General features: G+C 37.1%; 3 protein-coding genes across 8 annotated transcripts; all 3 read right to left on the bottom strand.

Annotated features, from left to right (window-relative positions):
• Positions 1–474: 474 nt before the first annotated feature.
• LOC131508064 (transmembrane protease serine 11B-like protein) lies at positions 475–14,077 on the bottom strand. The gene is made up of 10 exons (XM_058723333.1): positions 14,073–14,077; positions 11,017–11,132; positions 7,850–7,968; positions 7,686–7,753; positions 5,219–5,379; positions 4,473–4,511; positions 3,771–3,945; positions 2,402–2,661; positions 1,812–1,954; positions 475–977 (listed from the first exon to the last, which is right to left on the bottom strand). The coding sequence occupies exons 1-10, from the start codon at positions 14,075–14,077 to the stop codon at positions 816–818; spliced, it is 1,248 nt and encodes a 415-aa protein (XP_058579316.1). The 3' UTR covers positions 475–815.
• Positions 14,078–27,128: 13,051 nt separating this feature from the next.
• Positions 27,129–51,302, bottom strand: LOC131508063 (transmembrane protease serine 11B-like). Its single transcript, XM_058723332.1, is given in 11 exon segments — positions 27,129–27,290; positions 27,931–28,073; positions 28,445–28,558; positions 28,796–28,938; positions 36,939–37,113; positions 37,929–37,967; positions 39,367–39,547; positions 40,957–41,029; positions 41,348–41,462; positions 45,858–45,976; positions 51,124–51,302. Coding segments are annotated over 11 exon segments (1,443 nt in total).
• On the bottom strand, positions 50,903–59,011 carry LOC131507511 (uncharacterized). Of its 6 annotated transcripts, none has more exons than XM_058722388.1 (3): positions 58,058–59,011; positions 57,722–57,826; positions 50,903–52,876 (listed from the first exon to the last, which is right to left on the bottom strand). In XM_058722388.1, exons 2-3 carry the CDS (start codon positions 57,733–57,735, stop codon positions 51,781–51,783), a joined length of 1,110 nt encoding a protein of 369 aa, XP_058578371.1. In that variant the 5' UTR covers positions 57,736–57,826; positions 58,058–59,011; the 3' UTR covers positions 50,903–51,780. The 6 variants fall into 6 exon arrangements, with proteins under 6 accessions (XP_058578371.1, XP_058578374.1, XP_058578376.1 ...); XM_058722391.1 differs by having other exon boundaries at positions 50,903–52,844; XM_058722393.1 differs by lacking the exon at positions 57,722–57,826 and having other exon boundaries at positions 50,903–52,844; positions 57,985–59,011.
• Positions 59,012–72,089: the final 13,078 nt, after the last annotated feature.

The raw sequence follows: 72,089 nt of genomic DNA, 5'->3' as shown, positions 1-72,089 counted from the left end.
AAGAAAGAAAGAAAGAAAGAAAGAAAGAAAGAAAGAAAGAAAGAAAGAAAGAAAGAGAAAGAGAGAAAGAAAGAATTTGTCGTTGAGCAAAGATAGTCTGATTTTAAATTTGTTTTTATTAAACTACATTGTACATTTCATGGTTCATAGCTACTTATTTTTATATGTGTTGCAAGTGAGGAATTTCCACAAAAACCTGTATCAACACTGAAGAATTAGTGTACATGGTCTCTATAGGTCTAAAATGTATTTTGCCTAGTTTTACTGACAGTGAAATTATTTCCCAGTGATTTTAAGAGCTGATCAAGACCCCTGTTCAAATGAGAGACTCTAAGTCAGTGCCTAAATTCTGACCAGAGTCAGTTCACAACCATACCCTTTCCTCAAAAGCTATGACATGAGGGCAGATAGAGCATGCTCCAACCCAGCCCTCAGAAGGGGTTGGCTCCACTTTCTCACAGCGCTGCCACTGAGTTGGGAGGATATATAAATTCATGATTGAAAAAAGTCTGAATGACTAAAACTAAGAGCTTTATTCTATGGTGAGATAGCCATGATGTGGGTTCATGAAATAGTAAAATAGGAATAGTCCTTTTTTTGATAGGAGCATTTTCTTTGCTTAGGCCTTTCTGGACTAAACATTCGGTTTGTTGTTTTGTAAGTTGCTTAAAATTAAAGTTCATAAATACTCCCTCAGGACCACAGTTCTTTCAAAACAGCCACTGTACACACTAATTTAAAATGCATGTTAACTAAGGTTGGGAGTGACCTTAGGTGAAAATGACTTCAGATAGTTGCTACAAGATGCTTTTCTCTTAGATACCAGTCTTGGAGGCGATCCAGTTGCGGTAGGCAGTCACTCGCATGTAGACACCTGGCTTATTGATTTTACCACATTCTTCTCCCCAGCTCACTATTCCAACAAGGTACCAAATATTTCGAGAATTAGGATGAACTAGTGGTCCTCCAGAATCACCCTAAATAAGACAAATAATATTTATCATTATGAGAATTAATTTCCAGATACTTTACTTACACTAAGTGATAAGCCCAGATAAAGTTTGTGACTCATCCTTCATACAGACCATAGGAAAATGTATGGTGTAAATCCCTGAATCACCCTTAACCTCACTTTTGGCCAGATTATATTCTCTGGGACTCTGGTGTTGACCTGAACCTTGCAGGCATGAACTGATAAGTTATCTAGTTCTATGAGAAACTAGTTAGCTAGTTCTAAGAGAAAGCTTTTGGGAAGCAAATATTATAGATGTACTTGGAAAACAGGGCTTTATATCTGAGAAAAGTAGCCAGAACCCTAGCCATGAGGAGGCTAAGAAGGAAAGAGAAATAGGCTGGAAGTAGATGAAAATTTTCTGAGACTGATCTTTTATTGAAATGTGATTAAGATTATGGACTGTGATCCTAGACTACTTTGGCTTATATACCAGCTCTCCCAGTTACTACCTGTGTGATCTTGTGCCAATCACTTTACCTTCCTCTGCCTCGGTTTTCTCATCTATAAAGTGATAATGATAGTACCCACATCACAATGTTGTATGAGGATTAAATGAATTATTTGTAAAAAACTTCAATCAGTGCTGGGCTCAGAGTAAGTCCAATTTAAGTGTTTGTTAAACACTTATAAACATATATTGCGTGTAGTGGAGAATTACTTTAGCTGGAAGAGTTTAACAGGATTGTCAAAATGCAAATTAACTGAAGCATAGAAATTGTCTTTGTATTGATGACTTTCATAAAATAATAGCAGTTATTTGTAACTGATGGTCAATGTGACTAGTGTCCAGACTTACCTGGCAGGCATCGATATTTCCTTCCAAGTACCCAGCGCATAGCATTGTGTCCAATACCATACCATAATATCCTTCCTGAGCATTACAGGTATTTGTGTCAATAATCTTCACAGATGCTTTCTGAAGTACCTCTGGGTATTTACCTAAAGGAAGTATACAAATTAGTAAAAGAGCTGTTCTAAAACAGAGCAGGATGGAAAACTTGCTCTGTCTTCTGTGCATAAAACCTGTATTTGATTGACTCTTGCCTACTCATTTCCCTCACCTGAACCAATGGAAAGGACATCTTCAAAGAATCATTTGAAATCTGTTAAATATTGCCTCTCTATGTCCTTATCTCTCTTCTTATATCTTTGAACCAGAACTATCTCAGTTTCTCCAGGTTAGGGAATTTCTAAAATCAATTGGTCTCCACAGAACATTCCACACCAAGGCAATTTGCAAAGCCATAAGTCCATGTGCATCATTTCCTGAGATATTGCCTGGGAGAAGTAGGCATCCTGAAGTAAATGATGCCTTTGACTCTGTGCCTAGCCCACCATTTTTCTTGCTTTTGTACTGACACACTGTTAAATTTTCACTGGACTTACCATTATATGAAAGTGCTCCCCATCCTGTAACAACAACTCCTTCACCTGGTGGAAAAACCTGTGTGGCTTCAGGAAGACAAACTCGATGTACATCATTCTTGAATAAGACTTTTTCGGTGAGCTGTATAATTGCAATATCATCATGATGTTCACCCGGGAGGTAGTCTTCATGAACTGTAATTTGTTGAATATGATGTTGCATATAAGGGGGATTTACTCTGGTGCCAAAGCTGACAGTATAGTTTTTTGGATTGTTTGTCCTGAAAGAGCAAAAATTATATATTTTGTATTTATTTCAAAATAGTAGAAGCATGGCCTTCATCTACTGTACTTTTTAATGACATTAATATTCCCTTGTGCCATAGCTCATTAGCAGTGATACAATCTGATTTTTTTCATAAATTAAAAAACTGTTTGAGTCCCTCCCTATACCATATACTGTGTAAAGCAGTGGGGATATAGAAATAAAAATTAATAGCCATACCTTCCAGAAACTTAAATATAACGAAGGATGGGCATAAACACAGACAGTTCTAATTGCTTAAGTGATTTGTGTATAATTAGTGGGACAAGAAAACAGGTGGACTTAAATCTGCATGCTCTAGGGAACAGATATTTCTTTTTTTATATGAAAATTATTGTCATATTGGTTTCCATACAACACCCAGTGCTCATCCCAACAGGTGCCCTCCTCAATGCCCATCACCCATTTCCCCTCCCTCCCACCCCCCATCAACCCTTGTTTATTCTCAGTTTTTAAGAGTCTCTTACGGTTTGGCTCCCTCCCTATCTTTTTTTCCCCTTCCCCTCCCCCATGGTCTACTGTTAAGTTTCTCAGGATCCACATAAGAGTGAAAACATATGGTATCTCTCTTTCTCTGTATGACTTATTTCACTTAGCATAACACTCTCCAGTTCCATCCGTGTTGCCACAAAAGGCCATATATCATTCTTTCTCATTGCCAAGTAGTATTCAGATATTTCTTAAGGAAAGTAGCATTTTGGGTGAGACCATAGAGCTGGGTCAGAGTTGCCTAAAAAATGAGAAGGGGATAGTATGTGCAGAAGGCGAGGAAGCTATGAAACAGGATGATGTGTTTTAGCAACTACGAGTAGTTAAGGATGTCTGCAGTATAAAGTGATGAGAGATAAGAATCATGTGAGAAAAAAATGCCATATCAAGAATGAATGACTCTTCCCATTCTTACAGGTAACGCAGGAAAATCTTAGATTGGCTTCCCATATAGTTTGTTTTCCAAACCAGGACACTTGAGACGAGAGCTATTGATAATTAACTGAGATAACAAGTGTGAACTGGCCCAGTTCCAGTCTTTGGTCTCCCTATCCTTGAGCAACATGATGAACTTACTTTTGAAAGCAGTGAGCTGCAGTCACCAGGTGTCTTTCACTGATCAAAGATGCCCCGCAGTAGTGTCGGCCATTCTTTTTGAGAGTTGCTTGCCAAGGCCATTCTCCCTTCTGAGCATTAGAACCTCCTTTGATTCTATCATACGTAGCTGACATCCTTGCTCGTGTCCCACAGCCTGTCAGAGTCAGTTTTGTTCCATTGAGAGTAGGAAGACACTTGTTTGATTATAAAGCAGAAACTGAGCTGAGTTATTCTTGTATGGTTCTATCTGACAATATCTTGCACTGAAGAGAACAGGATGTAATCTGCAAAGGAATCACTAGCAACCCCTAGATCACCTCCATACCCAGCACAGTATCTCCAAGATACCTCAGCACCTGGAGAATATGAGAGCTCTGGGAGGCAGATAAAGTCACAGTTAAGTCCATGGGCTCTGCAACCAGACTCCCTGGTTTGAATTCTGACCACACCATTCACAAGCTGGTTGAATTTAGGCAAATTATTTCACTTCTTTGTGCTTCAGTTTCCCCAACTGTAACATGGGATGATAATAAATAATATCTATCTTTAGGGTTGTTGTGAGGATTAAATGAGTTGTATGTAAGGTACCTAGTTAGAATTATGACTAGCCAACAGTAACAAATCTTGACTGTTATGTCTTAGATCATCTCACACATTTAATTAAGAAGTATCTGAACTTACGGTTGTTGATAATCTTTTCAGCATCAACCTTACTGATTTCTGAAATAGAACAAAAAGCTCATGGTAAATATAATACCTAGCATAAGCCATTGACCTTGGAGCCAATGGAGTAAGATGCTAGCTAGGTTCAGCAGAGAGGAGGTCAGAAATAATTTTGAATCTCAGGAGAAAATGTTAGTAGAAAGGAGAGAATATTGGTTTATTTGAATTGTTCTTTTACTATATGCAAATGTATGATATGGAAATACCACTTCCATAGCTCCAAATGAGAGACTTCATTTTTATTTAATTGGAATATAATTTTTATCATCTAAGGTGGAAAACGGTCAGTATCTTTTCTTAGAAGATCAAAAAGACCCACAAGTGAAACTGATTCCTGTCAGTAGACAAAAATAACTTAAAAACTGACCTGTCTTGTAATGGCAGATTGTTTGATATTTTTGAAGTTTATAGGAGATCATGAAAATATATACAAGACACACTGTTACTTATAAGGACTGTTCAAAGTCTTACTATTTGCTTTATAATCAGAAGCAGCTTTTCTCCCAGAAGTGCTTTAAAGTGTGGTATTATTATGATTTGATTATAATGTTTTTAGTAACAAAGAATACAAATTATTGCTCTGAAATAAAATAATGGCCTATTCATTTAAAAAATTCAGGATCAGCTTTGTTCCTGGTACTTGTGATATATGTTAGAAATAAAAAGATGAAATAACACTGCTCCTATTTAATTCATAAGCTTACCCTTGAGCCTAAGAGAATTAGGATCTGTAGTCAGAGAGCCTGCGTGGTTTCTCAGCATCTGATGTAAGACACTTTCAATTCTTCTTCTGGTGTTTTCCTTCATTGATCTGGGAGCCTTGAATATCAGCCATATATGTGCAGTTAGACTGTTGTTATGAGGACTGGAAGCAAGATAAGTATGTTTCAACAAGATAAGCATATTTCTTATGTTGCTAAGAAAATAGCATTTCCTTCCTCATTCCCTGATCTTTCATATTTTTATATCTTCTGTCTTTTTATGGGTTTGTGCAGTACCTTCACTTTTGGTTAATCACAGGATCATCCATCTGCCTACATTTACCTGGTGACAGTATGCAAGCAGCTACAGCATTCATCTTAGAGGACAAGTAGTTCTACAAATCTGAAAAGTAGGAAAGGCCTGCGGCACAGGGTGGAAATATCATGTGAGAACTGGGCTCGCTTATTCATGTATTCATCAATCATTTATTGGGCAACTGCTATAGACAAGTGACTGGAATGGGTGCTAGTCGGTGATGCAAGCGTGACTAAGACATGGCTCCTACCCTCCAAGAATTTCCAGATTTCTAGGAAATTAGACATGTATACAAATGACTACAATAAATGAGGCAGAAGGGATAATATTTATTTTGTCTTATCTGCAAATAGAGGAAGGATAAGTTATTTTTTATTTAAAGAATTAGAGAAATTTTCATGAAAGAGGTGGCATACACACTGGGTTTTAAAGTGTTTTTATCACTACTTCAACATCAAGCAGACAATTTCATCAGGTAGAGAAGAAGAGTAACACTCCAGAATAACTGGATAGCGATAATTAATTTGCATTTACTGGGGATCTGCTGTGTTCTAGGTACTTATTTTCACATTTATTGTCACACTTAGACTTCACAACAAGCCTGCAGCATGGGTGTCATTGTCTGCATTTTGTAGACAAGGAAAAACGGAGGCTCTGACAGGTTACCTAATAGGCTCAAGATTATACAGCTACTAAACTCAAATCAGATTCAGTACAACTGACTCTATAACCCAGAGTCTTTACACTGTTTTGTCTCCCTGTGCCAAGTCACAGAGACAGCAGTGTCTAAGAGATTGGGCTCAGATGGAGGAGGACTTTTAATGTGAGCCAAGAGATAGAAGTAAAGAGAAGTTGTTGAATAAAACTGTGCTTGAGGAAGATGAACCTGACCATGGCATTCAGGGAAGATTTGTTTGGAATTCAGATAGGGGTAAGCAACCCAAGAAGGTGACGGGTGGACATGTAGGAATTGTCAAACAGCTTTGAGGATAGTGTCCAAAGTGGCATTTTTATGCTTTGGCTCTCCCTGACAGATGATTAACCTTTTGGCATATAAATCAGTAATCAGTGCTAGGAAGCACTCAGCTCATGCAGGTTTGATTATCATAGAAAGGGGTGTCAAAATGAAAACGTCTGTCCTGTAGCCTCTCCATCGCTTCCTTTGGAAGTGATTGCAGTGGTTGCAGACTTCTCTGAAAGATACCTGGGCCCTTCAATTTTAGTTCCCATCTCTTTCCAATACTAAAATCATCTCTCAAGGTTAATTGTAGTGGAGATCTTGATGTGTTCTGCAATTCCAGGAGTCCCATGAATTCCAGGAGCAGGCATAGCTGGTGACACTGATGAAGGTAAAAGCAATAATTGCCTTCACTGGAAATGTGTTTATTTACAAATCTTTCCATACACATTACCTTCTTTGACCCTAAGTGCATTTACATGAGAGAGGCAGTGAAGGTGCTATGACAGTATTTCACAGAGAGGTAAATAGAGTCAAAGTGATTTAATGACTCTGGGATTACTAAGTGGTAAAGACTGGAATCAAGTTGCCTAACTTCTGTTCTAGGCCTCCCTCTGCTATTACGTGCTACTCTAAACCCACATACGATAGCTATTTTACTTCTTGTTATGGTGACTACAAGGACTTCCTTGACATCAAAGCCTGATGTAGATATGCTCTTTTCTACCCTGAAAGAACTCTAGGGTAGTTCCACAAGGTGTCTGGCTGATTTGCAAGTAGAAGGACATGAGTCATTAAATAGATTTACATAAGACCAAAAAAGGAAAAAGAAAGACATGAGAAAACAGGGTCTGTATTTACACAACTACTAAATAAAAATTGTAGACTATCAAACATTGGTCTAAGGGATCACCTACTATTTGCTAGACATAAAAACTTAAGAAGCTTGAGTGATGAGGCAATTATAATTTAATGCATTATATGAATAACACATTCTCAATAGATCTAGTGGATAAAACTAGATAGCCCCATCTTTGCTTTGGTTTTATATTGAACAATTAGTCTGGCATTTAACTTACGATAATACTGTATTAGTAACTTATTGGCTAATGACTGTGACATTTCACAGAGGTGCTTGAAATATGTATGTATGAATGAGTTGATCTCTTTTCTAACTGCTATTATTAGTTACTTACACCAGTGTGATGACTTGAGAATTGATATATTGTCTGTAAATGCTAGAACTTTGAAATGCATCAACCATCTGTTAAAGAGAACAGAATCAAACGTCATATTCCAATAATATATTTATATTTCAGAGAACTAACAATGAAATAAATATAGGAAAATGCCAGTTTACCTTAGTCTCAAGAATTTTGCTAAGATAGTTATTTTCTGGTGATGTCTCTCTTTGATAATTTCTGTTGTATGGGATATCCAGCACTTCGAAGCTACCTTGATAATAGTAAGTCGTGTTTTCTGTGAGATAAAAACATCATCCAAGAATTATTTAGGTGAAATGGATTTCAAATGCAGATACAAATTACATAGTAAAATCAACTAGTAAATATTGTGCTCATATTAGACATTGATAAAGCCTGTGAATCTTTCTGGCACAGCCGGTTAGATATCCTGGGCATTGTGAAAAGTGTTTACGGGACCAATAATGCAGCATATATAGATATAGACAAAAGTCAGCAAGAAGAGTAATATCTTGATTGAGACAGATAGAACTATATACTGTAAGTGAGATTTCTGTCGTATAATTATTAAAGTATGAGTAAAAATAGTTACCATTTATTAAGTATGTACCATGAGAAGATACTTTATAAAAGAACATATGAAGTATACCCCTTTTTTTTCTGGAAAAATGTGGTGTTGAGATATTCAGTAACTTGACTAATATCATATGGATACTAAAAGCCAAGAATCAACAAAAATTCGATTTGAGTACAAAGACTACACCTAATCCATTTTATTTCCTTCTTAAATTCTCATAGATACTAAGATACCTATTAGAGGTAAGACATGTGATATATCTTACCTCTAATATGTGATAGATACTAAGCACTTAGAAATATTCTAGATGCTATATAACAACACCTAGCGTATAGTAAGCACTGAATAAATATTAATACTATTGTGCAATATGATCATTGCTTTTGAAGACTATGTGATGGAAGTGACAGGCTCAATATGGTTGAAATCATTACACAAGGTACTAATAAGGATATAATGAAAAACATTAATCATCTAATTGCAGGTTCTATACAAATGCAGAGAAGGAAAGCACCACAATTAAAATGAAATATGACTTTCTATTATAAGTGGTGAAAATATTTTACAGTGAGAAGTGTGATAAAAAAAGAAGCCAGAAATGTCTAAACAAAATGCTGAAAATGGGTTGTTAATGAATAATAATTTGTGAACCAACATTGCTAATTATAGTTAGTTTGTCTGGGGATCATGGATCTTTTACTATAGAGACCGAACTTTGCAATGGTAGCTTATTAGATTTTAACATAAGTAGTAAAACATAGATCTTTAAACTATTCAACTTTTTTTTTTATAATTCAGTGTTCATAGTGTATCTTTCAGTTCTTTATTTAGATTCCTAAATATTTCTACCTACTATGATAATTAGGCTGCCATGAATATTCCTCAGTGTAGACTAATAAATTGACAAGATACAAACTTTTTATTACAACTGCATGGAGCACTTTTCTAAGAGCCAGTGCATAAACTAAACATTTAATGTCTAAGACATTAAGACTAAGAAACCATACCCTAAAACAAGGAATTGAGTATCAATTTAATTCCACACAGCATTCAGCCACAGAGATGGCTCACTATGCTGAGGTCACTGTGAAATCAGTCACTGAGATCTGTTGGTACCTGATGAAATGAAAACAACCCTTAGGGATGAGATATCCATAAGGCACATCTGCACCTTATGATTAATATTCCCATTTCTATAAGTGGTTCAAATGCCAATATGAATTGAGATGGATAAGGGACAGAAAGAAATTATTTTATGACTTTTTCATGACTTGATTACTTAGAAGTTATTTCTATAAAGAAAACTTACAACTTACATGTAACACACACATACAAACACACACACATTTTTGGTTTTGGTTTTGTGCAGTGTTCTGAAGTGCGATAATATTTTAAGCATAAATTATGAGAACACTTCTATTTAAATCTGACAGAGTTAAGGCATTTCTTTTATGTTCTCCTTCCTCTAACTTATAAAAACACCCAAAGACAAGGGTAAAGGGCTCATTTCCAAGGAAACAAAAGAAAGACACAACTCCAGGCTAAAAACTATGAAGCAAATATTCCCCCAAATGTGAAATATAAACTAGGCTGAAAAATGATACATATCAGAGATACATCTCCTCACAAGCTGAGTTCATTGAGGATTTTTCTAAATTCTCAATGACTCTGTTATTACTGTAATGAGACTTCAGGGCCTGGAAAAAAGTCAAGGAATATTTCCAAAGGTCCTATTTTGACCCTGCAGAATGACAGCAGTGAAAATAAATGTGAATCCATAGTAATGTGCCATTTTTATTATATGTGCTCTAATCTCCCGGTTAAGGCAACCTTCTGGAGGTGAGTTGGGATGAACAAAGGAGAGACGTCAGGATCACTATATTATAGTTCAGAGAGTCTGTATATTAAGGAGCTTTCCTCAAGGCTACCCCAGCTTCTTGTGTTAAAAACTGAAGACAAGTGTTCCATGGAGTTAAAATAACAGATTGCATAAGAGAATGTTTGAGATGATGAATCAAAATATAAGCTGCAAACTCCCTATGTCCCACCCCTAGAATCACTTCCCATAGTATTCTTTAGAAAACATCTAGTAATTATGATTGCAAATGAAGTATTATAAAGGTTGAGAATACAAAAAGAATAATATTGCTAACAAACTACTGGGAAGTTGGGAGAAAAATGAGCAGTGTAAGCATATGCTAATTTTCTTGTCTTTCTTGTCTTAGTATTTTAATTACAAGGTAACACATATTAATACCAACTTGGTAGATTACTTTTTCTGCCTATCAACTGTCTATCTGTGTATTCATGTCGCTGTATCATATATATTCTTTTACTTGTGTATATACAAAAGATGTCTGCAATAGGGAGCTTGGCAAATGCTTCTTTCTGGGATCTTGGGTCACTGATGGCCATTTGAAAGGAAGACAGAGGGGTGCCTGTGTGGCTCAGTTGGTTAAGTGTCTGACTCTTGAATTTGGCTCGGTCATGATCTCATGGCTCGTGAGATAGAGCCCCGCTTGGGGCTCTGTGCTGACAGCACAGAACCTGCTTGGGATTCTGTCTCTCCCTCTCTCTCTCTCCCCTTCCCCTGCTTATGCTCTCTCTCTCAAAATAAATAAAATAAACTTTTAAAAAAATAAAGGAAGACAGATAATTTATTATTTGCAATTATCTCTTTGTCTTTGGTAGAAATGTAAATAAAGTTTACAACAAACTGAAATAAATAAAAATGTGTTCTTTACCAACCTACTGCCAGAAAATGAACCAGGAGACCAATGGTTATTCCCAGGATTGCCAACACTCCGAACACAATCAGTGCAATCATCCATAGTGGCAAAGATGGACGGGAAGCTGTGACTGGTCTGCAAGTAAAGGATATGAATATAAAAAGGTATATCAAAAAAAAAAAGTCACAGTACACAATCTTTACTCTTGCTCACCCTTATTGGCTCAATTTAGGCATAGGGGTAGCAAAAGATATATGAAGAAAGGACAGGAAAGGGAAGGTAAGGAAAGGGAAGGGAAAAAGTAAGAAAGAAAGAAAGAAAAACGAGGAAGGGGAGGAAGAGAAAGAAGGAAAGAAATTTACAATTAAACCTCTTTGGATCTGTGCTGTGAAATTATTTTTCCGGGATACGATAATGTCAAGTTATCTATACTTAGCATCTAGTTGTCTCCCATGACCAATGGGGTAGTGACAGAGTTAGTATCAACTAGTGAAGACCTTGCCAGGTTGGGGAGGAAGAAGAGAGGAAAATAGAAATGTCTTATAAGTTGTTTATGCCAAAGCTTATCATAATTTTTGAATTATGATCACAATTCTATTTTATTATGTCCTTGTTATATCCAGAGAACACAGGCAAATATGAAGTGCTGTATTGGGTGAGAGCAGTGTCCATCTTTCTTGCTAGCTTACTAGCCAGGAATTCAATTTTCTTGCTGCAAACTGTCATGGATTGACCAAAGATAAAGCTGGACAGTAATGTCTAATTTTAAATGTCAATTTTAGCTAGGCTATGGTGCCAGGTTGTTTGGTCAAACATGAGTCTACATGTTGCCATGAAAGTATTCTGTGACTGTAATAAACATTCCTAATCAGTTGACTGTAAGGAGATTACCCTCTGCAAGTGGGTGGGCCTCATTCAATCAGGTGAAGGCCATAAGAGCTAAAACTGAGATTTTCATCAGAAGAAAAAAACAGTCTGCCTTGGAAGTATGACATAGAAATCCTGCCTGAGTTTCCAGCCTTGCTAACTTTACAACTGTGTGAAGCTACCTTAGGTACATAGATATATCTTATGTTTATGTATCTATATATTTGTATAGATCTATTATCTATCATCTATTGATAGAGAAAAGGAGAGAAAGAGAGAGAGGAGGAGGAGGAAATAGAGACAGAAAGAGATATCCTCTTGTTTCTGTTTCTCTGGAAAATCCTGATACGGAGGCAACAACAAGGACTTTGTTGCCACACAAAGGTTTTGAGATTTTGTCTTAAATATTGGGGGTCCTCCAAGTATGGTTGGAGGATGGCCTTTATCAAAATCACCTGAGAGTGGTTGTTACATATGCAGATTATGGTATCCTACCCCAGATCTAATTAACTCAAATTCCCAAAAGAGTCTGAGAATCTTCAGTTTAACACTGTTAGTGATACAGATTCTTACTAAACTGTATGCTATCTTCATGGCAAAACTGGAAAACTTTAATATAGCTGGACATATTGTTAGAGTTTTCAGATTAGAAGCGGCATTGGAGAGGAGTATGTATGATGTATTAGGTCTCAGATAAAAATACATTGGGTTGATACTTCCAGGAGAACAAGTTTGTTGTTGTTGTTGTTGTTTTAAATACATCCTCTACGGAGTTTTTTCCACTCTCTTTAAAAATGACTTCATACTTCTCCTTTTTACCTCAAACCTCCAGCACCATTTGCCCCATTCTCAAGCTTAGCTGGTAACCTTACTTCCTAGTCCACTGAGAAAATGAAAAGCATCAGAAGAGAATATTTACAACTCCATCATCACATTTGTGAACTTCTCTTCATCTGTACCCCACATCCTTCTTTTTCCTCGTGTTTCCACATATAAATTGTGCCCCTGACTTAAGACAAGCCCTCCACCATCTCATCTCATTCCCAGCCTGTTTCTAATCTATGTTTCAGCCATTTCAAACTACTCAGAGTTCCACAGACAACCAGACTCTTCCACACCTCCATGGCCTTGCACGCTCTGGTCCTTCTGCCTAAAATGTCTGCCTCAAGCCTACCCAGTGAGCCCCCACTCAAACTTTATCCTCAACTCTGTCATCTCCTCTTTCTTGAGGCCTTCCATGGCTCACCCTAATATGGATCTACACTGAGAGTATTTTTTATTTTTACATGGCAGTCTTTTCACCTCTGGTCGAGGTCTTGTTATCATCTGGCCCATGTCATTATTTGTTATTCATGATGTTATTATTTTATACCCAGGCCATATTGTGGTGTCTAGCACATTATTGATAATATTTGTTGAAATAGTATATAAATGAAGCCAAGGGATGTCAAGGACAATGAGACTCTGAAGGATAAATAGATCAGAGGGTTACAAATTTTGGAAGGCCTTCAGTGCTAATCAGAAGAGATTTTGATTTTATCTGGTGGAAATGACTAACATGAGGACATGCAGTGCTTAGGAAGATGAATCTTCAGTCTGGATAACTGCAGTTTAAAGGAGGGAGAAAAATGAAAGGGGAGGACCAATGAGCAAAGAGGCTAATATAATCAATGGGAATGGAATGATAGCATTCTGGATTGTGGTAGTAAGAAAAGAAACAAAGTGATGAATTTGAGAACATTTACAGTAGAATCTTTGTCAGAATTTGGTAATTAGTTAGCTATGTTTGTAAAGAATAGGTAAAAGAGAGTCAGATGAAGCCTAAGAGATATGTATCTGGAATTTAAGAGACATTTAAATTTCTAGTACACAAATGGAGATGTCACACCAGTAGTTAACTGAGGAACCATAGTTGGGGTTAATTTAGGATTTATCTGAAAACAGGGAACAAACAAAGCTGTGAAACTGAATTAGTAAATTACAGTGCTTGTTATATAAAACATAGTACAGAATCGACACTTCTCTTTCCAAGGCAAACATTTGTTTCCATTCTGACTACAACTAATTTATCTCCATGTTTCATGGCTTTCCTGAATTTCACAGTCTCATTGTTTGAAATCACTCAAAAGACTTTAAATTGTCAGCATGTGTTCCTTAACTGTCCAATTCAAAATCGTGTCCACCTTTCAGAGATGGGTAAGTACTTACCTCATCTCCTAGGCATTTGGCTCCACCAAGACTACTTTGCTCACTGCTTGATTCTCTAATCTTTGCTCCACACCCTTTCCTTACTTTTCTGTCTCCCATAAACTCTCACGAATTACTTTTCTTAGGAGTGTCTTAACTGGGGATATACTGGTACATTTCTTGTTTTGTCTAGTTTTATTTTTAGAACTTTACCTCCGGACACAACTTCATATAGATTTGGGCAATTTTTTTCTTTTATCTTTGCAATCTGTTTTAGAACTGGTATTGTTATAAGAACATAAATCTATTAAAATGTGATCAAATAAGCTATCTTAGAATTCATCCAGACGCTATGGCTTGAAAGTGGAGGACTGAAATCACTTCCTAATTTCCAGTTGCCCTTCATTGAAAATGCCGTAGAATTTCATATTTATGTTGCCTATCCTCTTTTTCCATTTTGATTATTGCTTGTCACCAGCTCAGATGCTTCTCCCAGTTGTAGCTACCTTTAACTGATAACCTAAAGATCTTACAAACCATAATGCAGATGAAATGTCTGCTTAAAAATGACATACTTCCCACGCAGAAAAACCACTCAGCTATTCAGCCAATATTTCTGGTACTGCATACTATAAATTCTTCTGAAAAATCACATAAGGGGAATTACTGAATAGAGGATACATAAGAGGATACAGAATATCAATTATATCTTGCCATTAAAAAATACAAAAATAGCAAAGTCTTGGCTGTGAATTCTCAATGCTACCTTGGCAAGGATCTAAAACATCACTTTCTTCTGAGACCTTTTCCGTTCTGTCCTAGAGAACTAACCCTAAGAAAACAATTGAAATTGATATAATATGGCATTGAAGTTTTTATTTCCATGTCTAGTGTTTCTTTTCTTCCTCTTGGCTATTCATTGTTTAGGCACCCAAATGCAACCACAAAATTGACTAAGGTCTCCTCAAAAGCACCTGCAGAGACAACCATGTTTCCAAATCCCTTTAAATTCTTCTGGGCAGATTAATGCCTCAGCCTGAAACTAACCACTAAATTAAGGTTTGAAACTTTTCTAAGTAACTAGGAGTGCTTGTAAACAATGCATTAATAATCCTTTGAAATCTTTCAGGTGAAGACTTCACAAAAGTGTTAAGGTGTACAAAAAGAAGAAGGGACACTATAAACACAAAACCAAACCTAACCAAAACAAAACCAAAAAAAATCCACATCTATCCAGCATAAAAGTGATGTCTTTTAGTAATTATGCTGTTTATGGGGCGCCTGGGTGGCTCAGTCGGTTAAGCGTCCGACTTCAGCTCAGGTCACGATCTCACGGTCCGTGAGTTCGAGCCCCGCTTCGGGCTCTGGGCTGATGGCTCGGAGCCTCGAGCCTGCTTCCGATTCTGTGTCTCCCTCTCTCTCTGACCCTCCCCTGTTCATGCTCTGTCTCTCTCTGTCTCAAAAATAAATAAACGTTAAAAAAAAATAATTAAAAAAAAATTATGCTGTTTACTTTCCACTTATTAAATGTGTATGATCACCCTTTCCTTTACTGATAAATCAGAGATGTGGCTAAAAGAAAACATCAGGGTTATGAATAATATGATATTTTTAATAAAGAAATTGCACAAAAGTAAATTATTTACTTTAGTTCAAAAAATGTTCTTAGTATATTCTGTCTCTGTGAGTATGCTCTTTCTAATCACATTTTTACATGAATACTGATACTGTAAATTGTGTGTGTTTGTGTGTGTGTGTATGTGTACTTAGAGGGCTAAAAATTTGACTCAAGATGCAAATTTTAAGAGAAATATTTGTGTAAGGCCTGCATTTATATTTTACACTTATCTGAACATTAAATATTTTATAATTAGTTCCACTTCATTTTGCTATTTGCATATATTTTGATGAAAACGTCTTGTAAGCTAAAAGTGTATTTTCAAAATGGCATTGATGATCACTGTTCACTTAACATAATAACTATCTAGTTATATACTTTGAAAATAAATAGCACATGTCTATGCATAATGATTCTATTCTAGTTCATGAACATTTTACAGATAAAAATACATGGTTTATATGCAATTCTACAGAGTGTACCTATAAAGAAATGGTACTGTGAGAATCAAGGCAATATTTATGAAAGCAGTGTAGAAAACACAAGATATTAAACAAATCAGAGGAGTCATAATCATCATTAATAACAATTTAATATTTGGTTTATAAGAGAAACTTTTCTCTCTGCTTCCTCCTCTCTACAACAGTCACACCGTCATTTTTCATTCATAGGATGTTAAGCTACCTGTCACCCTTCTGAAGCATTCTCCAAAACATGACATAAAACTACAGATTCCAGACACAAATGCACATATGCGACAGGAGTGTCTCCATGCAGAAAATCCAAAATGCTGTAGAAAAATACTACAAACCCCCTCTAAAGTGAGTTATTTTACTGCAACCCTTGGGTGGGAGTCATTGGCGAAACAGTTAATTCTAATTATGCCAGAACTCTGGGCAAGCAAATCTCTACTTACCTGTACATAATGTGCTGATATAATGGCTGTTGGCGTTAATGAAGATAAAGGAAACTTCTGCACTTCCTTTGTCCTGGTCGGTGGTTCTCAGTAACTGTGCTAACCACAATGATACTTGGGGTTTTAAGGGTTGGGTGCAATAGCAGAAAGCAATTAAAAGGAAACTCGTTTAGCAAGTGTTGATGACAGCTATGGATCTGTGGTTTAAAGGAAGACGTGAAAATTATCTTTGAGTTGGATACTTAGAAAAAGAATAGACATAACTTGGATTGGTCGCTGAGAGATCCACCCAGGAAATACTACCACAGTTTGATGAATCAGTGTTCTGACTCAAACCCCATCCATTCCTTTCATGGAAAACTCCTCCTCAGTGAAACCAGCTGTATCCACCAGAGCAGTCTCTGACAAATGACAAATATACATTATTTTGTTGTGTTTTTTTTTTGATATGAAAATTCTACTACAACATTACTATTTGAAACATGCTTAATCTAAAAATTCTCTCTGGAACTGTGTACATACTTTTGTAGAAATGGATTTGCAGGTGGAGATAGGTTTTGGTGTAAGAAATATCAGTCCTATTTTGGTAATTGTTTATAGGAAATAGAACTAATTAGTCTAGAGTTGTTTTACTAAGTGAATATGGATTAGGCTTTTGGGTGGCACCAACTTCTTATGAAAACAAAAAAATCAGGAGGTCATTAAGATATTTTGGATATAAATATATAGACTATTGGCACTATCTTTCATATATTTCACCATTTATTCACTTCATTCATTCATTTAATAAATACTTGTTGAAAACTTCCTGAGGTTTACATATCGTTCCTAGTAGTGGAAATACAACAAGGAATGTGATAAAGTCCCTGTCTTCATGGAGCTTACACTTTAATGAGAAAAACAGATAAACACTCAAAATAGTAAATGCATAATTTAATATATTTATATATGTTATAAAGAAAATGAAGCAGAGCAATTGGATAGAGAGTGCTGTGTGTGTTGGGAGGGCGGAGGGTAGCAGCTATCTTTAGGGTGGTCAGGAAAGGCATCTCTGAAGAGGAGGCTTTTGAACAGAGACCTGAATGATGATATTAACATGAATCATCTTCCTAAAACACATATTCATGACACTTGTCTTTTTAAAATCTTCAAAACTTTCAACTGCTTTCAGGATAAAATATAAATTTCTCTGGCTAATATTCAAGGCTCTCTAGAACATCATTTCTTTTTATTTATGTTGTTCCAAAGTAGTTTGGTGAAACAAAGGACATGACCTCTATCCCAATGCCAGGTCTACTGGTAACTAGCTATTGGTATAAATCTTTTCGAGCTTCAGCTTTCTTATAGGTAAAAATGCAGTCTAACAATATCATACCTGTAAGTTTGTTATATCAGCTGAGACCAAGTGCTTGGCACAATATCCAGGACATTGTATTACCTTAATAATGACTTTGCCCAAAACTTGACTTTACTTTAGCCATTTCTGACAGTTCCATTCCTTGAATGGCAAGTGTTTTCCTACATCCATGCATTTATTCATGCTGTTTAATACTCTCAGGATTGTCATTTCTACCCATTCAATATTTATTCATGCGTCATGGTCCAACTTAATTGCCACTTCCTTCATGAAGCTTTCCCTGTAAAGTATTATTCTCTTTGATCTCTTTTTTTCTGGCTTCTAATATTTACTGTCATTAGTGCTCATTTTAGATTTAATCATCTATGTAGTATTGATTTCTACTTAAATATGTCCTGTGGATGGTCCTATGACCCCAGTGAAAGTGTAACCTGCTTGAACTTAAAGGCAAAGACTATATCTTGTATTTCTATTTTTCATAATGATCATCAGAGTGCTTGGTATCCAGTAGATGTTCAGTAAATAAACTATATTTTTAAAATACTGATTAACAACCAAAATATATGTAGATCTCCTAAAAGCTAATAAAATATTTTAAAAACTCAGTATTAAGTGTAGATAGGGTTTTAAAAGAATATTCACAGAAGAAATGTGTATGGACAATATAAAAAATGCTTAATATCATCCATTAATAATTATGTAAATATACATCAGCACAATAATACAGCACTACCCAGATCAAACATTTTATTTTAAGATTTGGTAAGCATGTGGGGAAATGGGCCCCCATATGTTGATGGTAGGAGAATCAAAGCAGCAATCTTAGAGGGAGAACCTGTTTAATTTTATACCTTTATCCCCTATAACCAGGCAGTTTCACTTTTAGGTATCCACCTAGATTTCTATCCTGGCATAGGTAATCAAGCAGGATTATATGAAAATATTTATTAAAAAGTTTGCAATAGCAAAAAAAAAAAAGGAAACTAATTATTAATTGGAAGAAAAACGGTTAAATAAACTATGACATATCGAGACACCTCGGTGGCTCAGTCGGTTAAGCCTCTGCTTCTTGATTTCAGCTCAGGTCATGATCCCAGGGCCATGGGATTGAGCTCCAAGTCGGGCTCCGTGCTGAGCATGGAGCTTGCTTAAGATTCTCTCTCTCTCTCTCTCTCTCTCTCTCTCTCTCTCTCTCTCTCTCTCTCTCTCTCCCCCTCTCCCTCTCCCTCTCTCTGTCCCCCTCTCCCTCTCCCTCTCCCTCTGCCCCTCCCCACTGTCTGTCTGTCTGTCTGTCTCTCTCTCTCAAAAAAAATTAAACAAACAAACAATGGTGTATCAATATTCTGGAATGTTATTAGGTGTTAAAAGGAAAGAGGTTATAGTAAAATATAGTGGGTTGATGTGCTCATCCTCATTCTAAGATCCCTTTTTCTGCTGCAGAGATTGGAAAGCTAAACATGACATCTCCCAGACTCCTTTGCATTTAGGATTCTGGCTACAATTTGGGTTTTGCCAGCTAGATCCACTCACATGAAACTTGAAAGGGAGAAGCATGTCAGATGCCTTCTAAGGCAGAAATGAGGTCACTTGTGGATTTATGCTGGTAAAAGCTCATGGATATATGATGTGTTCTGTAGCAGCATTTCACTCTCTGTTCTTCAGCTTTCTGGGGGCCAAGAAATAATTTTAGAGACAAAAGACCAGACCAGCTTGTGAGTATTAGGAGGATGCAGTGATAATATCATCAGTGCTGGTGCTTTCTTTTTTCTTTTCTTTTCTTTTCTTTTCTTTTCTTTTCTTTTCTTTTCTTTTCTTTCCTTTCCTTTTCGTTTTTCTTTTTTCTTTTCCCTGCCTCCCTCCCTGTTGTTCTCTCTCTTCCTTTCTTTACTTTTTTTTCTTTTCTTTCTTTCTTTTCTTTCTTTCTTTCTTTCTTTCTTTCTTTCTTTCTTTCGGTATTACTTAATAAGTTTAATGAGTTAGTTGGTGTAAGGAAAATATCCACGTATCCACTGTCACGGTTAAGAAATGGAATTTTGGGGGCACCTGGGTGGCTCAGTTGGTTAAGCACCAAATCTCGATTTTGGCTCAGGTCATGAGCCCCAAGTCGGGCTCTGCACCAAGTGTGGAGCCTGCTTGGGATTCTCTCTCTCTCTCTCTCACCCTCTGCCCCTCTTCCCCATTCGCTCTCACTCTCTCTCTCTCTAAAAATATTTTTTTTTAAAAAAAGGAACTTTGTCTGCCACCTCAACCGCTCCCCAGTACCCTATCACAGCCTTAGCCTCCCACCCTCCCCCAAAAGTAACCTCTATCCTGTTTTTCTTTTGAAGTATAATTAACATACAGTGTTATATTAGTTTCAGGTGTACAAAAATAGTGACTCAACAATTCTATCCATTACTCAGTGCTCATCAAGATAAGTGTGCTCTTGGGGCATCTGAGTGGCTCAGTTGGTTAAGCATTCAACTCTTGATTTTGGCTCAAGTCATGATCTCATGATTCCTAAGATTGAGCCCCACATCAGGCTCCGTGCTGACATTATGGAACCTGCTTAGGATTCTCTCTCTTCCCCTCTCTAACCCTTCTGTGCATTCTCATGTGCGCTCTCTCTCTCTCTCTCTCTCTCTCAAAATAAATAATTAAACTTAAAAAAAAGTAAGTGTGCTATTGATCTCATTTATCTGATTCACCCCTCACCCCACCATTTCCCCTCTGGCAGCCACTAGGTTGTTCTCTGTATATAAGAATCTTTTGGGGGGGACACCCAGGTGTTTCAGCTGGTTAAGCTTTGGACTCTTGATTTCAGCACAGATCATATCTCACAGTTTGTGGGATCAAGCTATCAGTGCAGAGACTGCTTGGGATTCTCTCTCTCCCTCTCTCTCTTCCCTTCCTCCCTAAATTAAATAAATGAACTTTTTTTTAGAAGTCTTTTTTTGTTGGTCTCTTTTTTGTTCATTTGTTTTGTTTCTTGCATTTTACATATGAGTGAAAGTATATAGTGTATGTCTTTCTCTGATGTATTTTGCTTAGCATAATACCCTTTAGCTCCATCCATGTTGTTTTAAATGGCAACATTTAAATGGCACATTCTTTTTTGTGGTTGAGTAATATTCCAATGTATCTTCTCTATCACATCTTCTTTATCCATTCATCTATGGGTAGACATTGGGTTGCTTCCATATCTTGTCTATTATAAATAATGCTGCAATAAATACAAGGGTTTATGTATCTTTTTGAATTATTGTTTTTGTATTCTTTGGGTAAATGCCCAGTAGTAGAATTACTGGGTCATATGGTAATTCTATTTTTAATTTTTTGAGGAACTTTCATGCGATATTCCACAATGGCTGCACCAATTTGCATTCCCACCAGCAGTGCATGAGTGTTCATTTCTTTCCACATTCTCATCAACACTCGTTATTTCTTACGTTTTTCATTCTAGCCATTCTGACAGTTGTAAGGTAATATCTCATTATGGTTTTTATTTACATTTCCCTAATGATTAGTATGTCTGTTAACCATCTGTATGTCTTCTTTGGAAAAATGTTCAGATCCTCTGCCCATTTTTAAATTGGATCATTTTATTTTGGTGTTGAGTTGTATAAGCCCTTTATATATTTTGTATATTAAACCCTTGTCAGATATATCATTTGCAAATATCTTCTCCCATTGAAGAAGTTGCCTTTCAGTTCTGTTGATGGTTTCTTTTGCTGTGCAGAAGACCCTGAATAGCCAAAGCAGTCTTGAGAAAAAAGAATGGGGCTGGAGTTACCACAGTCCCATATTTCAAGATATGCTACAAAGCTGTGGCAATCAAGACAGTGTGGTACTGATACAGAAGTAGACACATAGATCAATAGGACAGAATAAAGAGCCCAGAAATAAACCCATGATTATATGATCAATTAATCTACAACAAAGGAGGCAAGAATATACAATGGGGAAAACAAGTGGTTTTCTCTTCAACAAGTGGTGCTGGGAAAACTGGAAAGCTACATGCAAAAGATTGAAACTAGACCACTTTCTTACACTATACACAAAATAAATTCAAAATAGATTATAGACCTAAATAGAAGACAGGAAACCATAAAACTCCTAGAAGAAAATGTAGTAGTAATTTCTTTGAAATCAGCCATAGAAATATTTTTCTAGATATGTCTCCTCAGGCAAGGGACACAAAAGCAACATTAAACTGAGACCACACCAAAATAAATGCTTTTGCACAGTGAAGGGTACTATTAACAAAACAAAGTGTTGCCAATGCTTTCTGTCCTTTGGATCTTAACTATTAAAATCAGAAATGCCAGTTTCTATCCCTTCCCCTGGCATCAGTTTTCCATTATTCTATGAATTACCCTTGAGGCTTAGCCTAGAGCCTTCATCCCCAGCTGTTATGACAATTTTTGACAACATAGTTTTCTGCTTCAAACTCCTTTCTGTTTAACAAGCCTTTCCTGCTCTGAACTATGACTGATACAATTGTAGATCAATATAGAAAGACTTCAAGAAAAAGTATTGAGTGAAAATATGAAATGCAGAGGTGCACCTGGGTGGCTCATTGGTTAAATGTCCGACACTTGATTTCAGCTAAGGTCATGACCTCACAGTTTGTGGGTTCAAGCATGTCTCCATGCAGACAGTGTGGAGCCTGTTTGGGATTCTCTCTTCCTCCCTTCTCTCTGTCACTTGCATGCATGTGCTCTCTCTTTCTCTCCCAAACTAAATAAATAAACTTAAAAAAAAGAAAATACGGAATGATAATTCAATATGATATCATTAATACTTCAAAGGAAGAGTAAATAATACTTCACATTTAAATGGATGCTAATATGTGTACTTAAATCGATGTATTAATTCATGAAATATTTTTTTTCAAGTATGCTTATTGAAATGAAATAAAACTTTGTCCTTAATATGATCTGAGTAGAGGAAAAAAGTGAAATTGGCAATAAAAGACAAGCTCCCAGGGAGTCAGGTCAAGTTAATACTGACTAAAAATAAATCATATCTGTTGGCTTTGTAGGACTTTCCAGGGTGAGATGATGGCTTGATGACAATAAGCACAAAATCCATGAGAATACAAAGGATAAAAATCTCCCAAAGGTGTCAGATAATTTTTAAAGGATGGAAAGGGTTTACCAGAAAAAAAAATCAGGGAAAGACATTCTAGACAAGGAGTACATCATTTGGAAAGGCCTGGGATAGCACATTTCAGAAATCTCCAGTAACAGGAGATTGGAGAACAGGTTAAATGCAAGGGCCCAATGGGTGATATAACAGAAATATATGTAACAGCCAGATCCCAACAGTGCATTTCAACATCATTCCTTTGGACACAATGATTACCTCCATTGAACCAGCCACAGGTCCAGGAACACAGAGATGAAAAAGAGCCCTTGAGAAGCTCATGGTCTAGTAGGATATTCAGATGCATAAATAAAAGTTTTGCATCTTGTGGAAAGCATAAGGACCAGATGTACGCCTGGGGCAATCTGGAGCACCAGCCGGGGGATGTCAGGAAAAGCTTCCAGGTAAAGTAACACCTGAACTGTGTCTTGAATGAAGAATAGGAAGAGTGAGTCAAGGCTTTTATGGATTCACAAGTCATAATACAGAGTTTAGGTTTTATTCTCTGAGGGTGTTGAGGTTAGGGTGAGGTAGGATGTTAATTAAGGAGGAGAAAGAGATGCTCCTAGACTAATTCTCCCTATTACTAAAACTTTGTCCTTCCTCTGATTGTGGCTTTGTTTGTTTCCTCCTAATTCTCTTTTATCAGTGAGCTAGAAGGAAAATGTGCGGACAATCTCCCATTACCCTGGCTAGTAATTCCTCCCTTGCTGAATCACTTTTTCAGAGATAAATGTGACTTAAAGAGTATAAACATAGGCTTTTAAAACCAGAGATGGTTATTTAATTGAATTCTCACATAATACGTACTCCTATATTTAGTGTAAATAAAATTTTTTTACTCAGCTATGTCAACTGTGACAAATTTTAAGTGAAGATAATTAAATTTTTTGAAGAAACAACATAAGAAAATAAGATAGGATTATTTTATTTCCATAATTAAATGTAATAATTGTAGAGGATACAACACATTGTAATAAATAATTGTCTTTTCTGGAATCCTTTAATCACTACAAACTGCAAATCTGAAATGTCCTTGACAAATCATTATGACATGTTTCAAAGATAGCTTCTTCTGGAACTTCCTTTTGCATTAAAATTACGAAAAATGAAAACCAGTATCAAGCCTCATTCACCTCAGTGATGAGCACTTAAGGCACTCAATAAAACATCTGGCACAATGACCAAAAACCCAGTTTGTAATGTCAAATAGAAATTGACACAATAGAAATTGACACAATAGAAATTGTGCTCCAGTTGCATTATCTGGTGGTTTTTTTTAAAGTATAAATGAAGAATAGGTACATTCAGTGATGTACTGGTAAGTATTTAAACCAGGTGTCAGGGTTAGGGGTTTGTGTCACTCATTTGTGACATTGGTCAATTTCTATGGTATAAATACTGACAACATGGACAATTTAGAACTACGCACATTATATCACTGAACATGAATTTGGGAAGGGATGAACAATAGCACTCTATTATATTTATTTTTAACATACAGATACCATAGATATAAATAACCTCAAGACCCAAAGTACTAGTAAAATGTAGTAACATAATTAGGACATGATGAGTTTTGGATATTTAGTACTCTTATTTTTCAACTGCAGTGTGTTTCACAACTGGCTAACATAATTCCTGAAATTTTAACATTAAACTCATACATTGGTACAAGCTAGTTTCAGCACACCACTGCTGCACTTTTAAATATTAAACTTCAAAAAGATTTCACAAGTTTACATATTTGAAAGGAAGCATAAGATTCCACAGGGAACACTTACATAAAGCTTGCATAACACTTACATTCCATAGGGAATACTTACATAAAAAAAGCAAAGGATACAGTACATTGAAAGAGTACAGGCAAGCATTGGAAGACCAAAAGATACACAGGTGTAAACTCCCACTGTCCTTATTCACACATACATATATATTTTGTCTCCAGATTGAACCACCAAACTCTGTTAACATCAAGATCCAGAGGATCTTGGATTGGGAAACATACTGGCTCAGAGTCTGCAAGGACAGTTTCTGATTTTAAACCTCATGTAAATCTCACACAAATCCTTTGGCCTTATTTTAGCCAAGAGTCAAAACCACATATCCAGGCATTTCCAAAGATAAGGACAGACCTTTCCTAATCCAATTGTAAATTCTACATGAAACCCAATAAGGAAAATTACAAAGGATAGCATTTCAAATATATTCCTACCCAGGATGACTCCAGGATCTTTTCCCTTTTTTAGATGTAGAAGACTCAGGAAATATGAAGAATTCTGTTTTGAAATGCTAATATAAGTTTTCTATTAGACCTTCAAGTAGAAATTTTAGTCATGCAACTGAAGATCCAAGGGGAAGTCAGAACTAAAGTTAATACGTTTAGAAATTGTCAGCAAGCAGTTAGTATTGAAAATACTGGACTGGATATGATGATATAGGGTATGAGTGTAAGTGGAGAAGAGGAGAGATCTGAGGATTGAGTCCTGGGGCACACCAATGTTCAGAGCTGGGGAAAAGCTAGTAGCAGTTCTGGCAGTACAAACTGAGAAAGAATAGCTGATGACATAGAAAGATTGCAAAAAAGTACTCTTTTTTTTCCCCCTGGAATCCAAGTAAAGAGAATATTTCATAAATCAGACAGAGAAGGACAAGTACCATATGATTTCACTTACATGTGGAACCTAAAAAACAAAACAAACAAACAAGCAAATCAAAACAGACTCACAAATACAGAGAACAAACTGGTGGTTGCCAGAGGGGAGGGGTGAAGCAGGGAAGGGGTAGAGTTAATATGTGTCACCTGCCTGAGAAGAGAGTGAGGAGAGAAAAACACCAGCTTGTCACACCTGGCTATGGTTTGGTTTGACATCATGGCATTTGAGTCCTACTTTATAATAAAGAAAGAATGAGAGAGTAACATCACAAACAATTGAAGGAAGGAGTATTTTTTTCTAGATTGTTTTGGCTGCTTTTGAAAACTTCAGCTGCTTTTACCTATTTTAGGAAATTAGAAAAAGTAAATTATTTTCAGAGACTACAAAATCAGCCCCCATACATTTATTTGCACATACACTATAAAGAGACTTATTATAATAGATGCCACACAGTCACCTGCCCTTGAGGACCTCACATTATTTTTGCTACAAGTGAAGACAAACACATGACAAAAAGAGGACATGAGAAGAATGTTATATAAGTAATTGCAACCTAAAAATCATTTAAAACTTCCAACTAATTTTGCATCTAAATTCTACCACATGAGGGTCACAACTTATAGGAGAGGCTGAAGAGTGACTTTAAGCAAGCAAACTTTCCTCTCTAGTCTTCAGTTTTCTTATCTATAAATTGAGAAACTTTTTCTAGCTCACACATCCCTTCTCCACTCCAAGATTATATGATTATGCAAGGTACGCAAACGATTTCATACATAAATAAGAAATGAATGTGTGTTATTTATCTGACATATTCCAGTTTAACATATTCCATAATTTACAGAATTAAAAACAATTTATTTGGTAGATCCATCATATATAACAAAATATATTTTTTTCAAAATTCTGATAAATAGGTGTGCCTGGGTGGCTCAGTAGGTTAAATGGCTGACTTCAGCTCAGGTCATGATCTCATGGTTCATGAGTTGAAGCCCCATATTGGACTCTGCTGTCAGCACAAAACCCTCTTCAGATCATCTGTCACCCTCTCTCTCTGCCCCTCCCCCGCTCATGTGTGGGCGCTCTCTCTCAAAAACAAATAAACATTTAAAAAAATTCTGAAAATTAATTAAGGCGAATTCTAAATATAGTGGTAAGATAAATCTGAACTAGGCTATTAATAAAATATTTTGGCCTTTGTTTCTTTTTTCCCCTATATTCATTAAATAGATAAATATATGAATGGATAGCATTTTAGATATTATAAAATATTAAAGAACTTTAGGTATTTGAATGTAAGAAAATGATTTATATCAACAATCAAAAGTGAAAAAGATTTGAAGCAACGGATAAGAATACCCTGTGGCTAGCTGTCTTTATGGTCCTTTCCAAAATTACTTTTCTTTCAGAGCCCAGTCTTGGATGTAATCCAATCATGATAAGCAGTGACTGGAGTATAAACACCTGGCTTATTCCTTTTAGCACATCCATCACCCCAGCTTACTATTCCAACAAGGTGCCAGACTTTTCTAGAGTCAGGATAAGCTAGCAGTCCACCAGAATCATTCTAGAAGAAGATAGGAAGACATGTTTCTTGTCCTGTCAAAGAATATCCTTTTACTGCTTCTCTGGACTTATCAGAAGCCCCTGGGTACTGAAAAGAGTCCACTTTCTTTTGAGCTTAGAACTGTGGAGCTTAGGTTTATTCAAAACTAAGGGTAACTACAAATCAGAATATACTGCCTACAGCTGCCATATGTTGGATTGACCAGAATTGAACTTTATAATGAGTTCAGCCTTGACTATGAAGAAAAAGTGACTTGGCTGCTTCATCATGAGTGAAGCCTGAGAAATGGGTGACATGTATACATGCTAAACCTCCAGCCACATTTCTGGATAAGGAAGAGACAGCAGCGCATTGTGCAGATGGCTCAGAAAATAGGGCCAAATTTATTTTATCACCATGTATTATCCTTTGTGTGGATTCCTAGACTGCCATGAAGGCAGAGATTTTGTTCAGCAATACATCCCCAGCATCTAGGCTGGTGTCTGATATATAAGTGGGATTAATAAATATCTGTTATGTGGATCAAAATAAGCTACTCTATGGAAATCATTAATACACACAAAAAAAAATTGTACTGATAAACACTTCAATTCAATTAGTACTTTGGGACAAAATGATTTGATAATATGTCTAGACATACCTGACAGGCATCAGCTTTTCCTGACTTAAATACAGCACATAGCATTTTGTTGGTAACCAGACCAGATAATGAATGTGGATGATTGCAAACTTTGTTGTCGATAACCTTCCCAAAGGCCTCTTGAAGTATCACTGGAAGAGGACCTAAAGGCAACAAATTCTGTGTATCATGGGGATCTTAACCTTGGTTGTAGAGACAAAGAATGTCTATAGAATAGATATTCTTTTTTTTTTTTTTTTTGGTCAGCAAGAACCAGGACAGTCCCAGGGTAGATTTCTCCCTTTCTGGTGTTTATTGTAACTGGCTGCCTCACACATAATTCCAATTTTTCCACTTCTTATTCCCAAAGGCATTTTAGGAATTGAAGACAATGCCAAGTTTTTGGTCCCAACACTTGTTTGTTTGTTTGATATATTAATCACAAATTAATTGCACGAGAGAGTAGTTGATTGGCTAACTGATTGTTTAAATAATTATTCCCATGAAGCTATTACCCTTTTACAGAAAAACTTACCATTCATAAAGTGTTCCCATCCAGTAACTACAACACTGGCATTTTCCAGAAGCTTCATTTTGGCTTCAGGAAGACAAATCCTGTGAACATTCTTTGTAAAAGAGACTTCTTCAGGGGCTCCTGGGTGGCTCAGTTGGTTGAGCGGCCAACTTTGGCCCAGGTCACGATCTCACGGTTTGTGAGTTCAAGCCCTGCGTCGGGCTCCATGCTGACAGCTCTGAACCTGGAGCCTGCTTCGGATTCTGTGTCTCCCTCTCTCTCTCTCCCCCTCCCCCACTCATGATCTGTCTCTCTCTGTCTCAGAAATAAATAAGCATTAAAAAAAATTAAAAAAAAAAGAGACTTCTTCAGCAAGCTGTACAAGGGCAATATCATTAAAAACCACAACGCTGCTGTAATTTTCATGAAAAATAATGTTTTGGACTTTCTGTGTCATATATGGTTTATTTACTATAGTTCCAAAGTTGACAGTCCAATCTCCTGAATTATTTTTCCTGGAAAACACAATTTAATTAAAATATATGTAGTTTTCGAGTGACAACAGTGTTCATTAGTGGTCATTATCTTATAAAGCGTTAGGCTCCCGACCAACACTAGAAAGCACCAAATTTTAATTTTTAAAGATGTCTTTGACATGGTGATGTTACAAATAAAATAGTTCAAAGGACAATTAGAGCTGTCAGCCTTCTGCAAATACTTCTAAGTAGAGTCACCGATGTCTTCTGCTACTAAACCCCCATCCAGTTCCTGAGTATTCGACTTAAGTGGGAGTCATAGAAGCAGCCTCAATGGATGGGGTCCAGAATCACTTAGTGCCAAACACCCAGATTCCATGAATCTACATCTTTGTCCATAACAAAATTGCCACTTGTTCTCACCCAATTACCCTATTATGTTTACCAAGTCAACGCATCTTGACTTCTAATTTAAATTTTCTGGTCATTTCTCCAGTTCCCCACTGAAACTCTTTCTCAATTTAAGACATAACATACTGTCTAACTATTCTCACTTTCCTTCAAAATGTCAGGTGCTGGTTTTCTTTTTTTTAATTTTAATTTCTAAGAACTTTATATAATGGTGACATTGTTCAATCCTTCTCCCGTTCTATAACCTTCAGTGATTCCACACTCTTAATGTGTTTCTTAAACTCAACTCCCTTAGAATCAATTCAGGCTTCACCTCTTGAGATTTATATTTAAAAGGTCTGGTGTGATGCTTAAAGATCTATACTTTTAACAAGTCCCCTGTGTAGTTCACGATCCATGGACTACTGTTTGAAAATTGCTTCAGAAACACAAATCCTGCAAACATTCTTTCTAAAAGAGATCTTCAGGAAGTAAGCATCTTGTCATTTAGAGACATGCCCAATCAATATAACAAATTTTCTGAATATATTTTCTAATAATGTTTTCTTTTTTTTTGATTTAAATTTATTTTTTATTTTTTAAAATTTACATCCAAATTAGTTAGTATATAGTGAAGCAATGACTTCAGTAGATTCCTTAATGCCCCTTACCCACTTTGCCCATCCCCCCCCACAAACCCTCCAGCAATCCTCAGTTTGTTCTCCATATTTATGAGTCTTTTCTGTTTTGTCCCCCTCCCTGTTTTTATATTATTTTTGCTTCCCTTCCTTTATGTTCATCTGTTTGTCTCTTAAAGTCCTCATATGAGTGAAGTCATATGATTTGTGTCTTTCTCTGACTGACTAATTTCACTTAGTATAACACCCTCCAGTTCCATCCACGTAGTTGCAAATGGCAAGATTTCATTCTTTTTGATTGCCGGGTAATACTCCGTTGTATATATATATACCACCTCTTCTTTATCCATTCATCCATAAGTGGACATTTCGGCTCTTCCCATACTTTGGCTATTGTTGATAGTGCTGCTATAAACATGGGGGTGCATGTGTCCCTTCGAAACAGCACACCTGTATCCCATGGATAAATATCTAGTAGTGCAATTGCTGGGTGGTAGGGTAGGTCTATTTTTAGGTTTTTGAGAAACCTCCATACTGTTTTCCAGAGTGGCTGCACAAGCTTGCATTGCCACCAACAATGCAAAAGAGATCCTCTTTCTCCGCATCCTCACCAACATCTGTTTTTGCCTGAGTTGTTAATGTTAGCCATTCTGACAGGTGTAAGGTGATATCTCATTGTGGTTTTGATTTGTATTTCCCTGATGATAAGTGATGTTGAGCATTTTTTCATGTGTCGTTTGGCCATCTGGATGTCTTTGGAGAAGTGTCTATTCATGTGTTTTTCCCATTTCTTCACTGGATTATTTGTTTTTTGCGTGTTGAGTTTGATAAGTTCTTTGTAGATTTTGGATACTAACCCTTTCTCTGATATGTCATTTGCAAATATCTTCTCCCATTCTGTCAGTTGCCTTTTAGTTTTGCTGATTGTTTCCTTCGCTGTGCAGAAGCTTTTTATTTTGATGAGGTCCCAGTAGTTCATTTTTGCTTTTGTTTCCCTTGCCTCCAGAGACGTGTTGAGTGAGAAATTGCTGCAGGCAAGATCAAAGAGGTTTTTTCCTGCTTTCTCCTCGAGGATTTTGATGGCTTCCTGTCTTGCATTCAGGTCTTTCATCCGCTTTGAGCTTATTTTTGTGTATTATGTAACAAAGTGGTCCAGGTTCATTCTTCTGCATGTCGCTGTCCAGTTTCCCAGCACCACTTGCTGAAGAGACTGTCTTTATTCCACTGGATATTCTTTCCTGCTTTGTCAAAGATTAGTTCCCCATACATTTGTGGGTCCATTTCTGGGTTCTCTATTCTGTTTCTTTGGTCTGAGTGTCTGTTTTTGTGCCAGTATCATACTCTCTTGATGATTACAGCTTTGTAGTATAGCTTGAAGTCTGGGATTGTGATGCCTCCTGCTTTGGTTTTCTTTTTCAAGATTGCTTGGGCTATTCGGGGTCTTTTCTAGTTCCATACAAATTTTAGGATTATTTGTTCTAGCTCTGTGAAGAATTTTGGTGTTATTTTGATAGCAATTGCATTGAATATGTAGATTGCTTTGGGTAGTATCAACATTTTAATAATATTTGTTCTTCCTATCCAGGAGCATGGAATCTTTTTCCATTTCTTTGTGTCTTCTTCAATTTCTTTCATCAGCTTTCTATAGTTTTCAGTGTATAGATTTTTCACCTCTTTGGCTAGATTTATTCCTAGGTATTTTATGGGTTTTGGTGCAACTATAAATGGGATCGATTCCTTGATTTCTCTTTCTGTTGCTTCATTGTTGGTGTATAGGAATGCAACCAATTTCTGTGCATTGATTTTATATCCTGCAACGTTGCTGAATTCATGAATCAGTTCTAGCAGTTTTTTGGTAGAATCTTTTGGGTTTTACATATAGAGTATCATGTCATCTGCGAAGAGTGAAAGTTTGACCTCCTCCTGGCCGATTTGGATGCCTTTTATTTCTTTGTGTTGTCTGATTGCAGAGGCTAAGACTTCCAATACCATGTTGAATAACAGTGGCAAGAGTGGACATCCCTGTCTTGTTCCTGACCTTAGGGGGAAAGCTCTCAGTTTTTCCCCATTGAGGATGATATTAGTGTTGGGTCGTTCATATATGGCTTTTATGATCTCGAGGTATGCTCCTTCTATCCCTACTTTCTTGAGGGTTTTTATCAAGAAAGGATGCTGTATTTTGTCAAATGCTTTCTCTGCAGCTATTGAGAGGATCATATGGTTCTTGTCCTTTCTTTTATTGATGTGATGAATCACGTTAATTGTTTTGTGGATATTGAACCAGCCCTGCATCCCAGGTATAAATCCCACTTGGTCATGGTAAATAATTTTTTAATGTATTGTTGGATCTGGTTGGCTAATATCTTTTTGAGGATTTTTGCATCCATGTTCATCAGGGAAATTGGTCTATAGTTCTCCTTTTTAGTGGGGTCTCCGTCTGGTTTTGGAATCAAGGTAATGCTGGCCTTATAGCAAGAGTTTGGAATTTTTCCTTCCATTTCTATTTTTTAGAACAGTTTCAAGAGAATAGGTGTTAAGTCTTCCTTAAATGTTTGGTAGAATTCCCCTGGAAAGCCATCTGGCCCTGGACACTTGTTTTTGGCAGATTTTTTATTTCGAATTCGATTTCCTTACTGATTATGGGTCTGTTCAAATTTTCTCTTTCTTCCTGTTTCAGTTTTGGTAGTGTATCTGTTTCTAGGAATTTGTCCATTTCTTCCAGATTGCCCATTTTGTTGGCATATAATTGCTCATAATATTCTCTTATTATTGTTTTTATTTCTGTTGTGTTGGTTGTAATTTCTCCTCTTTCATTCTTGATTTTAATTATTTGGGTCCTTTCCTTTTTCTTTGATCAAACTGGCTAATTGTTTATCAATTTTGTTAATTCTTTCAAAGAACCAGCTTCTGGTTACATTGATCTGTTCTACTGGGTTTTTTTTTTGGTTTCGATAGCATTAATTTCTGCTCTAATCTTTATTATTTCCTGTCTTCTGCTGGTTTTGGGTTTTATTTGTTGTTCTTTTTCCAGCTCCTTAAGGCATAAGGTTAGGTTGTGTATCTGAGATCTTTCTTCCTTCTTTAGGAAGGCCTGGATTGGTATATACTTTCCTCTTATGACCACATTTGCTGCATCCCTGAGGATTTGGGTTGTGGTGCTATCATTTTCATTGACTTCCATATACTTTTTAATTTCTTCTTTAACTGCTTGGTTAGCCCATTCATTCTTTAGTAGGATGTTCTTCAGTCTCCAAGTATTTGTTACCTTTCCAAATTTTTTCTTGTTGATTTCGAATTTCAGGGCGTTGTGGTCAGAAAATATGCATGGTATGATCTCAATCTTTTTGTACTTGCTGAGGGCTGATTTGTGTCCCAGTATATGGTCTATTCTGGAGAACGTTCTATGTGCACTGTAGAAGAATGTATATTCTGCTGCTTTAGGATGAAATGTTCTGAATATATCTGTTAAGTCCATCTGGTCCAGTGTGTCATCCAAAGCCATTGTTTCCTTGTTGATTTTTTAATTAGATGATCTGTCCATTGCTGTGAGTGGGGTGTTGAAGTCTCCTACTATTATGGTATTACTCTTGATGAGTTTCTTATGTTTGTGGTTAATTGATATATGTATTTGGGTGCTCTCACATTTGGCACATAAATCTTTACAATTGTTAGGTCTTCTTGGTCTATAGACCCCTTGATTATGATATAATGCCCTTCTGCATCTCTTGATACCATCTTTATTTTAAAGTCTAGATTGTCTGATATAATGGCTACTCTGGCTTGCTTTTGTTGATCATTAGCATGGTAGATGGTTCTCCATCCCCTTACTTTCAATCTGTAGGTGTCTTTGGGTCTAAAGTGGGTCTTTTGTAAACAGCATATAGATGGGTCTTGTTTTCTTATCCATTGTGTTACCCTATGTCTTCTGATTGGAGCATTGAGTCCGATAACGTTTAGAGTGAGTACTGAAAGATATGAATTTATTGTCATTATGATGCTTGTAGAGATGGAGTTTCTGGTCCTTTCTAATCTTTTGTTGCTTTTGGTATATATATATATATGTGTATATATATATGTATATATATATATATACACATATATATATATATTTCCATCTTTTGTCCCCTCAGAGAGTCCTCCTTAATATTTCTTGCAGGGCTGGTTTAGTGGTCAGAAACTCCTTTAATTTTTGTTTGTCTGGGAAACTTTTTATCTCTCCTTCTATTTTGAATGACAGCCTGGCTGGATAAAGAATTCTTGGCTGCATATTTTACTGATTCAGCACACTGAATATATCCTGCCACTCCTTTCTGGCCTGCCAGTTTTCTATGGATAGGGCTGCTGCAAACATGATCTGTCTTCCCTTGTAGGTTAGGGACTTTTTTCCCCTTGCTGCTTTCCTGATTCTCTCCTTGCCTGAGTATTTTGTGAATTTGACTATGTTGATGGTCGGTTTTATTTTAATCGAATGGGAGTTCTCTGTGCTTCCTGGATTTTGATGTCTGTGTCTTTCCCCAGGTTAGGAAAGTTTTCTGCTATGATTTGCTCACATAACCCTTCTACCCCTATTTCTCTCTCTTCCTCTTCTGGGACCCCTATGATTCTGATATTGTTCCTTTTTAGTGAGTCACTGATTTCTGTAATTCTTAAATCGTGCTCTTTTGCCTTAATCTCCCTCTTTTTTCTCTGCTTCATTATTCTCTATAAATTTGTCCTCTCTATCGCTGATTCTCTGTTCTGCCTTGTCCATCCTTGGTGCTGCTGCATCCGTCCATGATTGCAGCTCAGTTATAGCATTTTTAATTTCATTCTGGCTATTTTTTACTTCTTTTATCTCTGCAGAAAGGGATTCTAATCTATTCTAATCTAATCTAGTCTATCGACTCCAGCTAGTATTATTATTATCGTGATTCTAAATTCTGGTTCAGACATCTTGCTTGTGTCTGTGTTGGTTAAATCCAACACAGTGAATTGTTGCAGTGCTCGTGGGTGTGCATGCGCATGCGCGGGAGGGGTGAAAAATGGTGCCACGCAGCCACACGGTCTGTTCTCCCGGATCAGCAGTCGTGCCCAATCCTCTGTCTTCAGCTCTTGTCCACTCCCCGCTTTTCCACTCTCCATGACTAGGCCCCAGGGAATACCTCTCTCCCAAGTTTTGTCTCAGATGCAGCTGTTTTCCCCAGCCCTTTACTTTCGAAGGACTGCGGCTTTGACCAGCTCTGCTCACCGAGTGATGGCTGAATGAGCAATGGCCGAATGTCGACTGCACCCAGGAATGCCTGCTGGATCCTGCTGTTTCCAGTGCCCTGAGACTGCAGCCAGGTGCCAGCCCGCCACCCCAAAAAATCGCGAGACAGTGTAGCCTCAGCTTTTCCGGGACGATGGAAAATCGCAACACACATCTGACACCAGGCTTCACCCTCAACAACCTTGCCCCAGCACCAGTGAATGTGGCTGCCTTCTGGGGTCTGCTGGGACCAGGTGACTTCAACAGTCTCTACCAAATGTCCTTCCAGCAGTGGAACCACTTTTCCCCATGTGGCCCAAGAACCTCCCGGACCCCACTCTGTTCCTGGGGATTCACCTTTCCCACCAGAGCACCACCAGGTATCAAGCTGCTGAGTTGCAGCCTTTGCACTCCCCTTGTTTACAGTCTTAGTGAAATTGAAACCCTCTCCTTTCTCCTTTCTCCCTTTTTAGTTTAGTGCCTGCGACTGTTTCCAATTTTCCACTTTCTCTCCAGCTGCTTTTGGGGAGGGGTGCTTTTCCCATATGCTCCCCCCTCCCCAGTCTCCATCCTCTCTCCTACCACTAGAGGGGTTCCCTACCTTTTGGGGCTTCTTGCTCCCCAAGTTCAGCTCTTCGTGTTGCGTACCTGCTGAATTCTGTGGTTCAGGTTGTGCAGATTGTTTTGTTAATCTTCCAATTGGTTTTCTAGGTGTGTAGGATGGTTTAGTGTTGGTCTGGTTGTATTTCATGGATGTGAGACACACAAAAAGCTTCCATGCTGTTCCGCCATCTTGGCTCCTCCCTAATGTTTTCTTTTTTTTAACGTTTGTTTATTTTTGAGAGAGAGAGAGAGAGAGAGAGAGAGAGAGAGTCAGTGGAGGAGGGGCAGAGAGCAAGGGAGACAGAATCCGAAGCAGGCTCCAAGCTCTGACCTGTCAGCACAGAGCCCAACACAGGGCTTGAACTCACAACTGTGAGATCATGACTTGAGCCAAAGTCAGACACTTAATAAGCCACCCAGGTAACCCTCTAATGTTTCTTTTAACAAAGTTTCTCTACTTCAAATTTGCTCTATTTGCTGTCCACAGAATGCAAATTGTGTTATTCTATCTCAACACATCTGAAGAAAGTGGTTTCCCCAACCCAAAATGCATATTATTCTTTCCCATCTACCCACTGTATCAATCATATCTTATATCTTTAGAGTCCTGGTCAAATCTTACACTTTCATACCTCAGCTGGAATGCTCCTTTCTTCATCAAATTTTCATAGAACTTACTATCTTGTTGTATATGTGACATTAACTGCACGATGCTGCCTACCAGTTTTAACATATCACATTTAAATATCTTCAGTTAGGTAGTAAACCTCTGGAGGGCAAGAAAAATAAGCATATAATAACTGGAGTCAGACATACCTGGGCTTACATTCAATTTCTGTTATTTAGGAGCTGTATGAACTTTGCCAAGTTATATCACCATTTCTGAACCCTACTTTCCTCATCTTTAAATAGGTTAAATTATAACTTCCATACAGAACTATTGTTACGATTGAATAAAATGATGTAAATAAAGCACTTAATGTCAGGCCAAAGTAGCTTTTTGGAAAATGTGAATTACTTCCTCTCACTTTTTCCTCTTTGACAAATTTAAATGCCTCTGCTGCCCTTTGGTTATTCAGGTTAATTATAAATTTCACTTGGCTTTGGTGAACATTCATGTATTTAGGTTAATCCCCACAGTTTACCCCAAATCCTACATTTAGTCAGATGTTCACACTTACTCAGCAAAGCAGTGAGCTGCAGATGATAGCCACCTGCTACTGATCAGAGATGCCCCACAGAAGTGCTGGCCTTTCCATTTCATGCTGGCTTGTCATGGCCATGCCCCCACCAGGGCATTCTTCCCATTCACAATTTGGTTGCCTGCCATGATACTGTTGGCTGGTCTTCCACAACCTGAAGAAAGGATGTATTTATATAACAGCAGCCATCTTTGATTATGCTTTATGAGAAATACATCTTAAAACAATACTTGAAACCCTTCAGTGATTGTCCAGAATCTCCTAAGCAATGCTACCTCTTTCCTGGAATGTACTGTGATCATGGTACCTGACTGTATCTTGGCTTGGGTGACTTTTACTTATCCTCTTTTTCACTCTCAATCATCCTCCAATGACTGTTATGTTATCTATTTGTTGTAAGTCTCATCTCTCCAAGTAGATTGCAAAATTCTTGAAGGTAGAGACTTTACTTCTGTATGCCTGCATCTTGCATAGCATATGCAGTGCTGTCTGTAAAGCCCCATGTGGATAATAGATACACCATAAATATCCATTAAGTGAAAGAATGCATATATGTATCTTGTGGGCAACATGATAGTCTAAAGAGAATTTATTTAGAAGATACAAAACTATTTTTACTCTATAATAAATGTATTTGGGATAGCCTAATTTTATATTTTCTTATTATCCTTCGTTGTCCTTTTTCCCTTCAATCTTTTTTATTTTAACTTACTCAGATATGATATTTTTCACTAATGATTCCATTCTTTGGAAACAGCTCTTATTTCATCCTTTTGGACAACTCTTACAAAAGTTAAAATTCACAGGCCAGTGTTTTTCAAAAAGCAATTCCAGATATATATCTGATATAGCCAGTAATTTTGAAAGAGTACTATAGATTTCCATATTACATATTTCAAGATACTTTTTAAGAAAGTGACAGGGAAATATTTGTGAATGAGTTAAGTTTGTCATAATTTCTGAACTTACAGTTGTTGGTAAGCATTTCAACATTAGCCTTGCTGAGTTCTGAAATCAAAACAAAACATAAAATTAATAAAATATCACCAAGAAATTATCTTCAATCCAAGGACATACGTGCTAACTTTTCTAGCCCAGTTACACCCAACATTTAACTATTCAGACTAATTCACATATTAGCCATCAGCCCCTCTACCTCCTACCTGTTATATTTTGACCATCTCTCCACATCTCTACTAGCTAGTAAAGGAAAGGGGAAAGGGAAATAAAAAAAAAAAAAACAAAGTTCTCAATTTTACGATAGTTGCAGTAAAATATTTAGTGAGATAACAAGCTGACATTCTCACTAAAAAAGGCACTGGGAATTAATTATCTTTGGATTTATTTCCTTATGATAATTCTCATATGAATTACTCCAAGTTATATAAAGAAAAATTTTCCAATTAAAATCATATTTCATTGGGCTTATCCTTTTCTTTAGAGTCATCTCATTACCATGACTGAATTATGAAATTTTGAGAATTTAACTTAAATTCAAGTATCTTTTCTATTGGGAAGAGACTTGAGAGACAGAGAGAAGGTGGGGAACTACAATAGGACCCACTAGCAAGTGTTCACTTTAAATCCCTAGGACACAGAGAGGCAACCTTCTTTCCCAATAGCTACCCACAGAGGAATTGTATTGTTCTTTTGAGAAGCTCTGCCTCAAACTCTGTTCTCATAAGTGGTCCAGTGATAACAGGTATTCTGAGGTAAAGGAGCTGTAACTGGCAGTTGTCAGCCTTGATAGCCTTAAAGGACACTAGGATCAACTGTTGGTCTGGAAGAACCACAAAACTGGGATCTGGAACCACACACTTATCACCTAACAGGCCTTTTAACAATCCAAATGAGAGTTTCAAGACCTTTTCAGGACACTCAAGATATTTACAGACTTCATTTTCTGAACTGGGGCAAAATCCTATCATTTTCTTTCCTTGTTTTCTAGGAAATTATTCCAGACAATTGGTTTTTCTTTGATAGTATCATTCCCATTCTTCCACAAGAGCAGTGAAAACTCCCTATCCCCAACTTCCTTCTTATTCTAGCAGTCTCCACAATGAATGATCAACTAAGCCCCAAATCTGTTTCCTGTAATGAGATCCTGACAAGAGTAGAGGGAAGGGAGGAATAATGCTTTGCTTAGAGTCCTTCATCCCATTTTTCAAACATAAACGTGAAACCTTCCAAGCTCACATGCATGCCCATACTTTAGTCCTCCTTTCTATCACTCTTCAAAGATTTTATGCCACTGTCATTTCCAACTCGTTCATAGGATTGCCAAAATGTGAGAAGTATATTTTTCCCCAAAGCAAATACCTGAAACTCCTTATTAATTTTTTTCTAATATTTTTTCAAACAGTCCAAAAACCTAAGTAATAGAAAATAATGGAAATAAGTGAAATACCTATGAGTCTAAAGGAAGTATGGACTGCATTCCAGGATGCCATGTTGTTTTTCAATATCTGATGTAAGATAGCTTCAATTTCAGTCTTCATGCTGTGCCTTTTTGCTGGAGGAAACTTGAATGTCAGTTGTAACTGTACCCTTGAACCTTTGGGATCAGGACAAGAAACAACAGAAATGTTCTAGTGTGTTGTTTCTTGATATTTCAAGATGTCTTGTTAACACATTGAATTTCCCACATTTAATCATCGTATTTCCTTTACATATATATTAAAGAAGAATACACAGATATTATCTCAGTATATATAAAGTGCAAGTGTCCCTAAAAATCTTCTAACTGGTTCAAAGGTATTATTCATGGAATAAGATATGAACTACAAACTAGAAATCAGAATAATTCAAACACACATGAGAAACTGAGTACTGGCCAGCAAATGATTGGTGTAAGATTTTATTAAAACAGTAAAAACCATGTTTTTGTACAGATATTTTCTAATTACTTTAGATAAAGAGATAAATGGAAACAAAAATGCAGTACCAGGAAACATTCAAAAGATAACTCCTAGCATATATTCAGGAGTCAGTACTAAGCTTCTCCCTATAGTTTCTCATACATCTCTACCCCAGCAGAACTGCACAATGAGAAAGCTCAGAAAGATAACTCTAAAACATAGAGAGAATCTTTATTATCTATATATTCATTACATCCTTTTTATTAATTATGAAAGGAGATTAATTCATTTTTGGAGACTTTCAAAACAAATCACATTTTTAAAAAAATATCCACAACTCTATTTTCAAATAATTATGATCAATAGAAAAGTCTTTGAAAGTTTTTGTTTGTCTATAGGTAAGTAGGTTAGTTGGTTGGTTTTTTGGCAAGCTGAATTTTTTGTTGTATTTTGGTACTTCAGAATTCCCCCCGAATGGATATTGGCAATTACCAAAATACAAGTACTGTCCCTCTTTATCACTCATCCCCAGTGTTCCATGATACTTCCTCCTTGCATCCTTCCTGTCTACCCCCATACTCAAACCACTTCAAAGACATATTCAGACAAGTATTATCTTAAATTATTCACTTTGCTCCACAGTCATTATAGTGATAGTAATTATTAAAGAGACCAAAAGAAAGTTATTATAGTAAAGATATAGCCAGATGGGAATGGATGGGAGAAGAGGAGGCTAGTATATGAATACCAAAACAATAAGACTGGACTCTGTTTTCCACAGGGTTACAATGATCTTTCACCATAGTAGTCAGTTAGGACTGGCTGCTATCAACAACCTTATAATTCCCCTTCAAGTATGGAGGTTACAGATTTGTACACAACAGTTCTTACTCTGAACAGAAATTTGTTAACTGCAATTATATTTTAATTTGTGGAGATTTCTTCCTTCCTTTCTTTTTCTTTCTTTTTCTTTCTTTCTTTCTTTCTTTCTTTCTTTCTTTCTTTCTTTCTTTCTTTCTTTCTTTCTTTCTTTCTTTCTTTCTTTCTTCTTCTTTCCTTTTATTGTTGTTATTTAAAACCACAGTTGATGTGACGTATCATCTACCTCCCTTTCCATAAGATCCTGACTGAATTTGTACTTACAGAAGTTTGATGACCTGAGAGTTGATATATTCTTTATATATACTAGAATTTTGAAAAACATCAGACATCCGTCAAGAGAAAAAAACAAAATAGCCATCATGTCTGTTTCAATCAAATTTATTTTTAAATTTATTTATTTAAAATATAAATATTTTATATAAATTATTTTATATTTTATTTTAATAATCATTATAATTTAATAATTTAATTTAATATTAAATATTAATATAATTAATATTAATTATTAATATTTTAATATTAATTAATAATTAATAATCTTATTGATTAATTAATATAATATTAATATTATAGTTTAATAATTTAATAATTATTATAAATTATTTTAATAATTTATTTAAAATTATTAAAAGGAATCTCTGATTCACCTTAGTCTCTATATTTTTGTCCAGATCTGTGCTGGCTTGTGAAGCTCCATTTTCACAACTATCATTGTGTGTAACTCCAGAAATATGAAAATCACCTTGGTAATAGAAAATATTTCCTGTGAAACAAAGAAATACTCAAAGAATTTAAAAATAACAGGTAGACTCAAATCCCTCCATACTTTTGTCTCAAAATTAACATTCGACCCAGATTTTTAAATTATCAGAGGGAGGGAGAAAGGAAGAGGAGGGAAATGAAGGGGAGTGAATATCCACCCATTCTAGAAATAGCAACTACCTAGTATTCATGAAGTGGTCCCCCTCCTTCCTTCATATGATAATAGACACCACTGCCCTGCCAAGCCAGGTATACCCTCAGCATCCACAGCAGAATGGCAATCCAGGCAGCCACTAACAATCCACTTTAGTGTGCACTAGAAATGAAACCTACTTTTTATGTGTCATCTAAATTCTTGATCTAGTGATTACCCAGTTAAACTTTCTAAACACTTCTGACACAGGAAACATTACAAACATTTCCCTTTTCTTTCTGGATGATCCCTTTTATAACTTTTCTTCTGCCCCATTTCCTATCTGCCTGCTTTCCACTCCTTTAAGTCATTCCTTGAATTCCTGCTGCCATCCTACTTGGCTCTAGCGTATATGGTGGAGCATCACAAGGTCTCACATTCCCCATTCCTTCCTGTCCCCAAATGTAAAATGTCTCACCTAATATACTAGGGCCACTGTAATGTTAAAATAGGACAAGCCTAGAGGTAGTTCTTCTACATTATGCATGTACTTTTAAAAATAGAAACTCATATGAAATGGTACTCTGTTTTGGTTAAGCAATCATCCATTCATATATTTTGAGAGCAATTGTACTTTTGATTCACCTTAAAAAGTACTATAGAGTCTCTAAGAAGTGCTAATAATAATAATAGGCTTTGAAACATATATGATCTCTGAGATGAAATAATGCATTATCCTGGGAATCAGAAATATCATTTCAATCCAAAATAAAAATTAGTTTCCTATATTCCAATGGTTTCCTATATTTTTCCTTAGAGCAACTGGTATATATGAAAAGCAAATGCTAGGTTCTAGCTAAGAAGCTACCTAAGGCCATTCTGAAAAAAAATAATGCATATGAAGTTAGAGAAACTAGTTTAAGCTCTGCCACCAATGGGCTGTGCTGTATTGGTATATCACTTCAGCTTTCTGGGATTTTTTTTCACTAATCACAAAGACTAAATTGCAATAAATAAACTCCAAGATCCTCTTTCATACCACTTCATGATTTTAATCTATGAAGTCTTTCATGAAATAGAAGACTGACCAACTAGAATCTGCTAATTTTGTGTTATATCCAGTATGCTGAACTTGGGTATTTACAGGTACGCAGATTAATTTGTCAAAAGTCACATATATCATGCCCATATTCAAAGAAACCATGATGTTTAGATACTTGAGTCTAGTTATATTACTGAAAATCAGATTGATTTGAGGTGCAATTTTTAAAAAAATTTTTTTAAGGTTTATTCATTTTTCAGAGGCAGAGAGACAGAGTGTGAATGGGGGAGGGGCAGAGAGAGAGGGAGACACAAAATCCAAAAGAGGCTCCAGGCTCTGAGTTGTCAGCACAGAGCCCGATGGGGTGCCCCAACCCATGGACAGCAAGATCATGACCTGAGTCAGCTCAGGTCTGACGGACGCTTAACCAACTGAGCCACCCAGGTGCCCCATTGAGGTGTAATTTTTAAGTTTATTTTCCCTTGGTTTTTATTTTTATTTTATTATTTGATTTGATTTGATTTGATTTGATTTGATTTGATTTTAAAAAGAGAGCGAGTAGAAGAGAAGGCGGGGTGGGGGGGAGAGACAGAGAGAGAGAGAATCTTAAACAGGCTCTATGTGCAGCACAGAGCCCAGTGTGACCCTGGGATCATGACCTGAGCCAAAATCAAGTGTTTGACACTCAACCAACTGAGCCACACAGGCGTCCCACCCTTGATTATCCTTATGAACTGAATTGTCCCCTTAAAATTTATATGTTGAAGCCCTAACCCCCAATGCGCCTATATTTACAGGTATGGCCTTTAACAAGGTTATTAAGGTTAAATCAGATCATGAATCAGGTCATAGGGTTAAGTCAGATTCTAGTAGCCTTATAAGAAGAGACACCAGAGACCCTTCTCTCTTTCTCCACAAACTACCCACCAACTCCATATGCCACAGAAAAAAAGGCATGTGAGGCAACATTGACCATGCTGGCACTCTGATCTTGGCCTCCAAACTGCAAGAAAATGAATATCTGTTGTTTAAGCCACTCAGTCTCTGGTATTCTGTTATGGCAGCCTGAGCTGAATAATACAATTATTTAGACAACTGGAATGGGAATCTACCCTGTACCTTACACTGTGGCCTATAAAATCATAGTCAGTTTTACAGGCATAGCAATAGTCAGTATTTATATTATAATCTGAGTCCATCCCAAAGTTTATAATAAAATCTTTTATTTTAAGATAGAAATAAATGTTATTACCTTTATAAAACATTGCCTTAGATGCATAGATTGCAACACTGTCTATCAAAATAACACTATCAGAATAACTACAGAGCTCCTAAAGGCACACATGGACAGGTCCTGCCTCAGTTCCACTGAATCATAAAACATAAGGGAAGGGCCCAAGGAATGGATACTTCTTTAGAAGAGCTCTATATGTGATTCTGAGACAAAGCCAGGGCCTAGCACTGCTAGATAAACAATCTGAAGGACTTTTTAATTGTTTATAAATGTCTGGGTAAGCTTTTGGAAATAGTTTAAATAGTAGTTAAATAAAATAGTTAAGAAAGGGCTGAACCAGAGTCGTTTCTAGAATAATGATCCTTGTGGAATATTAATTTCTGACGTAACTCAAGAAGTAGAAACTCAAAATAATGTCTTGAGAAACAATATATTCAACAGACAAGCAAATTTCATACCACTTGAATGAGAGATTAGGTCTCATCCAACTCAAGTTGTTCTTAGTATTAACAAAGACTGTATTGGTTCCTAAGCCAGAATCTGAGAGCAAACCCGTCTTTTAAGCTGACTCTAGGTGACCTTTACAACAGAGTTTGGGTACCCATTTTTACTTCACAAGGAGCCCAGTTCAATTAACTTCAGGTAATAAAAGTCCATCTAGCCTTATATTTGAAATATTAGGTGGTTCACCATACAGAGAAAGTCAAGGGCAAATTCTCATCCCACACATATCTTGCTTAAGCCAGGATGCCTACAGTTCTTTTGTCTCCTGTTCATGAATGCATTGTTTCTCCAGAAGAAGGGACTTATTAAAATGCAAATTATATTTTGGAAAGATAACTAATTAAGCTACTGGGCTTCTTCACTGGGCTTGATTTGGTAAACTCAGAGCACTTTCCTTTAGGAAATTATATAATGGATGTTATTCTTTAATGAGGAGAATCAAGCAGAGGGCAGAAGAACCCAGACTACAGAGAGTTCAAGGACAGAAATGGCACGCAAGAGACTGTAAGCATACATGACCCTTCTGAAGGACAAGTTTTGAAATTGGAGATCAAGATGGTTAGAGAAAACAAAGGAGAGGCCAGAATGAAGGAAAAACTAGAATTTTCACTGTATTAGGCAAAATGTATCCTACACTGGATACATATCCTATACTATACAGGGTAATATATTTCAGAGGAATAAAAAAGAAAAACTTATGATAAAGTAAAATAATACACTGAAATATTAAGGTTTCGGTTTATGCTCATCTATGACATTTAAAAGCCTATGATAACAAGTGTTTGACTTTTCTTAATCTTGGTTTTTTGCATGTGAAAAAAGAGATAGTAAAACCTACCCTCCTTCACTCAAAGGATTAGTATGAGGATCAAGCAGAATAATGGATATCAAATTTATTTGAAAACATTAAATAGCTACACAGACTTAAGGGTTTATTTTTCTGAAAGGTAAAAATAAGTTGGAAAGCCAAACTTTCTGAGTGTAGTATTAATTTTTTTTTAAATAAGATCAAATTTACATAAACATTCAGCCATTCAGCCACTTCTACTGTCTACTATTAGATGAGCCATTTGTGGATTATCCATTCTTATTTTGCAATTGTATCTTAACAACCAGAATTGAGCCAAGAAGAATAAGGATTTCCAAAATTTTAGGTATATTTACTAAAAGACATAACAGCTCAACTACTGACCTAATACATATGTTCCTTTATTGACAATGCATCTTGGCATCAAAATATTGAGCTTTTCAGTCTTGCCATACTCTCATAGTTGGTAATATGTCAGAGTGGCTCAAGGAGGCATTTGATTCAAAAAAATTTTTAACTGGTATTAAATAATAGAGAATGATTATGTTGGAACATAGTTAATAGATGAGAAAACTTCCATTAAGAAATTTAATATTTATATTATTTCTTATCAATTTCTAAAAGTAAAAGGAGATTTAGTAGTAAGGGTGAAAATGGAAAATAGTCAATACTGACGCACTGCCAGAAAATGAACAAGGAAACCAATAGTTACTCCCAAGACTGCTGTCACTCCAAGAAAGATAAGGATCACCATCCATACTGGCCAAGATCTTCTCTGGGAGAATATTCTATGCCTATGAAAAGAAGAAAATAGCTCAAACCATATGGGCTAGACAGTCTAAATTTGCCTGGCTCTCCTCACCTCATACAACACAATTTATAATTAGGCTCTTATGTTAGTATGAAACATAGAAACCTTAAACATCTCAGAGAAGATAGACTCTAATGTCCATTCCTTTAACAAATCATATTTGATTTGTTAGCTATGTTAGCTTCTAGGGATATAGCAGTGAGCAAGATACACATGGTTTTTGTCCTCAAAAAGAGAAAGTAATTTGCTCTTTTTATTGATCTAAAGCAAGTTACAAAACATTAAGTGTGGTCTGATTATATTCTTGTAAACTATAGTCACATCATGTACATTAATATATATAGACTTAAAAATAAATATATAATATAACCATTTATGAGTTTTAATTAAATGTGAAAGGAAAATCATGAGGTCAACTAGAGTTGTCCCATGTTATGAGATTATGGGTAGATTATTTTCTTTTTTTGTTTACTTTTTTCCTAACTATATTTTCTAATCTTTCTATAATAAACATGGATTCTTTGCATCATATAAATTAAGAGACAGGCAAATTTCATCACTAAAACCAATCAATTAGATGAAGAATAATCAGAAAATATGGTGACTTGGCATCACCCTAATAGAGTGATCAAGGTTACAATTAGGTTTTATGGCGACCCTTAGTCTAATCTATATAAAGTTTGACACTAGTTATTTCATATACTTTGAAAGACATGATGTCATGAAATTGCTGATTTGGAGGAAGTACTGTAACACATACACATAATAATCTGATTTCAAATGTCAAAATAGCCCCAGCTCTTTCCTCAATCTTTTGTGTTCATCATCCTAAACAAAACTTGCAAAACAGAGGAGTTTGTAATCAGGGGATATATGTGGCAGATTGGCAGATATTCCTTATGAATATGAGAATCTTTCTGTTTTGATTCCTCTAAGACCAATTTATTTTTCGGTAGAGAAGTTCCTTAAAAAAAAATTACCTTATGACACAACTGTGCAACTCCACCCAGTCTTATTTCCTCTCTGCCCTGTTCTCTACTCTTAATCCTGCCTCTTCTTGATACCCCTTTGATGATTTGTTAATGAGTGCTTCCCAAAACTGGGATTATTTGTCAAAGCTCTTCAAAGGAACTCCCTATTTCAGATGCACTGCATGCATGCCTTCATTCTGGAATCCTGCTGCTTAATCTCATCCTCAGAGCAAAAAGGCTATTCAGGTATTATGTTTCTTACACTAGATAAATCACACCTTAAAAGGAGTATGCAATTAAGGTAATTGATAATAATATTTACAACCTTATGAATATCTGATAATATGTCTCTTTTAATAACCAGAAAAGTTTACCGTGATATTGAGGTCTCAAATATGTTTTGGATTAGCCAGGTGGAGGTTAGTCTGGTAGCTTAGTCTTTCTGAGACATGCAAATTAGTTTGAGGGACTTAAACATTTATGTAGCCTGAGTGGTGACTCTAAAGTGGCTGAAATGGTTTCTATACAAAGAATCACTATGCTACAGCTTATAAAATATTTTTCTTTGAAAGCTTCTTTTAGAAGCTCTGGGAAGTGGTAGAGAATACATACTGTTGACTAGAGCACTGATGCTTTTCTCCCCCTCATTATGGATGTCTTCCTATCATAAACAATTAAGGAGATACTTTTATATCTAAAAGATCACAGTGGTGTGTGATGTATTCAACCTTTCCTCCAGAAAATGTGATACTTGGGCTTGAGGAATTGGTCCTTATTTTTGAATAATAGCTGAAATTATTAAAATGAAGTTCTAAATATTTTAAAAGTTCCATTCATGAAACAACTTACTTTCTCATTTACCAAATTAATCTTGGCCATTTTTTAAAAAAACTTTATTTATTTTTAGAGAGCGGGCAAGAGAGAGAGAGAGAGAAACAGGTGGGGGTGGTGGGGAGGAGCAGAGTGACAGCGAGAGAGAATCCCAAGCAGTTTCCACACTGTCAGCACAAAGCCCAAAGCAGGGCTGGAATTCACAAGCCTTGAGACCATGACCTGAGCCGAAATCAAGAGTTGGATTCTTAATCTCCTGAGCCACCTACATGTCCCTTGGCCATTTTTAAAGACAGAAACATGCCTTCCAGGATGAACTCATTGAACAAAGAGAATCGGTTAAAAATTAATCTACAATGAATTTAACCAACTGTATGTACATAATTAAACTATAACTGCCTCATTTTTGTATTGAATCTAATTCAAGTTAGGGCTCATCATTATTCTGGTATAATCAACTGTTCACCTTAATCAATTACAATAATAATGTCGATAAAAATAATGGTAACTACACGATTCACAATTTTAAAACATCAGTCTCACTATAATTTATCCCCACAGTCCATACCAGGAATCATTTCCTAGATAATATTCTAACTACATTCTGATATTGCATTAGCTGTTAAACCACAAAGCATAAACATAACTATAGTTTTCATTTATTAGAACTTCATTTACAAACCATTTGAATTAGATGCACCTGAATTCTGTTATACAGTGAACAGCGTGTTAAAAAGCAAGATTCCAGTGCGAAATTCCCCAAATTTTATAAAGATAAACCTCCCCCCCCCCAGAGAACTTTAAATCATTAGGGAAAGAGTTGTGAATAAGGAACAGGGAAATTAATGATCAAATGAGTTGAATGATCTCCACCTCTAACTTTCCCCTAAATTCTAGAAAAGCAGAGAGCCTACAGAAGGGAATTCATTTCAAAATCTATGAAGTTCTGAGCCCCTCTGTAGTCTGCCTGCTGCCAATTCAGGACCTAAGTTACAAAGTACATTATTCCAAAAATCCATGATGGAATTTATATTTTTAAATTATTTCCCAGAAAACATTTTCATATTAGAAGATACGATTTCAATTACATTACTAAAGAACAAAAATGGTAGGGTTCTTATAAAAAAAGTAAGCAAAATTTTGCTAAAACTGGATTCTTTTATTCCAACTTTGTAAAACTTTCCCAGAGACTTTGCAGAGCCTTTAAACCTCAAAAACAGTAGCATGTTTTTTTAGCAGTGTCTAGAAATAAAAATCTAACTTATAGAAAGCAACCAGTTTTTAAAAAGCTAGAAAATACTCTAGCAACTTGCTAGGGTTTGTAACTTACCTCCTAGATAAAATCCCATTTACCTGTACATAATATTCTGATTGTTGTGGTGGTGTCAGGGACAATGGTGGTGGTGATGATGATGGTGACAACGATGATAGTGATAATTAAAATGACCTCTTAGAGTAGCTTTTAAGGTGATCAATGTTTCACAGGCTTATGTGCTACATTCAGTGTTGATTGGTTTGTTTTTATGGGCTGTGTGAAATGTACAGAACAAATATGATGAAACTTGTCTGACTAGTACTAATGACTACCATTTTTCTATGGTTTCAAGAGAGGAGTCATCCAGGGAATCACAAACTTCCTTGACTTGACTATTTAGAAAAAAATAACAGCCTAGTCTTAGATTGGTCACCTAGAAGGTACAGCCAAGAAACAGGTTTGTGGTAAAGAGGGATAATCCTAAATCTGTGTTTGACCGATCCATTATACTGGCTTCTTCTTCCACAGTTTGACATGGCTATAACGAGGCAGAAGTTTCTGTCAAATGATTTTTCACAAGGTATCCATTTTAATATAACTAGTATTGCCATCATTCTGATGTAAATGAATTGTATTTATTATGGTTTACATTTAAATTTCCCTAATTGCCAGTGAGAATGATTCTCATTCTCATTCTGGGCTTCCTCTTCTGAGAATTCTATTCATATATCTAGCTTACTTTTTCTATTGGGTTATTTATCTTTTTTTTTTTTTCCTATGGATATGTGTGAGTTCTCTCTGTATACCGGATATTGCAATTCTGCATGTAAGGAGCTTGGAGGTTGCCATTCCATCCTGGCTGATTTATTGTAGCAAACGTGGCATTATATTTGCTAGTGATTTCCTTATAGCATACGTCATCTATGTTTTTCTAACATTACCTAATTTTAAAAATGTTCCTTTGTGTAATCAACCTTTAAGAAATAACATGGCGATTTTCCCGTAATGTTCCCACACACCCTTTGATTATTGATTAATTTCTTACATTATTCCATTATGCATCTGCGTTTATCTATAATTATCTATAGTCTATGAAGCATTTGCTTTGCTGTTCGCATGAAACACCTCAAGTGGAACAGTTACAGGGACATGACCTCCTAACCACTTGAAGCCAGAAGAACATTGTGTTTGCCTCAGTCCGAGGTGCCAGAAAGGGGCTGAAAAAGCCCTAGAAACCCATGCCTCATACATTCTCAGAGAGACAATGCACCTAGGAACCAATGAACCATTCTGTACCTTAACCGACTAGGTTCAGTCATCGTCTGGAATGCCTCCGGGGGCCAGGTGGGGCTATGGGTTGAAGTCACCTGTGCCCAGAGATACACTCCTTAGTTGCCGGAGTGAGGCTTTCAAATCCTTATGTCTCTCCTTTACAGGCCCTCTTTGCTGGCAAATGCATGAGGCTATCCTTCCTGTAAGTAGAGGAGTCTCCATAGGGGATGGCAAGGGCTAAACGTAAAGCCCTTGCGGAATCTTATTTTCTTTCCTAATGGTTCTTTTCCCAGGGGGCCTGTCAAGGGCAATTCCCCAACAGACAATACCCCAGGTTGTTTTAAGGCCGAATTACCTAAAAGCGGGAGTGCAAGAAGCTTCGGTGTCGGTGGGCTGCCTTGCAGTCACCAATCCGTCCACAGCCCGGGCTTTGCCACTCAGGCTGGGATAGCTCAACTTCCAGCATCTCCCCGTTTTTATTTTTTAATTTAATGGCATGAAGTTCCATTGCCAGCCCCTGGATACTACCCCTCAACAATCTGACGATGACTGGAAGCAGAAGAAGAAGAATTATCAATCCTCCAATCAAAGCCACTTTAATCATAGTGGTAAAAAAGCTTTTATGAGAGACATAAGAGGATAAATTTTGAAAAAAATGTGTTTGATATTTGTGAGGCAGAAAACTCAGCCTCAGCTTGACTAATCTCACGAATATCTTTATGTAAAGAATTTAAATCAAAATTTAAATCTGAGTGATTCCAGATACCTAGGATATGATTTTTAACTCTCTCCCAAGAATACAGAGATTCGTTAACTTTTAGGGGCATTACACAAATCCAATGAAAATCAATATGACATCTCAAGGCAAGGCGAACCTTAAAAGAGGTCTGTTCCTGACCAATCATGGGAACAGCTTCTTCTAAAGCATTAACCTTAGAGTCTAGTTTTCTATCTATAATTTCTTGTGTAGGTAAAGCCATGGATACATTTTTTGATAATTGATCAGTAAAAGTTGCTGTGTGAATTTCTTGAGATCAGGCTATATAGCAGAAAGCAAAAGGGAAGTTGCTAAAGTTATAAATGCTGTAATTCCAAGAATAAGAGGAGCTACAAAGCGACGACCACGAACAAGAAGTGCATTTACATCCTGCAAAGCTTGCAAACCATAACTATCAAACCATGTAGTATTTAGAGTGACAGGAACAATTAAATATGGGGGTCGCTGAACAATCATCAGTGTTTTTACATTTGTTAAAGGGGAAACACAATTTGTAAGATTACAGCGGATACAAGATACATGATATTTGTCAGCATACTCAGAGATATTTAAGGAATTATAATCTCCGGAAATTAAAAATGCATATGGAGACTGTAAGCAAGCCTGTACCTGATATCTGCTCTGATTTTCCGGCCTGTGCAGTGTTAACCAGTTTTGTGGCAGCAATCACACGCCATATTTCAGATTGAAAATATCCTGCCTTTTTTTGTAGAAATAGTCAAGATGCTTGGTACCCATCCATTAATATGCCATCTATTAATTGGCATGCGGCGAGGGATATATTCATTTTTCCAAGAGTATCTAACATTAGTTGATTCCAAGAAAAGCCTATAATCTACAGAAGAATCTGCACAACTTCTATCAATTACAGTTAAATATGTTCCAGGAATAACAATATGAATCTCCTTTTTATAAGCACAATATCTCCATTTTGGGAAGCCTATTTTAGGGTTAACAAAGGCCCATTCCTCATTAGTGTCATCCTTCTCTGGAGGAGATGCTGCACAAACAGGGAGGGCTTTTGGATAATCTTTAGGAGTAAACATTTTAGGAGAAGAGTCTCCAGGTAAAAGCAAAATTAGAGACCATAGGAGTCTTTTGTCTGCAACTGCATAATTAGGAGAATCTCTCAACACCCCCTTATAAGATGTTGGAGCACAGCCATTAATGGAGGGAGACTCATCCTTTATAGTATTGGGGATAACAAAGCAGATAGGAACAGAACTTGAAACTCCATAAAAGGAGAAGTTTTTAGTATTAACAGCCTGTCCCAATTGAATAGGAGACTGAGCTCCTCCCATCAAAGAAGGAATGTTAGTATAAAGTGGAATAACCTCATTCTCCCAAGTTACCCGTTGAAAAGAAGGAGGGTTAGGTAAATAAGCCCAATAAGAAGTACCCGGTTTGTCACATTTTGCCTGACAAGCTAAAATGGCAAGTATAGCAACAAAAAGAGTAAAAGGAGAAGGTTGAAGTCCTTGGTTGAGAACCAGTCTCTCAGCTTCATTCGTCAGTTTCTTTATTTGGCCCCATGCTGGTGGACTGCTGTCTTGAGTCGCTTGGGTCAGTCTGTGCCGTGGCATCGGGGTTGGTCTCAGCGGTTGCCAGTCATCTTGAAGGTGAAGTTCTCTCATGCGATATGTCAGTGGTCCTCCTCGGCTCTCCTCCGATAGACGTCTCTTGTGTTGAGTCGATGTGTGGAAAGATGGAGGAGGTGGTGGCGGGTTGAACATGTCTAATGAGTCTGTCCAGAATCCACAAAGGAGAATCTGAATCCTGTGGGAAAACACAAGCATATCCTCTCCCACAAGTTAGTAAAACATCAGGCCCTTTCCATGTTCCTGTAAGAAGATCCTTCCATTTTACCAATGGTTTAGGAGCATCAAGATCAGGGTTCCAGTGACTCTGCGTGGCAGAAATGCCCACAGTAGCCACATTAAAATTATTAATAACAAACATGGCATGGCTCAAAATATGATGAGGGGAGCTATACTTAAGCTCTCCTTCTTGCAGTTTGGTAGTTTGATGTTTTAAAGTCTGATGGGCTCTTTCTACAATAGCTTGTCCCTGAGGATTATAAGGAATTCCTGTAGTATGTTTAATGTTGAAGGTGTTGGAGAATTGCTTAAAAGCTTTTGAAGTATAGGTAGGTGCATTATCAGTTTTTAAATGAAGTGGCATACCTAAATAAGAAAAACAATAGAACAGGTGCTGAATGACATCTTTGTGGGCTTCTCCAATTCTGGCTGAGGCTAGAGTTACATGGGAGTAAGTATCTGTAGTAACATGTACATAGGAAAGTTTCCCAAAGCTGGAAATGTGAGTTACATCCATCTGCCATGAATCATTAGTTCGTAGGCCTCAGGGATTAACTCCCATAGATTGTGCACTGACATGCATAGGACAAGTAGGACAATCTCTTACTATCTGTCTAGCAGCTTCTCTGGTAATCTGAAATTGATATCATAAGGCAGCAGCATTTTGATGATGAATTTTATGAGCTCTCTGAGCATCCTCTATTGCTGTTCCCAGAACAAACTTCATGTATTTATCAGCCAATGCATTTCCCTCATGTAAGGGCCCTGTCAAATTACTGTGAGCCCTGATGTGACCTATGTAAAAAGGATCTCTTCTTTCATGAATAAAATTTTGTAATTCCAATAAGTATCTAGGAATAGTAGTTTTATTAATAGCTATTGTAGCAGTTTCTATATGGGGAAAGAGCTTAACCACATATTGAGAATCTGTGTAAAGATTAAAACTTTGTTCAGTTAGTGTGGAAAAAACAAACAGGATTGCCATTATTTCTGCCTTTTGAGCTGAAGTTTCCTGAGTCTCTTGTATATGCGGGTGATAGTCAATAATAGCCACAGCTTTTCCATTGGATGAACCATCAGTAAATACCAGAGATGCATTAGGAATAGGAGATGATTTACATTTCTCTGGAAATATAACAGGATGTTCACGAAGGAATTGTAATATAGGATTTTTTGGCAAATGAAACAGTATTTCGCCTCTAAAATCACTCAGAGCTATTTGCCAATTTTCACTGGATTCTATTAAATCTTGTAATTGGTTTTTGTTATAAGGAATAATATTATGAACATCCCTACCAAAGATCTCCATGCTTCTTCTTCTGTCCTTAGTTATTAAGCTGGCAGTCAAATCAATGTATGCTGTTAATATTTTCTTTCCAGTAGCTGGCATATGTAACCATTCAAGTGACCCCTCCTGCCATAGGCAGCCTGTTGGAGTATATATTGTGGCCAGAATTATTAGAGACCAAGGTAAATTATAGTTGATTAACCTTAAAATCTACTTATTAATGGCTTATTCTACCATATTCAAGGCTTCGGAGGCCTCAGGAGTTAAAGTTCTTTTAGATAAAGGATTAGAGTCTCCCTGTAATAAATCAAATAATGGTTTTAAATCGGCAGTGGGAATCTTAAAAAATGGCCTAATCCAATTAATATCTCCTAATTATTTTTGGAAATCATTTAAAGTTTGTAAATTGTCCTTTCTAAGTTGCAAAGATTGAGGTGAAACTGTATGTGTGTTTAATATCCGTCCCAAGTATGTATGGATTTTTTCTGGTGCCACCTTTAACCCATGAGACGACAGGGTGGAGGTGGTTTTGATTAACACTTCTTGTAAAAGTGTCTGGTCCAGATGAGCGATTAATATGTCATCCATATAAAGGACCAAATAAAGGTCAGGATAAAGGTCTCTTATTTCTGTTAAAGCTTGATCAACATATTTTTGACATAAGGTAGGACTCTTTTTCATACCCTGTGGCAACACCCTCCATTGATATCTTTGATAACGTTGCTTAAGATTATCTGATGGCAGACTGAAAGCAAAGTGCTTGCTTAAAGGAATGGTGGACTTAAAGGACTTAAGGACTTAAAGGAATGGTGAAGAAAACAATCCTGCAGATCAATAACAATTATGTTATGAGTGGAAGGTACTGCCACAGGAGAAGGGTTGCCTGGTTGAAGAGAACCCATATCCTCCATAGTAGCATTTACTGCCCTTAAGTCTTGTAATAATCTCCATTTCCTGATTTTTTTTTTAATGACAAAAATAGGTGTTTTCCATGGACTATTGGAGGGTTCTATATGCCCTGCTTCTAACTGTTGCTGTATTAACTCTTTTGCTGCCTGTAACTTTTCTAAGGGTAGAGACCATTGTTCCACCCAAACTGGATTGTCATTTATCCAATTAATGGGATCAGCAGCTCTTTCAGCAATGGCCTCCATTAAAAATTTTGATATCCAAGTCCCTGTCTTTTAACATTAGATATTGTCTGTATAGGTTCTTTAATGTCCTGATTGTGTTTTCCCAGTCCTTTATCTGGATCAAAATGCATCTGTAGCATCTGTGCAGGCACCTTGTCATCTGGACTATATAGCAGCATCCCCATGTGGGATAATATGTCCCGTCCCCATAGCGTTATAGGGATAGTGGGAATTCCACAAGGACAAAAAACTCCAGATTGACCCTCCTCGTTAGCCCATGGCAAAATTTGTGTGCTTTTAGCAATAGAAGGAGCTCTTCCTACACCTATAAGTCCTACAGGAGCAGCTTTAGTGGGCCACTCAGAAGGCCAATCCTTTCCTGCAATACAAGACACATCTGCGCCTGTATCGAGCAAACCTGTAATTTTTTCTCCTTGAATTAATAATTCCTTAAGAGGTCGCCAAGCTGTGACCTCTTGGATCCAAAAAACCAAATCACTAGACCCAAATCACTTTGAACCTCCATCTTGTTGAGAGGCTACTTTTCCTGTCTCATGGTAAGGCAATAATAATAATTGTGCTATTCTTTGTCCTTTCTCTATTTGAACTGTTCTTGTTGGAGGAGAAACGAGTACCTGGAGTTCTCCAGTGTAATCTGAATCAATCACTCCTGGAATAATTGACAGCCCTTGTAAGGCCATAGAGCTTTGACCCAAAATGATTCCCACTATGCCTTTGGGCAAAGGTCCTTTTACCCCGGTGAGTATAGGGGTAACAGCCACATCTGGTGTTAATATTGTTGAGGTGGAGGAACGTAGGTCCAATCCTGCGCTCCCTGGAGTGACTTTGAAGAGTTCTAAGATGGGACAAAAGGAATGAACGGGTTCAGGGAAAATGCCCCACTTATTGTCTGGGCCTGGGGCAGGCCCCTCTGCCCGTTTCCAGAATTCTCTTGATTAAAATCTAACTCTTGTTAGGGTTCAGAGGAGTGCCATCCTTATGAAACATGGACCTACAATATTTGGCCCAGTGAAATCCCTTCTGGCAGCGAAGGCAAAGTGCCTGAGGAAGGCGAGTATTTACATTTTGTCCGGACACTTGAGAAACAAATCTATTCTGGGGACATTGCCGACTAAAATGCCCTGGTTGCTTACATGTAAAGCAATTTACATTAAGACCCTTTAAAGGTTGTTTACCATTTTTATTAGACAATCCTTGCATGAATTGAGAATAAGTTTCTCCTTTCAGGGCTGAAGGAATAGCTACTCCCTATATAAAAGCAGGACTGACATCTGCACATTGTTTGACATAATTGGTTAAAGAGCCAGTTTTTCGTATAGACCCCAGCAAAGACTGACAAGTAGTATTGGAATTTTCAAATGCAAGCTGCTTTACCAAAATGTTGGCTGCTTCCTCATCTGTTATAACTCTTTTTACTGCCACCATTAGGTGAGAGACAAAATCCTCAAAAGGCTCCTCTGCCCTTTGTTTAACATTCCCTAATGCTGTTGCTTTTTCAGTGGTGACTGGCAAGGCCTTCCAAGCATTGACTGCACAGGAATTTACTTATGCAAGAATATCCTTGTCTAAATACATCTGACACCAGGCAGTATTATACTCTCCTCTTCCTAGCAACAAGTCATAGGGACATCCTTGGACTTCCTTTTCATAGAAACCTGCCTCTTAGCCAATTCCTCATATTCTGCCCTCCATAACAAGTAATTACCTCCAGACAAACAGGCCTTGGCCACTTGCACCCAATCATAAGGTGCCATCCATCGGTTAGACAGTGTATCCAAAAGAGTTAATGTATAAGGAGCAAGAGGACCATAGTCCTGACATGCAGCCTTTAATTCCTTGAGTATTTTATATGGCAGAGGTTCCCAAGAGATCTCCTCATCAAATTAGCCTCCATACATGACAGGAAAACATTGAGCAAATTCAATATCCCCTGCCTGTTCTGCCTGTCTTAGTGCAGCCAAAAAGCCTGAAGTTCTATGGACCTTCTGTTGTGCCAAGGTCATTGGAAGAGGGGGACGAGGTGGCAAACGTCTAAACAATTTATCACAATGTAAAGGACTAGGGGGAGCCCGAAAAGGTGTAGGAGGCTCTTTATTATTTAGTGGAGCTGCACAAACCCCTATAGGGCTTCCCTCATCATGATATTTGGCTGCAGCATCCTCCAAATCTTGTTCCTCCTCAGGTGTAAGCTTATCATCATCAGGCAGGGCCGAAGCCAGCATTGCCTGAGACTTAGCAGGAGAAAGCAAAAGAGTACCTTCCCCTAAAGAAAAATTCTCCCATTGGGGGAGTTTTTCAACCTCTTGCCGAGGTTCTAAACATCTTTAATTAAGTTCCAAAGAGCAAAGGCATCTACAGTTACCTTTTCTGGTCCATGGAGAGTATAATACTCCCTAAGCTGATCTCCTACTCTATTCCATGTCTGTAAGTTTACTGTATCTTCTTCAGGAAACCATGGACAGCATTCCTGAATAAAATGTAAAAATTTAACCAACTGGCTATTAGTAACTTTAATTTTTCTTTTTCCAAGCATATGCAGTAATACTTCAATAGTCTTCTTTCTTTAGACTTAATATGGCCCATAACTTCTCAAATTTTTGTTCTGACTATTCACCCTTCACTTACCTGTCTACGTCTGCAGGGGTCTGCAGCACACCAGGTGGAGTCCTAGCCCTCCCGAATGCTCCTATCTGATTACCTTTGGGTCCTGTTTGGGGGCCACTTGCTGGAGATGAGCTCCAGCAACCAGGGGTTCCCAAAGGAAGAACAGCGTCGGTGAAAATAAAACAAAACTAAAATTAAAAAAACTAAAAATAAAAAACTAAAATAAAAACCTAAAACTAAAATAAAAATGGACACAGACAACAGCAGTGTGTTGAACTGGCTGATTTATTGTAGCAAACGTGGCATTATATTTGCTAGTGATTTCCTTGTAGCATACGTCATCTACGTTTTTCTAACATTACCTAATTTTAAAAACGTTCCTATGTGTAATCAACCTTTAAGAAATAACATGGCGATTTTCCCGTAATGTTCCCACACACCCTTTGATTATTGATTAATTTCTTACATTATTCCATTATGCATCTGCGTTTATCTATAATTATCTATAGTCTATGAAGCATTTGCTTTGCTGTTCGCATGAAACACCTCAAGTGGAACAGTTACAGGGACATGACCTCCTAACCACTTGAAGCTAGAAGAACAATGTGTTTGCCTCAGTCCGAGGTGCCAGAAAGGGGCTGAAAAAGCCCTAGAAACCCATGCCTCATACATTCTCAGAGAGACAATGCACCTAGGAACCAATGAACCATTCTGTACCTTAACTGACTAGGTTCAGTCATCGTCTGGAATGCCTCCGGGGGACCAGGTGGGGCTATGGGTCTAAGTCACCTGTGCCCAGAGATACACTCCTTAGTTGCCGGAGTGAGGCTTTCAAATCCATATGTCTCTCCTTTATAGGCCCTCTTTGCTGGCAAATACATGAGGCTATCCTTCCTGTAAGTAGAGGAGTCTCCATAGGGGATGGCAAGGGCTAAACATAAGGCTACACAATTTCTTGCGGAACCTTATTTTCTTTCCTAATGCTTCTTTTCCCAGGGGGCCTGCTGAGGGCCATTCCCCGACAGACAATACCCCAGGTAGTTTTAAGGCCAAATTACTAAAAGCGGGAGTACAAGAAGCTTCACTGTCTGTGGGCCGCCTTGCAGTCACCAGTCTGTCCACAGCCCGGGCCCTGCCACTCAGGCTGGGATAGCTCGGCTTCCAGCATGTTTCACCATTCAGTAGGATGTTTGCTCTCACTATATCAGATTAAGGAAGTTATCTTCTGTTTTTAGTTTGAGATGTTTTATATTAAATGAATTTCAAATTTGATCAAATGTGTTTTTTTGCATAATTGAGATAATGATACTTCTTTTCTACCTGTGTTTGATCAATGTTGTAAGTCACATTGACTGATATTTACATGTTAAACCGACTTCGTATTTCTGGAATAACTTCAACTTGATTGCAATTTATTATACATTTTAGGTATCACTGGGTTTCATACACTATTTTGTTCAGGATTTTTTCATTCATGCTTCTGAGAGAGAATGGCACAGTTTTCCTATCTTTTAATGTCATTGTTAAGTTTGTAATCAAAGTTATGTTGGCCTTATAAAACAAGTTGGGAAATATCTATTTTATTGCAAATAAATTTAAAAATTTATATGAAGTAAACAAATTCCTACAAAAGAAATTTAGGGTGCCAAAACTGACATAATCACCACTATAAGAATTGTTACCTGCCCTTCGAAGTATATCACATTTTGGACTTTGCATAATCTTGAAATACACTTTCCATTTTACCAACTCACTGAGATTCAGTAATTTATCTCTTGAAACAGCTAATAGAAATATCATCTATAACAAATATAAATGCTGTATAATATTTACTGTCAATTTATATTTTTAAAACAAAACTTAAACATTTGAAAGTATTTATATTAGATATAACTCTTCCCATATGCATCTCTTCTTGCTTTTGATTTGCTTCTAGTATTAGAAATAGAAACTGTGATTCTCCACCACTGGACAGTGTTGCTGCTGAAACAAGACAAATCTTTCTTCCATTTTGAACAAAGCCTAAACTTTCAGTACTCATGCCATTTTTCTCCTCTTAGCCCCATAATCACAGAAGTCCTGTCAGTTATAAAGAAAAAGTACATACGTTATAGTTATGGTCTTATTGAATCATCATTCTTTAAATGGATGATTTACAGAGGCGCCTGGGTGGCTCAGTTGGTTAAGTGGCCGACTTCGGCTCAGGTCATGTTCTCGTGGTCCGTGAGTTCGAGCCCCGCGTCGGGCTCTGTGCTGACAGCTCAGAGCCTGGAGCCTGTTTCATATTCTGTGTCTCCCTCTCTCTGACCCTCCCCCGTTCATGCTCTGTCTCTCTCTGTCTCAAAAATAAATAAACGTTAAAAAAAATTTTTTTTAAATGAGTGATTTACAGAATGTACCTTTGTTCCAAGGACACTCCCACAGACATCATGTTCTAGCTTCAATGCAGCCATGAAGTCTCAATGTCAACTTGGATAAGAATTATTCAAATGCTTTGCAGCCACTGGAATTATCCACCCCATGACAGCACTTCCTCTTCCTGGGTTTATATTTTCCCCCAAAGTTTTATGCAAAAATTGTTTGCATCTATATCCATTTATTTTCAAAATCCTTCAAAACTATCTTAAAACTTATTACAAAACCTTCCAGAAAAACTCTGGCCCACATTAATTTCATTTTTTCTGATAAAATTTCATGTACTTCATAGCAACTAATTATTACTTACTATTCTATTTGTTCCATGTTTATTTCCCCAAGTAGATGACAAAATCCTGAAGTATAGGGTTTATGACTTATACTAATTTTCTATACATTCCAGATTCTTAATAAACACTTATGAGTTGTCTAATTCTTACAACGTGGAACAGGAAGCAAGCACCTCTTCTCTTTTCTTTCTATTGGTTGTTTAACATTCCTACATAGTATTTGGTTCTTCTTACTACTATTTTCTTCTGTATTTGCAGTAATATTTTGGGTTAGCTTAGATAGCGAACTAACAGAGACTTTTTTAATTACAGCTAAATTGAAGCTCAGTAAAGCCCTTATGACCCAGCTGTAGGAAACTGTTTATATTTATCAAACTCATAAGACATATTTATCTGACCAAGATGTCATTTAGTTAACTTAGAATGGGAGCTACCCTATTCCCTGTGTATAAAATCCATAACTAGGAAATTAGCTTCATATTCTCAAGGAAACTGTACAACCTAGCCAGTAGGCCTGTTAGTTAATAAGCAATGTATATGCATCAAAACCAAATATTCTGATGCTTGACTGCCTACTTCCTGTAAGTCCTCTAGAGTTAAATGTAATTTCCTGCGCATTGGTAATTCTAATTGCTAAAATTACAACTTGATTATATAATCTGTTCCTCCAGAGGAAAATTAAAGGGGAGTTGACATGCCTTGCCAGCATGAAGTGAAGCCCAACATTAATAAAAAGATTATGAGACCAAATTGCTGTTCAAAGAGTTTCAGTCTTCTTGTAAGATGAATTACTAATAGTACTTACAAGAGAAACTGTGGCAGTGTTATAACTAGTGTCTGTGGAATTTTGATATATCATAAAATGAGAGAAATACAAGAACAGAGATAATACAATTTATTTTTTACATGAGTAAAGTTGATATTTAAAATCATGAGTGTGACACCAATTTTAGGTCAAAAAAATCCAGAATAAATTATTAAAAGTATGGCTTGGGCAAATCTAAAAGTTGGAAACAATTGTTACTTGAAGCCTGTGTGTTGTCAGATTCACCTTATATCCCCTTTAGATTAGAAGATTAGGGCAGTGTGGTGATCAAGATGGACGAGTAGCATGGAAACCCTCAGCTTGTCTTGTGCCTGAAACGCAGCTAGATGAGCACCAAACCATTTTGCATATCTTGGAAATTGATCCAAGGATTAACACAACAATCTGTATAACTCGAGCCACAGAACTCAGAAGATACATGGTGCAGAGAAGTGAACAGTTGGAGAGGAAAGCCATGGAGGGTAAGGAACTGTTTCTGCAGAGAAAGGACAGAGGGGGAGAGTGCAGGAAAAACACTCGCCTGAAAGTAGCTGGAGAGAAAGAGAAAGAGTGAAAGCACTTGCAGGGGACCAAACAAGAAATCTGTTCCCCCAAATCACTGATGGGAAGAAAGGAGAGGGTTTCAATACCACCAGGATTCTATAAACAGTGGAGCACAGAGTCTGAAGTTCCAGAGCCCAGTGCCTGGCAGTGCTCTGATGAGACAGTAGGGTGAATCCTCGGGAGCAGGCAACAGGGTCTGAGTGGTCTGCTTGCCACATGGGGAGAAGTGGTTCCCCTGCTTGGAGTTCATTTGGTAGAAGCCATATGGCCTCCCCACAGGTAAAGGTCCCAGTGACCCCAGAGAACAGCCATGTTTGCTGATATTGGGACAGAAACATCGGAGTGTGGTGAAATCTGGCACCAGCTGTGTATTGTGATTTGCCATAATCTCTGAACCTCTGCCACTATACAACTTCACCAACGTTTTCTGGGGCAAGCTAGCACCCTGCCTTTGCTCAGCAAGACCCTCCCCTCCCTTCAGGAGTCTCTGAAGTATGGGGTTTTGAAACACAACCCCATCATAGATAGAACTCTGGAGGGAGGTGCCACCTGCCAGGCTCACGGCTTGGACACAGACAGGGTATAGGCAGGGAGTGGATGGAGGCGTGAGACAAAGGAGGGGAGGGGTAGTGGGGGAGTGATTGGGGGTGGTGACAGCACAAAGTTCCCGTACCAGAGATTGGAGAGCTGGGTGAAACCAACCCCACCTCTCCTGTGCACCCACATGCATGCACAAGCGCATGCTCACCACACCGATCCACCCCAGTAAGCTAAGCAGGGCCAACTAATGTAGAACAGAGCCATTACACCAAGCCCCACCCAACTGTGCCCTCCAAGCACATCCCCTAAAAGAACAGCACAAGTCCCTCCACCTGCTTAGTGTACGGACGGACTATAGAGTGCTTCATAGTTTTAGTTCTAGGGGAAACTGGATGTAACTTCATTTGGGTTTCATTCTGTTTTCTGGTTCATTTCTAGTTTTTTTTTTGTTTTTTTTTGCTTCCATTTTTGTTAAAATTGGTTTCTTTTCTTTTTTTTCCTTTTTTTTTCTTGGATACAGAAAGAGAAAATTTTATTTTTCTTTTCTTTTTTTTAATTTTTAATTTTAAAATTTAAAAGTTTTTTCACTTTTTAATTTCTTAATTTTTTATTCTATTTCATTTTCTTTATTTCTTTATTTCATTTTATTCTATTTTATTATATAAAATCTTTCTTAATTTTTAATTTTTCTCCAAACATCATCTTCATGTTCTAACTGGAACCTGACAACTCCAGCATAAAGATTTCTTTGCCACCATTTCAGGTGGTGGCTATTCTTTCTCTCCTACCCCTTTTACCATTGTCCATATAGGTAGAAAGGATATTTCCTTGCTCCTCATTGCCAATTTCAAAAATTATCCCTCCCTGCTCCCCAAAATCAAATTGTATGCTACAATTTGCATGGGATATATTTTGGATTCCTATGGAAGGTATGGTAGGCTGAATAGTGGCCACCAATAGACATCAGGTCCTAATCCATGGAACCTAGAAATGTTACCTTATCAAGAAAAAGTGTATTTGTAGATGTAAGTTAAGGACCCTGACATGGGGAGATCATCCTTGATAAGTTAAGGGGACTGTGAATCTAACTGCAAGTGTTCTTATAAGAGAGAGGCAGAAGGAAATTGGACACACAGAAGAGGAGAAAGGCATGTGAAGATGGAGACAGAGATGTGACCACAAACCAAGGTGTGTGGTAGCCACAAGAAACTAGAAAAAAAAGGGAGTGGATTCTGCCCTAGAGCCTCTGAAGGAAAGCTAGTGTGGCTTTTAGCATTAAGAGTGAGGGACAAAGGCCTGAAATAAAACTGAGATATAGTCAGGGGCCAGATCCTGTTAGGCTTGATAGGCCATGTTAAGGATTTGTTCATTCTGAAACCAAGGTACTGTTATTGGCTATTTTCAAGTGGGGAATGATCCAATCAATTTTGTGTTTTAGAGAGATCACCTTGCCTAAAGAAGGGCTGTTGTGTGGAAGCCAGTAAGAGAGGATGTAGAGAACTGTGTTACAAAGTATTTATAGAAGTCCAGGTTGGTTACTTGGTCATGAGGGCACAGCCCTCATGAATGGTATTAATGCCTTTTTATAAAAAAGACACTGAAGACCTCCCTTGTCCCTTCTACCATGTGATGACATAATGAGAAGATGGCAGTCATTGAACCAGCAAGTAAGTTCCCACCAGGTACCAAATCTGCTGGCACCTTGATCTTGGGCTCCCTAGCCCCCAGAGCTGTGAGAAATAAATATCTATTGTTACAGACTATCCAGTCTATGATATTTTGGTATAGCAGCCCAAAGGGTCTGCAACAATTGGCCAATGAGTGAGGAGGAAGTTGTTTTAAAAGCCCTAGTATCTTTGCTTCAATCTAGGACATGTCAGAGAAGCCAGGACATGTCTAAATGGATATGTCAGCTTCAGAACTCTGTGTGGCATTGATTGAAACCTTGTTGCAACTTTTCCCTCTTCCCAGTACTGTATCTCACTGTCTTAGAGACACTATTTCAGTGAGCAGTGTCCAATAAACACATATACATAAATCTCTGTCAGAGAGTCTGTTTTCTGGGAACTTATGAGACAGAATCTCTAGCTTTTAAAATAATTTAACTTATTTATATTTTTTATAATTATGTGTTTAAGGTTGTTTCTGCCAATTTTATGGTTTTGCTATGCTTAATTTGCTTTAATTATTTCTGCTTTATAATGGATTGAGCATATTTATCTTTTATCATTTCTTAGGTAGTTTAGAAATTACACCTTATTTCAGGGCACCTGAGTGGCTTAGTTCGTTAAACGTCTGACTTCAGGTTATGATCTCACCATTAGTGAGTTTAAGCCTCTCATCGAGTTCTGTGCTGACAGCTCAGAGCTTGGAGTCTGCTTCGGATTCTGTGTCTTCCTCTCTCTGCTCCTCCCCCACTCATGCTCACTCTCTCTGTCTCTGTCTCTCTCTCTCTCTCTCTTAAAAATAAATAAACATTAAAATTTTTTTCAATTACATCTTATTTCAATTTGTAAAATGATAGCCTTCTAGGTTTCTAGCAAAAATTTAAACATATTTTTCTATCATTCTCTAGACTGAGTAGTATCTATCAGGGAAGAATTTTGGCACCCTTTGTCAACTAAAATAATATGAGATTTTAATTTCAGAATTGTTTTTTGTTTGCATGTTATACAAGAAAATTATTGCAAGTTAACCAAGTCTTCCTGGTACCTTTTAATAATCTCTCTTTCTTGATCCAAGGTAGTTTTTGTAGTGTTCATTAAAAACAACAAAAATCTATTATTTTTTTTTACCACTTGAATGCCAAATTTTGAGCTCTACTCACACCAAGGTAAATTTTACAAGGTAAATGTAAATAAAAATAAAATGATAAAAATAATAAAAAAAGAATGTAGAAAACTTTATACATTCTTCAATGTAAAAGACTTGCTAAGCAAAACACAAAGCCTAAAAACGATAAAGGTGCCTGAGTGGCTTCATTGGTTAAGCATCTAACTCTTGATTTTGGCTGAGGTCATCATCTCATGGTTCATAAGATAGAGCCCCAAGTTTGTGAGATCAAGACCCATGTTGTCAGTGTAGAACCTGCTTGGAATTCTCTCTCTCCTCTCTCTCTCTGCCCACCCCCCCACTCACTCATGCTGTCTCTCACTCTCTCTCTCTCTCTCTCTCTCTCTCTCAAAATAAATAAATAAACATTTTAAAAAAAAGTGTCAAACTGAGTTTGACAACCTAAAAAATGCAATATGGTAAATTTAAAAAGTTAAAAGAAGTGACAGACTGGGAAAAAAAGACTTACTGCATATGTAAAGGAAAAAGGATTACTTCTATAATATATAAAGAGACCTAGAACATCAATATGAAGCAGGCAAATAACCCAGTAGAAAAAAAACAAAAACAAACAGTAAGCACTATAAACAGACAATTCACAGAAGCACATTGAACAGTAAATCTTTGGGGAATTATTTTGCCTTAATTGAGTTGAAAAAGCTTAATAGTTAATGAAGTGCAAATTAGAACAATTAGGAGATTATTTTTATTTATCACATGGGGTATTGAAAATGTCAGGTTGAGGAGGATGCAAGGAAAGTAGTATTGTCATGCATTTTTAGGTTGTTAAAATCTAGCTACAAGATTATTTTACAGTATATATCAAAACCCAGCAGTAACATTTCTAGGTATCAATCCTACATAAATATGTTCAAATAGCCATAAAAAATGTATTACAAGTATCGTGGCAGAGACTAATAGCTACCCGGGAAATTGGTTTTGTTTTTCTAGCTGCGTGCTTTCCAGCCACTGTTGTACTTAGGTATGAATGTGTGACCGATCCACTCTCCAGTGGTATGGGAGTGGAACTGTTGTGTACTCCACTTGTGTAGGGCTTTTAGGAAAAGCAAGTGTGCCTCCTCCATGATCACTTTCTTGCTCTGCAGACTAAATACAAAGAATGAAGTGTCCCTAATGGATGGTAGAGCTCCATGGTGGAAGCATCCTAGGTCCCTGAAACACTGGAGAAGACCAGTAGATTATCTGGACCACCTGCCTTGGATAATCATGGGAGCAAGAAATAAAATTCTATTATGCTTGAGCTATTATGCATTTTTGCTCTGCATGTTATAACAGTTTTGTGTTACCTGACAAATACAAGTATGTTCCCTGCAGTGTTCTCTTAATTAGAGGAAACGAGAAAGAGCTAAAGTGTCCATCAATATAGAAGTGGTTAAATAAATTATAGTTAATCTAAACTAATGTTTCAGCAGATAAAAGAATGAAATTGCTGAAAGCTGAAATTTTCATGTTGGATATCTAACCTTATTGATCATTGATTAACAAATTATTTTTAAAGTGCCGTTTTTAATAAGAATGAAAAAGAGATAAAGCAATTGTCAAGAAAATGCACAATGAAACATTATTTTTAAGAGTTATTTTAATTCTTACCACCATCTCTTGGCCATTACAAAGCAAACATCACACAGATAACCCATTGATCCTCACTGAAGATCCGTTGTACCTATTGTAAGCCAATCTTCTGCATTAGATCTTTAAAAAACTAGCCACATGGGGCACCTGGGTGGCTCCATTGGTTAAGCATTCGACTTCAGCTCAGGTCATGATCTCGCAGTTCATGAACTGGAGCCCTGCACCTGGCTCTGCGCTCAGAGTGTGGAGCCTGCTTGGGATTCTCTCTCTCTCCCTCTCTCTTTGCCCCTCTCCCACTTGTGCTTTCTCTTTCTCAAAATAAATAAATAAACTTAAAATAATAAAAATAAATAAAAATAAAAAACTGCCACACAATTTTCATCTACTCAAGAAAAACCATCCCTTCATTCGGGAAAGATGATAACAACAAAGGCCTAAAAGACACTGTGCCAATTATTTTTTTTTTTTTTTAATTATAGCAATTACTAGTCTATTTCTTAACCTAAGTTACATGAGAAAACTAGTAAGCCTTTTGCCAGCTTTATGATCCAGGAATGTCTTTCTCAAAGACCTGAGAAGCTAATCTTTGAGATGAAATACCCTAAGAGATGACACCCCCATCTGCCAGTTTCTCTGGGAAGGTAGGAGCCTAACTTCCGTGGTACCTTGCTCCTATTTGCAAAACAAGCTCCTGTCACAATGATATGCAAAGTTTCATTTTTCTCCGGATAAAGCCAATTAGCTAACACAGATGGTCACCCCAATTACAAGGTAAAGTTAGGATGAACCATGTTTGACAAACTGAATTCTAGAATCTGCTTCTTATTGTCAAGCCCTAGTATCCTTCTCTCCATTTTCTACCAATGCTGTCTTCTCTGCCCAATTTTTAGGCAGCAGTTTTACCCTCCTCCATACTCTCTTCAGATATGAGTTTCACAATACATATTTATAGATAGATGCTGCTGGAAACACCACATCTCAGCAAATAATATATTTCCTATTTAAATTCTGGAAGTTTTGGGTACATTATTCCCATGTTTAGTATGGTTTAGAAACCTAAAGAAATAGAAATTATATCAGAAAAATAATATATTCTAGTGCTGATAAAGGCATCATTGCCGTGCTAGCTTTCTGCTACAAGTTGTTTCTTTGAAGATGTGTGAATTTCTTGAATGTCACAAAATGTGATTATTAAAATCTATATGCTTACATAAAAACCTATTAATTACAATAATAGTTCTATTATTAATATAGTGCCTTATTGTATTAGAATATATGACTGGCCCTGCAAAGTTTCTAAGTGGCCGGTAGGTACACAGGAGGACAATGCAGCTGAGGCGGCGGTAAATGTAGAATTTGTGCACCAAAGCAGGTTAGATGTATGTTTGCATAGTAGATTATGTAAGATTGGGAAAAAAAATGGGAAGGTACAAACATTTTGGTGCTGTGCTAACTGGAGTCAATACAGTTTTTTGTGTGTGAGCTATTTGCTTCCCCACCTCTAGAGGCTGGGTTGCCGCAGGACTGATTTTACTGCCTTGAAGACCTTTTACAACGTTTGTGGCTATTGGGGTTCTACCCTGTATCTTGTTCCCATTCTCTCTTGCATGATGTAGCTACCAGATAGGATGACAATTTATATCAAGAAAAAAAAAAAAAGACAGGTAACCTATGTGTTCCTCCAGGTAATGCATGCATGTTTTAATAGTAAAATATAAGAACTGACATTAGTGAGTCATTCTTTAAAAAAAAAATCAATTTGAAAGACAATTGATGAAAGATTTTTCAAAACCTCTTCAGTATACCACATTGATTTCTGCCAAATCTGCTTTTAATCCTATGTTCATCAAAGAGTGATCCATTAGCAAATGTTTGTTTAAAATACAGATTCTAGGCTCTCCCAACCCAACTGTATATGCATGTAGGGTTGGAACCCAAGATAAATTGTTGACAAATATCCCTGGTAAGTTTATAGACACCAAAGTCGGAAGAACATTGCTCTAAGAATATTCATATGAGTTATAACAAAAAGAAACCCTAGGAGCTAAAGAAGTTACTGTATTTCCTTTAAAATTTTAACGAGTTTTAATCCTGAAAGGATGAGACCAGTAGTTTTAGGCATGTACTGAAAGTATTAAAAGAAATTATTAGTATACCCTCCAGCACCCAACTGCCAGTTTTTTTTAATAACTCAAATAAGACCTTAGGTTAACTAATAATACTGTAGTAATGTTAATTTCCTGTTCTTGATAATTGTACTATGGTTAATGTTTGCATGAGACATGGTGGGGCGAGTAATATAAGGGAACATTGTTTACTATTTTTGCAACTTTCTAGAAGTCAAAAATTAATTTGAAATAAAATGGTTTTTTAAGCCACTAAATCTTTTGAATAATCCTTAATAAATGTCACTGCAGAAATAATAAAATAAGCCCAGTATTTTGAACTACTATGGCTGTATTGTCAACCTTAAAAATAAAATGGCTGGTTATTTTACCAGCAAAATGAGTTCATTAGGAAATAGTAGAGGAACTGCATTTGTGGACAAGCAAACTATGGTACACATTGGGCAAGTCTAAAGAGAAAAAGGGGAAGGCTTTGCTAGGTTCTACAATATCTAGTTCAGTGTGTAATTAACTATGGTAATAGTTCTCTTCCTAGAGCAAGTCCTCCTTCTAAATTTTTAGGCAGTTGAGGGGGGAAGTAAAGAGCTCTTCCTGAATCTAATGGATTTTAACTGCTTTTTAATTCAAAATAATCATCATGACAATGTGGCCCATCTTGTGGCCACCTGCCACATGTTTCTTTTTCTTTTTTAAGTGTGTCCACTAGAAAATTAAAATACATGTGTAGCTTACATTTTATTTCTGTTAGAAAGCACTGATCTAGAGATGACAATCACTTTTATTATTTTGGCTTATTTTTGGCTTATTTGATTTTTATCTTTTTAGATCCACGACTATGATATAAATTAATGGCCCAGACCTTAAGACCAATGCCTTTATAACAAAACTATTATATTTATGTATGTGAATATTTACATACATAAATACATGGGAGCAGTGAGAGCAGCAAGTCAATGGTTAATCTGATCAACAGTAACTTTAGGGCACAGAATAGTTAGGCCTTACACAGGAGGACAGCCATAGTTTTTAGTCTTGAGAACTAAAATGGGAGGGAAGGCATATGACAGTTATGTAGGTGAACTATTTCTGACTTAGAAAAGGCAAATTCTTTTGTCATTGAATTTCCAATTTCTCCTAACCTCTCCCTTTTACCATAAATCTCTTGGGCACTCTTTATTTCTTCTTGGTCTCACCTCAATTCCAAATGCAAATATGGCAAATAGTTCCACATAGACTTCAGACATCACTTCACCTCAAGCATTGTAAGACTTCTTTAGAAACTTCTTTAGAAACTTCAGCATGGGAACAATGGGAGTCAGATCAACCCTGACATTTGCACATCCTGGAAGCACAAACAGGTAATTCACCATGGGGCAGCTCTCAATCAGTGAGGGGAAATGTTCCTTCTTTATTTTCTCAGATGGATAATTCTGAGAAGCATTCCATACAGCCCTTCAGAAATCCCTGTGGGATGGAGAACCACTCCCCCAGAGGTTCCAACTCAATCACATAGCCAAGTCTTGGTTTTCCCCTTGCTATTTCCTCCCAACACCTCCACCCCGCCGTTCGTAGGATCACTTCCAGGAGCCTATCTGCATGGAAGCCATTGTTTCAGCTTCTGCTTTCAGGAGAACTAAAGCTAAGATCATAGAGTCGATCACAGCAACAGGTTGGAGCCTTAACTTCAAAAGACCCCTTCCAAGTCCATGCTCATGGTAGGAAGCCTCTAAAATGGCCCTCCAGAGTGTCAACCTCCTGGAATCACCCTGGTATGACACACAAGGGTCACAACCACCCCTGAGTGCGATCTCCTCCCCTGAGGATGGACTGGACTTACTGACTCACTTCTACCAAATTAAATGCAGCAGGATGTTGCTCCCAAGATTAGATTAGGTCACTTCCAAGGATACAAAAAGACTGTAGCTTCTGTCTTGGGCACTGTACTGTGTTGAGTATTGTCCCCCAACTGGAACTTCAGAATGTGACCTTATTTGGAAGAATAATCTTTGCAGACGTAATTAAAATGAGATTATACTGGATTATACTCAGTGTGTGTGTGTGCATGCGTGTGCATTTGTGTATGTGTGTGTGTGTGTGTGTGTGTGTGTAGTGTCAGGTAGAAATGATTGCTATAAAGATATGTAAAGTATGGTAAAAAGGAAAATGAAAGACAGAAGCGATTATACAAGATACAATGGTCAAAGTAGGCTTCTCTGAGGATCAACATCTGAGCAGAGACTTGAATGAAAAGAGAACGGGGAAAATCACATGACTATTTAGGGAAATAGCTTCCCAGGTAGAAAAGCAGCAAAAATGAAAGTGTGGAGGCAGAAGAATTCATGAAATGCTTGAGAGAGTGTGCACAGTGAGGGAGAGTCAAAGAGAGAGGGAGACACAGGCCTTGGAATTTTGGAGACTCAGAGAATGGAAAAAGTAGCAAATGATATTCTTTTCAAAGGGGAACAGAAGATAAATTTACAAATAATTGATAAGTGAGCTTGAGTTTAAGCAAAATTCTAGAGAATATTATACTAGAAAATTCTAGATCTGGGATATGAAAGAAAGAGAGAAGTCAAGAGTTTTAGGGCCTGAGCAACTGCAAGACTGGCATTGACTGAGGTGGGGAAGACAGTGGGTACAACATGTTTGGAGACAAGACACATTGTGTTTGAAACGATTATTAGAGGGACACATGGGTGACTCAGTCAGTTAGGCACCCAACTTCAGCTCAGATCATGATCTCACAGCTTGTGAGTTTGAGCCCCACGTCAGGATCTGTGCTGACAGCTTGGAGCTGGAGTCTGCTTCCGAGTCTGTGTCTCCTCTCTCTCTGCCCCTCCCCTACTCATGCTCTGTCTCTCTCTCTGTCTCTCAAAAATAAAAAAACATTAAAAAGAATTTTTTTTAAAGAAATGGTTACTATACATCTTAATGGAGATACCAGTAATGGAGATACCAATA

The sequence above is a fragment of the Neofelis nebulosa genome, chromosome 3, assembly GCF_028018385.1.
Source record: "Neofelis nebulosa isolate mNeoNeb1 chromosome 3, mNeoNeb1.pri, whole genome shotgun sequence".
NCBI lineage: Eukaryota > Metazoa > Chordata > Mammalia > Carnivora > Felidae > Neofelis > Neofelis nebulosa.
Note: the sequence above shows the minus strand (reverse complement) of the source record. Positions and strands in the feature narration are given on the sequence as shown.

Coding starts and splice junctions, on each gene's coding strand:
- LOC131508064 (XM_058723333.1), bottom strand. Junction 5,380..7,685: donor TCTCAAGTCATCACACTGGT/GTAAGTAACTAA, acceptor TCTTGCTTCCAG/TCCTCATAACAACAGTCTAA. Junction 4,512..5,218: donor TAATTCTCTTAGGCTCAAGG/GTAAGCTTATGA, acceptor GTTCTATTTCAG/AAATCAGTAAGGTTGATGCT.